Below are 63,411 nucleotides of genomic sequence, written 5' to 3' on the forward strand. Positions count from 1 at the left end.
CCCTTGGCATTGGAGGGGTCATACTTCAACGTCAGAGGCTTCAAAGAGGAGTCATACTGGGCTTCCTTGGGGACAATATTGATGGGAGACTGTCTGGGCCCATTGGCTATAGGGAAACTTTCTGCCCACTTGTCAGGTCCTACAAATACAGAAATAAACACACTTAAACTAATGCCACTACTGTATAATGTTGTCTTGTCGCATCCGTTCCATGATGATGATTGAGCTATTTTAATGTAATGTCACCAAATATATATACATAACTTAGAAAACAATTCTCACTTACAACTACTTTGACTAGGTAGTAGGAAGCAAAAAGTATTTTAAACTTTGATGTGAAATCACAATTGAAAAAATATTAATTAATTGTAAAAATATATTCCAATCTACTCAGTATCAATGTGATATTCAAGATGTTCACTAAATAAAAGTAATTAAAAAAAGGAAACATTACTCTTGTATGAAACTGAAGTACACAAGGAATGTAGAAATACATAAATAGGTACACCTGTACTTTACCTTAACATTCAATGACAGAAAGAAAAATAATGATATTCCCTGTTCTCTATGCTTTTAATCTAAACTGTAACACTTTAAACATTTTCTATTTGTTCTGCATGTATAATATCTGGATAAGCTGAGTCGACAAGACCTGTGGATGTTCCTGGTTGTGAAAGTTTCAGTTACAGCAGTTAGAGTAACTGTTAAAGTAATTAAACTGTTGTTGAGGAATGGAGGATTGGTGTCTGTAATATATACAACACTGTCTACACTAACTGATTCTGTGTGGCAACATGTTTTCAGCCTTTAACACATAGACTTGAAAATCAGGTACAATAAGTGAATCAAACTGTGTTGGGTGCTGTGAGATCCTCACCGTTAGCCGCTCCGTATCCCCATCCTTGAGACATAGCTGCTCCTCCTTTATGTTATCCTGGTACCAGAAAAGAATAATTAATCCAAGTGAGTTTGCGGGTTAAAAAGAGGCTGAAGAGGCAGGTGAGGAGGCAGCACTACTCTTTCTAATGATATTTCCTCTGATGTCTCTTGTGAACAAACCAAAAAAAAAAACGACTTAAATGTCACATAAATGGTACAAACTGTTGTAACTGATCATTTAAAAGAAGATCTGTTTTTTTAGTGTGCATTTTTCCAGTTTGTATCCATGGTAACAGAACATTAACTGTTACTATACCAGGTAAATGCAGATTTGCCAATATGTGACAACTTCATAGATAATTATACTAACTATAATATATTATTATATAATAATATATAATTATTAAATATAACAATAATATAATAATTAAATAATAATAATAAAATTATATGTAATATATAAAAAGGGCCAAGAAGATCCTCAAACAGCCCAGTCACCCCGGACACTCTCTTCTCTCTACTGCCATCAGGTCGGCGTTTCCGAAGCCTGAGGACAAAGACTGAGAGGCTGAAGAAGAGTTTCTATCCACATGCCATCCGCCTGCTCAACTCTGAGCCTTAACTGGACTTAAATACCTGCACCACTGCACTTTACTCACATAGCTGCTTTCAAGCCTGTGTGCTGTGTCTGCAGCTTGCCTGGTAGCTGAGAGCAGGGCATCAGAAGCTGTGTTCGTGTTAGCAGAGGGAGGGACGAACACTGCTAAAAATTTCCCTTTAAAAAAAATGTTTAATCTTACTCAATGACTGAAATAGAAGGTCTCTCTGTATGTTGTATTTGCTTCAATGAAGCATGAGATGTTCAAGGGTTTCTGGTTTGGTTGTGGTGTGAACATTTCCTTCTAGGTGTTTGCTTATTTTATATATTGACCAATACTCATGGCCTTTTGCCACTGTGGAGACTACAAGACCTTTGCATTTACATAATAACACCTCATCCTTGGTTTACAGCAGCATCTCCATACCGTACCACCCTTTCTTCAACAATATTTGCAAGTCACATTAATCTTTTGGTGTCATTTAGAGTTGAAAACTACTTCTTTAAACTAATTCTTCCTGTTCTCTGAAGTATATGAGTTGATTGAACTACAGAAATTAGTTTAGTTACATTAAATAATATAAATGAATACTTAAAGGCACAAAAAATAAAAGAGTAGCCATGTGCATATAAATGTGTATTATTTTATTGAATGATGAATGATGAGGTGTTGCAACAGGAAAATGACAATAATACCAATAATAAGAACAATAATTATTAAGTAATGTGAAAAAGAGCACCACATGGTATGATATGCAATGAAATGTTTTTATAATGTTATATTTTAAATAGTGAATTTATAGTCTGAATTATAAAATGCCCCCAAAATGTAGAGAGAACATATAAAATATTTTACTTTTGAAAATGACAACAGAAACAGAAAACGAAATTATTTAATTATCTCAAAACTGTCCTTAAGTACAGCATTAGAGTAAATGTACCTTTAATTTAATATACTTAAATCCAAAGAGTAGAGTAAAACACTGTGTTCTGTTTCCACACACAAAAAAGAGGAAACAAATGTCACTTTATTGAAACTCCTATTATGATTATGAAAAGCACTACTGTGCTGAGCATGTATTCCATATTATTAATAAATCCAAAAGGGGAACAAAAGCCAAGGCACAAGGAAGCAGGAGACACAATGATCAGATGGGACTACCCATATACTGTGTATAGACACAAAACACAAAACTATAGACAAGACACAGGTGAAAGTAATGAGGGAGGTGCAAGTAAACACATAAGTGAGAAAAAACTAAAACTAAACAGAATGTTAGGAAGTACAGTTAACAGACAGATGATTCTCATTTCTAAATAAAAACAAAAAACGATCCTGTTCTAGGTTCTCTTCTCATCAATGATATTACACTCATGTTTCATTCGCTGCCACTTCAGTGCAGGCACGAAGGAGACGAGCAGGTGAGCTATGTTCTGCTGAAACAAAGACAAAAAAGAAAAGTAGAAATATAGGCAATGAAGTTAATATTCACATAAATGTATCAGAGTTTAAATTAGTGCCAGAGACCACAAACCTTCCTGTCTCACCTGGACACCTCTGATCATCTCTTTGAAGACCTGGGCTTCCGTCTGCTGCGTTTTCCCTCTGCTGCCAGATTTGTTTTTCTCTTCTTCAGACTGCTCAACTGATTGCACAGCACATAATGAACCACCAGAGGACAGAAAAGGGACAAATAAGGGTTGAATGGAATACACTTTTTTTGGGACACAAAGGTACATACTTGTGTAGAATAAAACATATTTTGAACTTATGGTAGACTTACTAGCAAGGGAGTATTGAAAGTAAACGGGACAGCATTAGCTCAAATCCAAACTGGGTCACTGACCTGTGAGCGCAGTTCATCCCTCTCCTTGTTTCTTTGATCCAGTTCACGGAGCAGACGGTCAACCGTCACTGAAATCTCATCACTCTCCTCTTCCTCACCGTTGGTTCTACTGGGCTTCATCTCAGTAGCTTCTAGTAAGGCCTCTTTGTCCTTAATGAGTTCATTGACTTTCTTTTTGGCCTTCTCAAACAGACTTTTGTAGTCAGTGTTTCCCTCTGTTTCTTCTGTCTGGCTGGCTTGATGAGAAAACTCCTTCCTTACATTTATCTCAAACTGATCCTGCAGTCTGCTCTTAATGTCTTGCAGTGAAAAGGTAAGTTCACGGATCTGTTCTTTTAAGTCTTTCTCCAGTACAGTAACAGTGTCCTGTATGAGGACTTGATTTTTGTTTGAGCCATTTGCGCAAGAAGGACCAGCTTTTTGATCACTTATCAGATTATGTGCCACTCCACTCTGCAACATCTGTTCTCCTTGATTCTCACTCTGGGTGTTTTCACTGCTCTCTTGCTTAAATAGCCTTTGCTCCGTGCTGCAGACTTTCAAATCTGAACTCTGTTCTTTGCTACTCGTACTCGTACTCCGTGTTGCTCAATCCTCCCTTTCAGTCTGATTTTGGCTGTCCACTTCCTGCTTGAATTTGTGTACTTGGGTGGTGGTGCTGGCTACATCATGAAGGAGTAATGGGGAAGGACAGTTTTCCACAGCAGCAGACTCTGCAGAGCTCTCTCCTTCAGCATTTGTCTCTGAGGTGGCATCAACAGCAGCATTGAAGTCACACTCCATACTGATAGGAATATCACTTTGCTCTTCCTCCTTCTTCACTTCATTAAAATGACGGACAGGCTTATCTGGCTTAGGGGTACTAACAGTCTCCAAGATGACAATATCATCATCATCATTCTCCTCCTCATCATCACTAACATGAGGCACAGATTGGACGCTCAGTGGCCTCACATGTACTGATGACGGTGTATCTGGAGTGCTACTATGGAAGCTATTTTCTCTAGGTCTTTTCTGTGTTGTTTGTGGAGTATCAGGGTGGGATCTTTTTCGTCTGCAGTGAACATAAAAAAAGTTAATGTCTTTACAGATGCAGAAGTGATATAGTTAAGTTCATGAACAACACAATAACATACCCTAGGAGGGTTGCTGGTTTTGAGAATTCTTCAGATATAACTCGAAGGCCACCACTGCTGTTGGAGGGGCTGCAAGCTACAAAGAAAGAATACTTTTCATCTCTCAAGCTTCCTTTCCTTTACTTGTACAGAGAGAGAGAGAGAGAGCATTTTTTTCCTCACCAGCTTGTGAAACAGTAGAGGAACTCAGAGGAGAGGAGTCAGCAGTCTCAACAGGGGAAGTGGAAAGGGAGTGGTCCGTTGACAAGAAAAGAAATAACAAGAAAACAGTTTATATTATTTGCAATTGCTAATATTTCTAAATGAATATTATGATACTATAAGTATTAATATTCTGAAACTATAAACACAAATCATTAGCTTAAATTAAAATGAATCAACTTTAACCATCCCTCCTAGCCCCACAGTGTCAAATTGGATACTACTTTTTTTTTGTGACAAACTTTTTATTGAATATTTCAAACAATTACAAACATTATGCCATTGCCCTGCCCCTGAAAATAATAACAGTTTAAAAAAAAAAGGGAGAATAGACATTTTCCAGAAAGTCTTGCAGTCAGATAGCGTAACTTACAGTAACACCTATCCAAGCAAGCAATGTTCTCTCAGAAAGAGAACTGATAAAAGCGTCCCAGACCTGTACAGTAGATGCTCGCGCTTTATGTGTGATAGCCAATGACCTTTCTAATAGTGCAATGTCTCTAAAATAATTTAGCCATTATTTTGTCGATGGGAAGGCCGGGGAAAACCATGAATGTATTATAGCCTTCTTAGCGGCAGTCAGTCCTGCAAATATAACTTTCCTCCGTGCCAATGTAGTATTGCCACTAAGAACAGAGTCATCATTGAATAGAAGTAAAGGGAGATGCATTGGAATTGAACATCCTAGAATATTTTCAAGGTACCTATGCACCTTGGACCAGAGGCCAGACACAGGGGGACATTCCAAAAAAAACATGAAGATATGTGCCAGCAATATTCTGATCACATTTTGTACAGTTGGGATTATCTGTCAGTTTCATTTTAAAACGTCTGTATGGTGTGGCATAAAATTTGTGGTGCGGCATAAAATTTGTGGACAAACTGATAATGAATAACTGTCATAATAACCCAACTGTCATTAAAATAGGGACAAGAATGCTGTAATAAATTGTAGTCATACCAAACGGGGGAGCGGTCACAGAGCTCTACATTACATCCCATATGTTTCTGAACAGCAAACCAAATTTTCATGGAGTTGCCTATGATTGGCCCAAACTTTCTACCCACAGATCTAGGTTTCAATCCACAAAATAGTATGTTTGTCAACCTGTGTGGTTTTACCATCTCTACCTCTATCTGACGCCATGGTGTGACATCATTCTCGTTGCACCAAATTGTCAATTGCTTTATTTGAAATGACCAGTAATATCATTTAAAATCAGGTACTGCTAAGCCTCCAGAGTGTCTTGGTCGCTGTAATGTGCTTAAGCGAATATGAGCTCTTTTATCATTCCATATGAATTTAGTGGTCAGTGACTGTAGTTCATCAAAGTACTTAGGTGGTGGAGGCATTGGGATCATAGAAAACAGGAAATTCAGTCGGCCAAGTACATTCATTTTCAGTATCGCAATTCTGCCTTGCAGTGATATTTTGAGATTAGACCACCTTTGAATGTCCGATGCTATCTTCATTCTAAGTTTGTTGTAATTTAAATGCGATATAGTTATAGTTATATAGTTACAGTTATGCCTAGAGTTATGCCATTTAATATGTTGAATAACTGGTAAAGTGAGGTGTTTTGCAGCGGGATTTAAAGGATTGAGGAGGGATTTATCCCAGTTGATTTTATATCCAGAAAATAGACTGAACTGCGTGAAGACTTTGAGTATTTGAGGTAAAGAAGTGTTCGTAAAAAAAGTAATACATCGTCCGCATAAAGCGAAATTTTATGTTGTCTACCTTGTATACTAATGGGTGAGATGTACGGGTCTAATCTAATCGTCTGGGCTAGTGGTTCGAGTGACAAAGCAAAAAGGAGCGGGGACAGTGGGCAACCTTGGTGAGTTCCACGTTGCAGAGCAAATGTTTTAGAAAGAATATTATTTGTTTGTACAACTGCCCAAGGGTTGGTGTATAGTGTTTTGATCACTGATATAAATTTTCTCCCAAATCCGAAATTCTCTAAAACCTGCCACAGATATATCCAGCTCACTTGATCGAAGGCTTTTAGTGCATCCAAGCTGAATATAGCTGCGGGTTGTGTATCCAATTCTGACACATGTAACATATGGAAAAGGCGTCGGATATTGTCTGATGCAAGTCTCCCCTTTAAGAAACCTGTTTGATCACAATGAATTAATTTACCTACACATGACACCAGTCTTCTGACTAACACGTTCGCAAAAAGCTTCAGTTCTGTTGTAAAAAGTGATATCGGCCTATAAAGGTGGTTTGTCTTTCTTAAGCAGGACTGATATGAGAGATATATTTTGGTCACGATAGAAGGAGACAGTGTCTAAAGCATAGTTAAAGGAATTTAGAAGCAATGGCCCAACAATATCCCACAGTTCCAAAAACAACTCTGGAGGCAGCCCGTCAAGGCCAGGCGATTTGCCTTTTTGCATCGAGCTCAGTGCTCTTTAAGTTCTACAAGAATAAATGGTGTGTCAAGGGAATCTGCATCATTGTCATTCAGTGACGGTAATTTAAGTTCTGACAAATACGATTTAAGGGCAGCCAAGTCAGGGGCAGGGTCCGCTGTATAGAGACAAGAATAAAATTCTGCAAAAGTATTATTTATTTCATCTGGGTCATAGGTGACAAGTCCGGATGATGCTTGGATTGCACTGATAGTAGAAGAGGATTCATTTTGCTTTAATCTGGCAGCTAAAAGCTTTCTCGATCTTTCGCTCTGATCATAATATGTAAGTCTCGTACGATTTAGCCTTGAGCAGATTATTCAGTTCAAATTTCATGGCTGAGAGAGCTGAATAGTTTTGTTCAGAAAACTGCTGTTTTAGGTCAGATTCCAAAGTTCGTATCTCGTCTTCTAATTGCGTAACCCTGCACCTCCTGGTCACCTTCAAATGGGAGGTAAATGACAAGGCCTCTCCCTTTATAAAGCATGTAGTTGTTTCCCACAATATATGTGTGGTGAGGCTGCTGTCTCCGAGTTAGATTATTTCTCAGTCTTTGCAAAAAATCTACATTTTGGAGTAATGATGTATTGAAACGCCACCTGTGTGAATCTTTACTGTGGGTCGGTAGGAACTTAAAGTTATATAACACAGGGGCATGATCTGATATTACAATAGGAAGGATATCAGTGAAACTGATACAGTAATTTAGGGAGGCGGAAATGAATATGTAGTCAATTCTCAAGTATGTCTTGTGTCTGGCTGAGAAAAAAGTATAATTCTTAACTGAAGGCTTCCTTAAGCACCATGGATCGATAATATTAAGCCCAGAAATAAAAGTATTAATCCCATGGGGGGAGTCCTGGGTTGGACTGGTATTTACAGATTTGTTTACAGTTTATATCACACACCTGGTTAAAGTCACCCCCGACAATAAGCTGATGGCCCGGAAAGTCTAAAAGGGTAGTAGAAATAGTGCTTAAGAAATTTGGATCATGGATGTTTGGGCCATACATAGATGCCAGACAGATTTTTATATTATTAATTGTAACACAGACATAAGTTAACCTGCCAATGTCATCATTGCCCAACTTTTCCACCATCACCCCTAGATTCCTTCTGAATAAAATAGCCACCCCCTTTGTCCTATTTGTCGCAGAAGAGTGAGCAACACACTTATAAAATTTATTTTGAAACCTATGAATATCAGTTGTTTTCAGGTGTGTTTCTTGGATCAGAGCAATGGAAATCTCTTTATGTTTAAGGAATTCTAGGCATTTAGTGCATTTTACTGGAGAATTTAGACCCCGTATATTCCACGACATTATATGAAAGGAGTTATTCATATTCAGGTTTATGCCATCTATTCAGCTGGCGGATATCACATGAAGGTCTACACAAAATAGTACTCCCCAAATATAAAGAATGTAAATGAGAGAAAAACGTATAGCAGTTTCTATATAATGGCAAGGCTTTGGCAGCAAACACAGAACAATTACAACAAAACATTCCACCCGCAAGAGATGATAAGTGGTCTCTTCGGATGGATAATAAATAAATAAATAAATAAATAAAGAAGTTTTCTTATAGACTAACTGTGGCTTTCAACAGCGATAAGTGTCTCCTGTCCGAGTCCGTATGGGTATCAGAAACATTAACCTATTAACACTCCACTTGTAAAACAAAATTAGGCTCTAATCAGGTTATCGCCTCAGAATCAGTCTCTTTTAACCCGAGTTGAAAACTTAAAGTGATTTAATCGGTATTATGCTCTTTTCAGCAAATCTAGGTCAAATACTTAGTGGAGTCGAAAGGAGAGTAAGCAGCATGAAACCTTAAGTAATCCACAGTTTGGGTCAAGTTGGAGCGGGAAAAGTATCCGCCGAGGGTCCCTCATCATCCGGCATGCTGGGGAAGGAGACGCGGGGGGTGCCGACTTCACTGGACGTTGAGCGGGGGCTCCGGTCAAGCGTTGCCATAAATGTCTACGCATCTGCCACACTTTCGAAAAAGTGCAGCGAGCCATTGTGTCTAACCTTCAGAGTTGCTGGATATCTCAGGAACGGGGGTCCTCTGTTGGCAAGCTGCTTCCTCGCGGCATCAAAGGCTTTCCTCCTCTGCGCGGTATCGTTGCTGTAGTCGGGAACAAACTGCAGTCTGGATGTCGACGTCCTTCCCTCGCTGGAAATCTGGTATGTAGGCGCGGATGAAAGGGCTCTGGCTCCGTTAAGAATTTTCTCCCTGTCCTGGTAACGAAGTAGCCGGAAGATGAGTGTCCGTGGGCGTCTGGTCTTGTCCTGAGTGGTGAATATACAATGCGCCCGTTGAATTTCAATCTTCTCTCCGGCCAGGGAGAGGATCCACACGGGTAAGTTATCTTGTAAAAATTGGATGGCATTTTCACCCTCCGCTCTGGCAGGCCGACAAGTCGGAAGTTAGACCGCTGCAACCTGTCCTCCATCTCAGCAACTTTCTGGCGGAGATTCAGTAGCTCTATCTGGAGGTCGCCCACATCATGTTTCACCGCTCTGATGTCTTTTTCTGTCTGAGAGCCTTGTTTTGTCTAGCAATATCTGGCTCCATCTGAACCCTTTGACCGGTCTTTGTCCTTGAAGAAAATATATGTACTGTATGTTTAACTAGAAAATTCCCGCAGGAAATTTTGAGAGTGACTCGAGGGCTGCTGCCGGGGTTATTAAAAAAAGAAAAGGAAAAAGATGTTAGCATTACCAATACTAATGTTGGCATTACCATTTGCCACGCTAACGCGCGGCGCTGACGCACTAAACTACACAGTAAATTTTGCAGTGTTAAAGTAACACTTAAAGAGTTAAATTTAACACCATTTCCGAGTGTATTTGGTCCAACTCGGAATTAGTGTTAAATTAACTCTTACCATAGTGTTTAGAATTTAGAGTTAAATTAACTCTAAATAGAGTAAAAATTTAACACTCGCTTACACTGAATAGTGTTATTGAAATTTTACACCAAAGGTTAAATAACACTGAAGAGTGTAAATATTATTCTTGGTAGAGTTGATAATTCACTCTTCTATGGTGTCAAATCAATTCTGATTGAGTTCCATTCCAGTACAGATTAACACTCTAATAAGTGTTGATATTACACACTACTGTGTTGATAATTTACTCTCTTGCAGTGAAAAACAAGCTCTTATAGAGTAAAATTCTAACACTGTATAGTGTGAATGAAATTTGACACCATTTCTGAAAATAAATCTTAGCAGTGTTAATTTTACACTTTTGTAGTGTCAACTTACATGCAACACCATTAAGTGAGTAAAAATCACAAGTTTCCACAAAATAATGCATTTAAGAACTTTATTAGCAGCTCTCAACTATGTCAGGCTGAAATATCATCTCATCAAAACATCTCATGTAGAATACAAATCTACATTTAAAACATTGACCTTAAGTCTGCATAAAATGACAATATGGAACAACATAGAAAGAAGAATCTGTCGTTCCATACTTCAATTGTACATCAAATGGTCTGAAGTAACGCAGCTCATTTATGTTGAACATCTTTAGAACCCTGTCAGGATGCAGCCTGACCTCTGTTTCCTGTGGAGATAAGCACTGTAAAGCTGCATCTTTAGCTTGACTATGAATCTCAGAACACACTTCTTCCATAGAGGAAACAAAACTATTTACAGCAGATTGACTTAATCCGGCTGCCTTGAGTTGTGCAACAGCAGAAGCACACATATCTAGAGTGCTCCTATTGGAGTTTCTCAACAGTTCAGATGTTGTGGTTACCTCATCTTTGTTACCTGTCAGCGATGTTGTGGCTGTCTCATCTACATTAGCTGTCACCACCTCTCCTGTGCTCAAATTAACATCAGTGTCAACCTCCTGGTCAATATACTCAGTGTGTTTGGTGTTTAAATGTTTCCTAAAACCAGAAAATGTACCAAACACACATCCACATCCAGTCTGGGCACATTTAAGCCTGAGATTTTTTCCAGGTAAGTAACCATGAACTAATCGTAAATGCCTAACAAGCATATTTGAACTTGTTAACTCAGCCTGACAAACAAAACACTGCATGATAGAGGAGAAACTTCAAGCACTAATGAAGCAACCTCGCCCTAACTTCAGAGACACAAGGACTTTCCTTGACCTTGCCGACATCAATGTTGTACACTGTGGTTTGGATAAAAGTGTACATGTTGTGGAGCATGCTGTTGTATGATGTGCCAAACACAAAATGAGCCTTAAACAGTTCATCAAAGGCACCAAGAGAAGAGGTTGACCTGCAAGGTATGGCATTCTTGTCAAGAATGATGAAGAACTGATGGATTGCATTCTTCTTAACTCCAACAGCCAGGAGATAGGGTTGAGCTCTGGTGGTGATGGCATCGAGATGCTCTTGAATGTTTGTTCCACTCTGCGAAGACAAACACATGAAGATATGATTACAATTGGACAATTGTAATACATAAAACCAAAACAAAAAGAACAGAAAAACTAAATAATAATACTTTAAGTGAGACATATTCACCACCAACTAGTTGCTTATTAGAATACACGTTAGCATCATATTGGCTGTCAGTACTCATTACAAAGCACTTTATTAATGCCTTATTGTGCATGACCATATTCTACAACTATTAGGCAATTATATAAGATTTGTCCCTCAATAACCTCCAAAAATACAAACCTTCTTGAAGACCACAAGATGCTTCTCTGCTTGGGATGCCGAAACCTTTCCTGGTCTCTTCCGACCCTGAGCAGAGGGTGGAATCAGGTGTAGCAGCAATAAAACCGACGAAAGGTCACTGTCCCAACCTGTAACAACAATCGTGTGTTCAATCTCAACACACTTCAGTTATGCGGGCTGTCAACAAAATTCAGTGGCTCTGCAATGGCAGTAGCATTTAAATAAATAAATAAAAAAACAATAACGGAAAGATAGCAGTTTTATATCATCACAAGAAGTTATCCAAATCAAACCATGGGACAAACACTTCAGTGCTTTTGAAGTTTTGTTCAATATACTGCGTACATAATGTCCTCTTACATTTATCACACATCCAGATATGTAAATGTTTAGATATGATAATTATATATTCCAAGTATATGAGAGCAGCAGAAGAAGAACACGAACAATTATCTTACCAAAGTCAACATCAACTTCAGTGCCATCCTCAGGAGGATCAGCTGCCAGCAAGAGTTCTTCAAGCTCACTTGTGGATAGAAGCTTTCTGCATTGTTGGATGATCTTTTTCTTGAACATGACCGGCCACCTCTCCAGAAGCTTGCTTGAGGTATCCTCTCCAAACATCAGAATGAAATCCTGTTCAACCTGGGGTGGGGTGGTGATGGGTGACAATTTCAATTTCAGGCAACCAAAGTTAACGGGTGATAGTTATTGGGGTATTACTACAACGCCTGTCTACCATCTTATAAAAACTATTCAACTGTCATAATGTTTTCAAAATAATGATAGATAATTACCAAGCCTTTGACGTCTTTAAAACGTGGAAAGTCAGACAGTATGTTGCTCGACTGCTGGGGGTCAAGGACCATGTTGCGGCGATACACAAACGTCAGTTTCATTTTCTTCTTGACAGTGTCCTCATCAGCTGAATGTTTCATCAATGAGATTGCTTCGTTGCACTCATCTTCAGTCAGGGCAGTCTCTGGATCGAACTCGGACTCTCGTCTGACAGTTGGTCCTCCAGACATGGCTTCACCAGATGATCCTTTGGCTGATTCTACATAACATGGGAAAATACAGTATTATAAATACTGATATCAAAAACAGTTTTAGAAACCTGGCAAACTTTTAAAGAGGTACTCTTTACTCTTTATACCAAAAGTATAAACTTAATTACTGACTGTACTGTGATGAAACATATCAGTGCTGGTGTTAATATTGACATTTTTTTCTTCACAACTTATGATTATTACTATTATTTTGTGCATTGAAAGTGGCTCAAAATGTCTACTGTTTTGAATCACCCTAAAATTTGCCATGCCAGCCTGTAGACAAAGTCAGAGGAATTGAAGGGTGTAGTTAGACTTCAAGAAAAATATTGTATTATTTTAAACATTATGTGCAACAAATGCAATAACTGATCTTGCGACTGTTTTGTTCCATACATTTTTCCAGTATTACCTCCAAACGACGATCGCCTGTCTTTAGCTGTGCCTCTCTGAATAGTTTTAATCCTCCAGGCCAAGTACCCAGTTCCACTCTCACCATCATAATAGTGCTCCTTGGAGGATGAAAGGATAACAAAAAAAAAGACATTCATTAATAACATTTAAAAGTGAAAACAACAGGCTCCGATAGGATTCAAAATTTTTCAATACAGCATTTAACATTACTACAACCATTACTGTGTGCAACTCACATAGCCACTCTTAGAGAATGGGTCACTGAGGTAGGGGAATAAGGTCACTATTTCTCTGGCGTACATTTCTTTCACTTGTCTGGGTGGGGATGTACTGCAAGGAGAAAGGGGTTTGCGGTTATATTCACTGGATTTAATTTCGATTTCAAATTAATCTCTAAGCAGAACACAAGGACTGTTAACAAATTACCCATTCTTTTCCGTCATGTCAGCTGCTAGTATGTTGACCATTTTTCGTCTGGTTTCATCAGTCAAGGATTTGGTTCGCCTGTATTCATTTATTACACGTTCCCCACCAGGTTTGTTGGTAAGAACGGATTCCACCAACTTGAAACACAATACAAAACAATTCAGCACATTAGGACTATATCCACTGCAAATCAGAGTTCACTTAAATGCTGGAAATAAATTCATATCATGGCTAAAGATGTCCCGATTCAATCTCAAAGATATCGGCGGAACAATCAGCAGACTACAGACAGTTTATTAATTCAGGTAAAGGCTGCACCGAAGTAACAAACACTGAAGAGCTCCATCCAGACAGTGACAAGGTTATAAGGATTACAGAGAGGATTTGTTAATTTATATTTTATTGTTAAAGATAATAATAATAAAAACAAGCATATAAATTTAATTGATTTTAATAACTTTGATGTACTTGAAGTGTACACTTTATTATAATAAAATAAAAAACTTTCAGGAGCTAAAAAACAAAAAACTTCAAGACATAATGAGATCAACAATGTCTTCCAACCACGTAAATGTCATAAGAACTTATTTATAAGAACTTACTTGCTCAGCTTCTGCGTCCAACCTCTGGCGTTTTCTGGAGGGACTATCGGAAATGATGTCTGTGTCCTCAGAGTCCAAGGAATTGAGGGATGATGGTTGGGATTGCTCAGGAGAGGCTACCGTGGAAACAGATTCTAATCATGAATTGAGAAATCGAAATAAGAACACATTATATAGAGTTTGCTGATAACCCTAACCTGTCACTTCTAATAAACATCATAACATAATAGAAATTTAACAGAAACAAACCTGAGTCATATTTGATGGTTAACACCCCAGTTGAGGGATCCGTTACTACATCCTGAAAAACATCTTCATCCAACTCAGTCCCTGAACTGTCGACAACTTTCACACCTTCTGTTACAGCTGGGACACCAAACTTTGCAAATGCTAGGACACAGGAACAAAAGCTTGTGTAAACAAGAAAACCATTGCTTATCTAATGATAACATTTCACTACTCACTTAATATTCACTGAATCTGGATTACCTTTTACAGTAGGGCTCAAACAAACACTTAATGTGAATTAAAATTATTTTTTATGTTTTTGTACCAACTATACTTTAAGCAATGCATCCAAAGTTAAGGGTGTGGTTAGAAAGGGTAACACAAAACACATATAGACGTTTGTAAGATATTGATTCATTCCAAAATCCAAGAACTTAAAATTTTCCATCATTTTATATTAATATTCCAGTATATCAATTTTAAACAGCTACTATTACTATTAGCATTTAAAGCTCCTTGTGCAAATCTTAATTCCCTGCAGAGAGTATCAGCACAGTTCATGGTTAAAGTTCATGTGCTCATTATTACAATAAACAAAAACTATATGCACTGTATTCCCTCAAATTTGAGAATATACATAACATACATAAGAATATCATGCATTTCAACTGAACAGTCCAGAAGCGAGGCCACCTTTTGAGGTGAATCACGTTCACTTTGAATATAATAAAGTTTGTTTCAAGCCACCAAACTGCTGGGAAATAATCAGCTATTTTGCAGAAATGACCAGTAAGATTTAATTTAACTTAATCATGTCATCTTCCTGAAGGTGCCCAACTGTCATACGGATTTACTTTACATTGCTGTAGTAACGTTACTTAATCCTACCGTTACAATACAAAAACCACCGGGCGCGTCCGCATTACATGTGCTATTCAATGTTTCAAAACCCACCGGCAGCCGTGGTACGGGAAGCGTCACCAAAGCGGGCCTCCGCTGATCTATTTTTGACGGACACCGCGGGCAGCCCGCTTCAACACAGAGCACCTCGAGCGGGCAGAAGCCGGACACAGAAAAAGCAGAGAGGATCCGGTCGATTTTCAAAATAAAACACCCCGCGCAAACTACCGGTAGTAAAAACAGACAAAAGAGAAACTAATTAACTACGTAGCATATTTACACACGGAGAAGCAGATCTAGAAGCACATAAACGAAAGAAAATGACAAAAATCTGAGCAAGTAAACAAAGTCTGGCAGGCTAAACGCTTCTGAAACGCTCCCGCTAGGGTTTGAAGTCGCGTGCAGGACCGACCAAAACAGCGTCACGTGACAGAGACGTGCGGGTTCCGGGGTTAAATTTAATGTCTCCAACACATTAAAAACGACAACGTCTGTCAGTAACACCTGCGGTAACTTTAAAATACAAAAGACAACGCTTACTCAGTACCCAGAGTTAATGTCTACCCGCTCATGCAAAGGCAACGGATAGTCCAGCTAACATGAACTTTAGCTAGTTTAGCCAACTCCCCACACTAGCAATCTTCGCTATTCCACTATAATATTTGAACGTCACAAAGAACTACACAATCACACATCCACACTGTATTAACAAAGTTAACATAACTCTTGATAATTTGAGTGTTTGCTAGTTAATGTTAATTAGCTAACGTTAGCTACCTTAATGCTGCTCGCACATGGACTTGACATTCACTCGGCCACTACACATTAGCCGTTTGAAATTCGGCATTTGAAGACATAAAACGAGTTAAAGTTCACAGTTAACAGTGATATAAAGTCATTACTCTTTAAGCATCATGTTGACTAGTCACTGATTACGTGACAATGACAATATGAACGCCTCTAAGAAGACAAGACAGTTGAGAAACCCAGTGGGTCGTTGCAGTAAACTAGCAGCGGTTCATCAAGTGTGCAATGCACACTCATCTGAAAAGGCATCCACTAACACTAGCAGAGGAACGGTCATAATCCTCTCGACAGGGGTCAACTTCACCAAATGCCCGCAGTAACAAAGAGAAGGAGAGCGCAAATCAGCAGTTTGCAGGTGAATTTCATTATCAAGTTGCAGTACACTGAAAAGGCTTCGAAAATATACCACTTTTTTTTTAAACCCGGCTACACTATGCTGTCTTACAACACGCTGTGAAGTGCTATTAAACGCTATTGACAGTGCTGATTTAAACAGGCGAAACATGTCTGCAGTGCACAGTATTAATAGGCTCATGTGTTTATGTTCAGCTCTGTTGTGTTATAGATTTCATTGCTGCAAAGTATTAGTTTCTACTGTGTTTTTATGAGTAATATCTTTGGCTACGTTGTCACTGTTTTGTGTATATTTTTGACAAATTCTGTGCTACTATGACAAGTTAATTTCCGATACGTGGGATCAATAAACATGTCTTATCTTGCCTTATCTTATCTTACTAGTCATCGGCGCTGACTCGACTTTCACAACATAATAGTCGGAAGTTGTTCAACACGTACTTAGAATACGGAAATCATTAGTGGACAATTTTAAGCATTAGCAAGCTATGTCAAGCAACTGATATTGCTTGATCCCCAAGCAATATCAATCTTATTGAGTCTAAACATTCAGGATTGTGGTGGATTTTGAAATTTGTGACTCACTCTTGTATATAGGTCTTCTTGTATGAAGGTTCATCATCATAGTCCTCAGGCTCCTCATCTACACTACAGCTTCTATATGGGTAAATCAGATAGAGAAAGAGAAAGCATTAACTGGTTTGGTAGACAGCTGTATGTGAATACCAAGGCCCGATCAGTAGTCCATCATCACAGTTTGTGTAATCCCTCTAGTCTAACAAACCATGAGTTAGCAACCCTCCAATGAGTATATTTTATGTTTTTTTATATATATTTTTCCAATCATGAGTTGAATTGATAATGCTAATGATTACCTGAACTGATAGTCAGGGTTCATATGGCAGAACCATTTTTCTGGTAGCTTTCTTTCGTCAAACCCATCAGGGAGTTTCCGCCACTTTAAACAGTCATCACACCGAATCCACTTTTGATCTGGTTGCTTCCTGTGGAGGAGTCAATGATGTGATTAAACCAATTAGTCAGACTTCAAAGAATCGGGAAATATGAACAAACTAATAAATATATTTTGTGCATCAGATATCCGTTGTGCTAAACATTCAGTACATTGTGGGGGACTTTGAAATGGAAATTTGTGACTCACTCTTGTTCATAGGTCATGTTGTATGGAGGTTGGTCATCATCAGAGACCTCAGACTCCTCATCTACGTCGCTGCTCCTGTATGTGTAAATCGGATATAAAGAGAAAGCATTAGCAAGCTATGTCTGACCTAAGCAAATACACTTAGGTTACAGTGGCTGGTTTGATAGACAGCTGTATGTGAATACCAAGGCCCAATCAGTAGTCCATCATCACAGTTTGTCTAATTCCTCTAGTCTTACAAACCGTGAGTTAGCAATCCTTCAAGGAATATGAGTGGATTTTATTTTTTATTTTTTATTTATTTTTTTGTTCAATCATCAATTAAATTGATAATGCTTTGATTACCTGAACTGAAACCACCACAGTAAACGCATACAAGCCCACCAACTTTCGTTGCTTTCGACCTGCCTGACTCTCATTCACTTCTCATTCAAAGGATTCCTTCACAGATACTTTGCCTCCTTTCAGGCCGTGTCCGACCTGCTTATGCCTCTGCGCCCCACTCGGGGACAACTTCGCCACAGCATGGACCCCTTTATGATCGCTTGCGATCATCTAGTTTACATTGTTACTGTGATAGTAGAGAGTGTTTTTTGGCCTGGATGTCAGTGAATGCACCATACAAGAGGTGGAAGTTTTTGTTGAGCAGAGAGTTTGCTGAGTGAGAGTCGCATATTAGAAGTGTCAGACAGACAGTGTTTATGGTGTTGGTGAGGGTTACGGCCATCAGCAGCCCGTGTTTAAGCATCAGTTAACTTACAGAAAAGCCGCTGTAGCTTCTTTTGCGTGAGACACAACAACATGTATTCAGGTCAAGAATAAAGATTTCATGGCTGCAAAGCATTACTTTCTACTGTGTTTTTATGAGTCATATCTTTGGCTACTAGTCGTCAGCGTTGACTCGACTTTCACAAGATAAAGTCGGAAATCGTTCAAACCCTGTCAGCAGCAAGTTATGTTGTAATTTTCCGTGAAATAGTAACATGAAATGATTAGTCCCAGAGCTCTAATGTTAGAAATGTTGTACAAGTAGAATTTGGAAGGTTGGCTAAATTTAGACTCCATGAATATAATGTTAACTCTGAACATCATATCCAAATTTTGATGGTAAATCACAACAACAAACTCTCACCCGGCTAATTAACTGTCCTTACTCAGTTAAGGTTGTCATTTAATTCTTTGTGTCCTCACTGGCTTTGCATGTCTGCAGTCATTTCAGTTAATATTTTAGATCTGATTTAAGGAAGCAATATCAATCTTTTTGGGTCTAAACATTCAGTACATTGTGGGGGACTTTGAAATGGAAATTTGTGACTCACTCTTGTTCATAGGTCATATTGTATGGAGACTGGTCATCATCAGAGACCTCAGACTCCTCATTTACATCGCTGCTCCTGTATGTGTAAATCAGATATAAAGAGAAAGCATTAGCTGGTTTGGTAGACAGCTGTATGTGAATACCAAGGCCCAATCAGTAGTCCATCATCACAGTTTGTGTAAACCCTCTAGTCTAACAAACCATGAGTTAGCAACCCTTCAAGGAATATAAGTATATATATATGTATATATACTGTATATATATACGTATATATATATATATATATATATACTGTATATATATACATATTTTTTTTTTTCAGTTGTCAATTGAATTGATAATGCTTTGATTATCCATCATTCATATGGCAGAGCCATTTTTCTGGTAGCTTTCTTTCGTCAATCCCATCAGGGAATTTTCGCCATTTTAAACAGTCATCACACTGAATCAACTTTTGATCTGGTTGCTTCCTGAGGAGGAGTCAATGACGTGATTAAACCAATTATACTGTACATGCAGAACACATGATGGCAGTCACATCATGTTCTACTAATATGGTATCTTCTACTGGTATGGTGCTGTTTGGATCTTCTTTGGTCTTATTGTAGTGGATTTCCTTCCAGTACTCCTCCAGTTTGATCCCCACATTGGTGATGGTGTCTCTGTATCACAACATCAAACTGGTCAGACTTCAAGGAATCGGGAAATATGAACAAACTAATAAAAATATTTTTTTATGCATCAGATATCCATTGTGCTAATTTTTTGCTAATTTAGACCTGTAAATACAGCATTGTTGTTATTACCTGTACTTCTCTGTCTCCATAAAGCTCTGTTTGTTGTGGGTAGGATCTAAAAAGTCACATTCTATGACCCCAATGACTCCAACTCCCATGTTACTGGCCTGTAGAAGGTAAAGATTCAGCAAATGATAACACTCAGAAACCTCTGAATACATGTGGAATAATCAAACTCTCTTAAAACAGTCCAAACTCACCTTAAGCTGACAGCCCACACGTTCGTAGGCTTTGATGAGCCGATTCTTGTGATCCATCATAATGCCATACTGGTCTTTACTTTTGGTGTTGTACCCAAAAGTTATAGGAATGCATTTGTTCTGAATTAATGTTCAAGGAAATCTCAAGAGCAGCAAAATAAACACATATCACCAACCATCACCAACCAAAAAGAGGAAGATTAGAAAGACATCTGTGATGAAAGGATACCAGGAAAGTGGGCTTGTAATGATCCTTTCTGATGCAGGCCAGGCTCTTAGCGATGAGCTGAGATTTAACAGTTTGACCTCGTACCACAATCTGCATCTGAGGCTTCAGGTAGAGAATACTACAATATGCCTGAAACATTACAAACACAGATATCAGTTTGTTTATATGGTCAAGGAGATGTGATAAACACTGAAAATGGTTTGCTATATAATCCCCAAAAGACTATGATTTGGCAATTTCTCTGTTATTACAGACCTCTTCGAAACGGGACTGTAATTTGGGACATGACACTGAATGTTCTAAAGTCTAAAATCAGATTTTAAATTTCAGAAGTTTAACTGCTGATCCCTCCTACTTCACTGAAAGTTAACACTTGTGGAAGCTGCATAGACTGTTTTATACATTCAGTTTAGTTGCAATGTCACGAAATGACAAAAACTTTCACTGATGAATCTTCTGGAGTCAAACTGTGCACACACATCAGTCCATACATTACTGCTCCTTACCCGCAGTGAGAACACACACTCAGGGATGTATGACGTTTGAGAAGGTTTCTTCAGTTCCTTGTAGACGTCCAAAGGAATTTGGATATCGTAATGGTCCTTCTCAAAATCAAACTCTGTTGTTCCAGCTGATGTCCTACAAAAAACAAATGTTTTTTGTTAATTTATAACAGTGTTTTTCAAGAGAAGCACCTGGGGTGCTTGAAGAATTAGCAAAACAGAGCTCCAAGAAACTTGGAAGCTAAAGTGGTAAAGCTGTGTGTATTCATCAGTGTACAGCGTGTGTGGACTACGAACAGACCTGCGCAGATTCCAGATGATGATCCGTGTGCCAGTTTTCCCTTTGGACCAGGACAAACTGATGGCATTGACCTCAGCGAGCAGTTCTTCTTGCGTGTTGAAAGGTGAATAGCGCAGAATGTCCTGCAGACTGGCTTCGTGCTCTTCTCTTACAGAGATTTCTGCCGTCCTATGATTGATAGAAAGCATGTCTCTTTCAACATGTCAAATTCACAAAATAAATAACATACTTTTAAACAATAACTACACTCAAACCTTTTCACAATAAAAGACAACATTACATTCCTAGTTGGGGTATTTCTTTCAAATTTTTCACCTGTGTCCCATTCATCTCACTACACATGATAATCATATAATGAATATGTGATTGGTGTCAGAGCATTAGGGAAAGGATATATACTCATTTGTTTTTCTCTCTTCAAAGGAAACAATAGGCATGATTATTTGATTGGCATCAATCTTTTCCAGGTAGGTCTGAGAGAGCATCCCAACACACGACGTGTTCCTTGACTTGGAAAAAATGATGGCATCTTTGCCAAGACGCATGGATCCAGACTTGAAGCCGTTCCCATAGATTCCAATGGGCTGTTTACCATTCAAAGCAGCCTTGTCACTGTACCCAAAGCTGAAGGGGGAAAAATAAAAGAAGTGACGTAGGAAATTTCTCTGTTCATACAGATATTTAAAGAACGATAACACAGCGCTCTGTGTGGCAGCTTTCTCTCCTACTTGCTTTTCAACAGTCCCTAGATAACTCTCCTTCCGAATCACTGGCTGTGTCCAACTTATATTTGCAAAGATTTTGCCATAATACATTGCCACTATAAGATCATGATTTTAGCAGTGCAGCAATTTTGAAATGGCAATGGAATATTTAATCTTAGCAAGACACATTTCAGTCACTATTTCATATTTGTTTCATTGTCTGACAACTGAAACTGAAACATATGTGAATGAGAACAGCTTTACTGGAAATTTGGATATATTAAAACACAGTATATGTGAGCACAGAGAGTAAGAAAGAAGCAGAGCAACTCCTTCCTTACCCAAAAAGTTCACTTTTTTTTTTTTAGTATGATTCATTACCACTTAAAATGTAATTTTCAGGGAATACCAAGCAGTGGCATCTATACCTGAGCATCTTGTGCATTGTTTCATGGTCCAGTCCATTTCCATTATCCATAAAAGTGAGACATTTTTCACGTTTGATTACAGTCTTATCAATCCAGAACTGTTTTGCGTTGACATCTGGATCATAGGCATTGTCTGTCAAACGATACAACTTATGAAGCATTTTTAAACTATACACAAATTTTTGTTTCCTTTCCAACATTTTAAAACTGCAGTGATGTGGAGGCGTATGGAGAGCCCAATTTGGATGGTTTTTCAATTGGATTCTGTGTGGGAAAGTTGTCTGGAGACATTGCATTGGGAACATGTTATGCACCAGGGAAGATGTCCTTAGTTTATACAGTGTTGGATAGAAGAGTAACAGTGATGTAGTCTGAGCCCAGATGATTTGAATTTGTGGATGACAAAGTGATTGGTTGCAGTACTATCCATCTGCACGCTAAGACAATAATGGCATGTTAAGGGATTCATCTTCTGAGTCTGGCTACACTAAGCTAAGGTGGCATGGTATTTCATGCAAATACTAAGCAAACAGGGCTTGGTTATATACTACACTAAACTAAGAAACATTTGCATTGACTTGTTTGGCAAAACAGATTCATAACCCTAAGACTGGAGGTAGTGGTAATGATTCAAATGTTGCTGCAGGTTAACATTGTTTGGGGAACCTTGGTGAGCAAAAAAAGATATTATATATTGGAGATGTTAATTTTAACTTTACAGAAATAAAAGAAATTATGAAATGCTAGCTATGAAGGTCACCTGAGGAGAAATCAACTAAGACGCCCTATCTCTGTTGAAAATATAAGCGAAGACGGCTCACCTATGAGTTCAGCTATGGCGCTGAAGGGCCAGGTGTGGCTGGTGGAGTTGCTATGAAGATACTTTGGAGAAAGCTATAAGTGGAACAGATTAAAGTTGATACAATGGTTAGATTTGATATTAAAGTGGCCTTATTTTCATGCATCAGTCTACTCAAATTAGTTTTATTACATTGTTAAGAACATGTAAAATATGTAGCATTTTTGACAGGTAAGAATGAAAATGTAAGGGTTATAATAGCAGTAAAGCTCAGAGGGCATCCACCAAATGTTTATTCTGATCCGCTTAATAAACACCAGACCATGACTTAAATATGTGTGTGAGGTACAGCTGGAGGAAAAGTGAAATGCTCCTTATAACAGCACTATGGTGATGTTATATTTGCACATATCTGCTTTATTGAGCTGAGTCCAAAACAGATTTTGGATCAATTTGACTTTTCTGTGACACAGAGAATGTGAACAGCTGTCCGGCTGTTTTTTGTTGGAAAGTAAAAGCCCTGCATACCATGTGTCTGTCTCATGAAACAAAAACTAAGATATAGGACTTTCACTTTGATTTCTACTGGTTCCAGTCGACTCATTTGGGAAGCAAATACCCTCAGCTTACATGTTTGCATTAAGTTTAATGCAAAGTTTGCATTAAGAGAGTACCCACCCTGGATCTACATGCAAACTTTGCATTTCCTGCAATTTTGTGCTACTCTTTTGTTTGTTGGACTTTCGATTTCAAATAACAATTAAAAATGAAATTCACATCCTTTTAATCGTTCACACACCAAGCGAAAAAAATTTAGTGATACCAGCAATGTGTTATTGACAGTTTTGAGATTCTGTCTAACAAAAAACCCCAAAAGATTTAAATCCTTGGGAAAACATGATGTTGTTATAGTGTAAATTGGTGTGATAAACAATGGAAATAATAACTGTATACAATTATTGTGTAATAAAATGTCTTTGAGAAAAAATATTCTCCAACACACACATAAAAAGAAAGTGAAAGTTTCACATATTTAGAAAAGATATAAAGAGTGTTAACTAACCAGTTAGTTAATGTCAAATAAATGTGAGCACAGAGCTCTGGATCCTTTGTAACTTCACTCAATATATGAACAGAAATTCATACTATATGGATATATTTAACCTCATTGCATGCATAAAGTAGCTATCTGTTTTTTACTCTTCTCATGTATTGGCCCCCAGTCAAAATTGCTAAAAACAAGTGAGTAAACTCACCGTACTGAAAGGGACACCGCGGTCTGTTGTCGTCGCCATCTTCACGTTAAGGTGATGAGCAGAGTGGAGGTCAGCCTGTGAAGTGTCAAACTCAGATGGATACTGGATGGGTGTATCAGTGTGCTATGTTAATGTAAAACCCTCCTTTAAATATTCAAATAAAATGTTTACCTGCAGACAGGTAAGGTCACAGGATGGAGCTGTTGATTATTTGTTTGTTGCTGTGAACAGTTTCAGTTCCTTTGGTTTTTTGTTATAGATTTCTAAATCACAGCTAAGATTTTCTTCAGTTTTGCTTGACTATTTTCTGCATCGTAGCTTTTCCACATACATTTCATACAGTCAATCAATCAAATAAACAAACAAGTAAGCCAAGGAAACAATAAGTGCATGGGCACATAATAATCAATCACAAAATCAGTGATCATTAAGATCAATAAAATCATTAGTAGAAATCCAATAAATAAATAAATCCAGTAAATAAATAGATAAAACCTTAAAAAAGTTAAAATGAGTGGGGTCAGTGTTTAAAAGCTTAATAGCAGAAGGAATAAATGACTTTCTGTAACGATTTGTTACGGTGGTTGGTGCACAGCTCTCTACAAGTGAAAGGCGTTATTCTACTGCTTTTCTAATCTGGATTAAGAACCAGTCATGAGAAACGACAATCCATCATTACATTAAGACATGAAGGTCACTCAGTCCGAAACATTTCAAGAGCTTTGAATGGATCCTCAAGTGCAGTTGCATAACATGAACAACAACAACGCTGGAATGAAACTGGCTCTCATGAGGAAAGGAAGACCAAGAGTTACCTCTGCTGCCGAGGATATCTGCATTAGAGCAACCATTCTCAGAAACTGCAGATTAACAGCTCCTGAGATAAGAGCCCACCATAATGTTTCAAGTGTTACAGCTCAAGATCAACTTGTTAGAGGAGAATGCGTGAGTCAGGCTTTCAAGCTACATGGTACTACCGAGGAAGAACATTAATGAGAAGAAAACTGTTTGGGCCAAGAAATACAATGAATGAATATTAGATCAGTGGAAATCTGTACATTTGGTTGGTGTTTTAGTGAATGCAGAAAAGGTGAACGGACATTTTCTAAAAGTCTAGTTTCCAGATGCTGACGGTTGCCTGCATTAAACGACCTGAGCGTCCTCAGGAAGTCTACTCAGGCCATTCTTGTACACAGCATCTCTGTTGTCCCTCAAGTCCAGTCTGCTGTTCATGTGAACTCCCAGGTACTTGTAGCGGTCCTGCTTCCACCTCAAGGCCCTGGATGGTGATGGGCTCTGCTGGTGTCCTTTTCCTGAAGTCAGTGACCAGCTCCTAGGTCTTGTCCACATTCAGGAGTGGGTGGTTTGCCTGGGACCATTCAATAAAGTTTCTGATCAGTGTCCTGTACTCCACCTCCTGTTCATCTCTAATACACTCAACCATAGAGTCATCGGAGAACTACTGCAGAGACAGGACAGTCCCAGGGTGCCCCTGCATTACTAATAACAGTATCGGACAGGGAGCCCCGTAAGTCAGGGGATGGTGGAGGAGCTGTTAGTGGTGTTCCCACTATCCAGGTGAGAGTGAACGCGCTGCAGCAGGTAGATGACAGCATCCTCCACACCAACATGAGGCTGATACATAAACTGAAGAGGGTCCAAGACAGGGACCATCAGGGCAGGGGTCTCAGCTGAGCCAGGAGGAGTAGGGGGTCCAGTGCTGAAACTACTGAAAAAAACATTCAGCTTGTTGACTCCGTCTGGACCGCTGTCCTGCTGCTTGGCTTTGATGTTGAAGCCAGTGATCAGTTTTACGCCTCTCCACACATCCCAGGTGCTGTTCTGCTGGAGCTTCGCCTCCAGCCTCCTCTTGTACGTGTAATTAAGGCTCATTTAGAGTACTGTGTAACCTACACACGTAGCCTACGCCGGTGTGAACCATACTTGTGCACTCGTCAGTGGCCCAGTGGCCTAGATCTGGCTTTAAGCCGGCACAGGTGGCGTTCAGTCAGCACTGGCATACGGCATGTGAACCGGACATGGCCCAGATGCGGCAAAGGTGGCACTGTCTTGACTCTGGCAGACAAGATGTGGGCCACTTGCGCACTGTAAATTCTAACAAGTTGAGTTTACTTAAAGAAATTTAGGAAACCGATTACCTCGGAAAAAGTAAGTAAACAAACTTAATTGTGTGAAGTAGTGTGAAATTATTATATTTAAGTGAGCTGTACTTGTTTGAAGTGGATAACACTAAGATACCTCAAGTGAAGTATATTACAAATTTCAAGTGATGTCCGCTTGTTTTGGCAGAATATATTAAGTTAATGTGACACAAAGTATTTGAGTTGCAACAACTTGATTTGAATTTAACTATACTGAAATACCTTAAGTTCTTACAACTTCGAAAACAAGTACAGCTCACTTAAATATAATAATTTCACACTACTTTACACTACTTCACACAATTAAGTTAGTTAACTTACTTTTCCCGAGGTAATCGGTTTCCTAAATTTCTTTAAGTAAACTCAACTTGACCGAAACTCAATGAAGATAAGTCACATTAACTTAATACACTGTGCCAAAGTAAGAGAGCAGTACTTTAAATAAATGCACTTAACATACCTTAGTTTAGCTAAGTTAAAAATAAGAATTCACAGAATGGCATTACAAACATGTTTTTTTATTTCAGTATCTGTAAACAACAACAATAATAATAATTAACATGCTGTTCATTCGGAAACTTGTCTGTAAAGAGATAACGGGGGGTATAAAAGGTCAGAATATCCCATTAGCACCACATATACTCAGTTTTTAAATGGGGTTTACCAAATTTGCAAATACACTGCTGATGAAGACATGGTATTGGGGAGGTTCTTGTGAAGCCACCATGCTTTAATCTATGATGCTTTAATAGCTGGTCTCGTTCTGGAGAGATAAAGGTGCAGAACTTACACGTCCACTGCATCCCTCTTCCAGTAGACACTTAAAAAAAATACAGGAGAACAATAAATTAGACTTAATGAGACAGTGACCACCTATTGTAATGTCTAAGGTTGAAGTATTTGGGATTATCAACCTGCCCATTGAGATGTTACTAATTATATATCATTGTTATTATTCGTCATCATATTTTATATTTAAATCCAGTGATAGAAATAAAAACAAGTGTAAAATGTATTATATTAAGACTGTTTAGTCACCTATATTGTACAGTCTTTAAATCTTTTCGTACAGTCTGAATCTGTTTTGGAAACACCAAACAGTTGTCTATATTCTAGACAACAAGACAATATCAAAAAACATTTGTCACATTTATCATCATTTTTTTTTACAAAGGTTTTTAATGTAATTATTTTGCAATGGTGAATCAAACTAAGACACAAACATAAACATGAAATAAAAATTACTAAGTGACAATACCGTCTCGGATGGATTTTGGTCCAGTCTACTGAAAAAGCTGCTTATCAGGTGTAGTGGGACGACAAGCTGCGGCTGCTGCTGAGTTGGTCTGGCTGGGTGAGACAGTTATCTGGTGTCCTGGTGGCCAATACAGTCTTGGTGACCGAGGGTACCTCTCTTCTAACTGCCACCAACTTCACTGTCACAGACAACACCTAAGATAGGCTATATGGAAAACAAATGAACATAAAAAAATGTGTTAAATCAGTACATTTTAACAGTCATGGGTTACCACATTCTCATGTCCTTCATATCTAAGCAAGATTAAATGATGAACTGATTAATATTGTTTCAATAATGTTTCCAGATAAGTATATTAAAACAGACAGCAGTGTCTATGAAAAACTCCTTATTCAGACAAAATGTATTACTTAATTATAAGCATCACTAATTAATCTGACCTGCATTTTTGAATGTCTAAATGAAAGTAGTACCCACCTGTCTCCTTTCTTCTGGGTTGGTTTGTTGGTTTTAGTATTTAGGGTCATACCACCTGCATGAAATAAACCAAACTGGGTAAAGTCACTAATCTGTGCCAGGCGTCAGCATTTATCAAACTACTGTAGTTATAAATAAGTGTAAACATTACTGAGTGTAGTGTCCGGTTGTGGCGGCTATGATAACATGATATTTTCCGTGCGTACTGCGTGGACTGGCCCGCTGCTCCAGCGCTTCACTCGGACCGTATTACCTTTCTCTACTGGGTCAGTTATGACTTCTGTCTGGAGCAGCGGGCGTGGACTGAGCCCGAGAAGAAGAAAGCGCTCAGTTTGAATGTTGTGTCTACAAACTGCAACCAACAAACCTTAACTGACATTACACACACACCGTAGCTTAGCTAATGTTTACGTCCAGCAGCACCAGCATGACTGCTCCCTGACACACTTATAAACTCTGCTGCCTGGAGCTGAAGCACGGAGCCTGTTAAGATAACTGGTTAGCTCATACAGCTAAATTAGCAGTGCGTCGTAATCCAGCAGCTAACAGACAGGACCCGGCGGAGACATGTTAAATATTAACACTACACTGGGGCTCATCCAGACAGAGTCAAAGCACTATTAATCGGATTCGCTAATGTTGAACTGCTGCTAACGTCTGCTCTGTGAACCGGCATAGACATACACAAGCTAACAAGCTAACAGAAAGTCGGAAAGTCAGAGATATCGGCTTTCTTCGAACAACTCTCATTCCAAACATTAAATTATATTGACAAGATTACAAACAAAAGCTTTAAACTTACCGAAATCAACGTCAGAGCCAGTCTTCGGTGAGAGTACTTGGTCCAGGTTCACGGCTTTGACCGCTTGCATTTGAATGAGTAGATGCGCGCTAACCGAAAATGGACATGCGCACTGGTCTGCACAGCTCTGTAACTCATAGTCTCATAGTAATAACAAGTCTCATACCACAAACCATGCTACACACTCAGAAAAACCAAGTTCATATAACTTAAAGAAACAAGTATGCGGGTAAAAAGTGCAGAAAACTCGGTGAGAGAAAGTAAACTTAAAAAACTAGTATGAATTAAGTTAAATGCACTAATTCATCATAAGTCAGGACATTGTTTGCATTTACAGTGTGGAGTGTAGTATACGGCCTATATATCAAATTGGAGCTCTGGGCCTCATAATGTGAGGCCGGACTCATCCCACCCTTAAAGTTAAGTTTTCGATATTTTTGAGTCAGTTGTTGTTTAACAGCACAGATTTGATAAAAATAAATAAATAAAATATTCTTATGATATATTAGGGATGTCAATCAAAATCAACTATCACCCTTAACAATAGCGTTCTTGTCAAAACAGGACAGATATCACAATATCCAGTTGATCAGAAATTTTAAAGTTAAATCTTGGTTGACTTTCAATGGTCAACCAGCTATCCACTTTTTCAAATTCATCAGCCACTCAGCGTAGGCCACGTAAGTAAAGGTCCAGGTGACTGACGTCACCAACATCACTGTGCTGATTGCTGCCCATGCACTCCAGTGAGACAGACAACACAGATGTGGTGAGTGTAATGCACCAGTTTTATGTTTACGATAATTTTTGTGTTGGCAGTTGGCATGCAAAGACAATTCTTTTCTAGAGTCTAGCCTGAATGTTAACAAGGGTGCCAATGTTTAGCTATGTGGCTAACATTTAGTGTTAGCTAATGATTGGCGTTAGCCTAAAATGTGGCTCAGGAAAGGATGGACTGAAACTTATTCTTTTAACCTGGAAGTCTACCACTCCACCCACCTTTGCTCATTGGCTCAATGAGATGTTAACGGTTATTCAAATGGAAAGACTGCGCCTGCACAAACCTAATGAACGGAACAGATTTGAGAGAATCTGGGGACCCTTCCTGGCCCAGTGTCAGGTGTGATGCCTTTTCATATGGTACTTGTTTTACTCTAACTACTGCATTACTATTACTATTACTACTGCAAGCCTATTTATGTAAATTTACAACTGTCTGGTAGCCCCCTGTTGTTTTTTTTTTGTTTTTTTTGTTATTTGTTTTTGGGTTTAATTGTTGTGGAAAGTTAAAAACTGTAAATAAAGTATTAAAAAAAAAAGGATGGACTGCACTGTTTTGCTGTTGAACTTGCTTATTCATTCTGAATAAATGATATATTATAGGCAAACCTAAAATAGCAGACGCTAGCAGGTGTCGTTTTTCTTTTTCCACGTTTTTTTTTTTTTTTTTTTTCGCCTAGTTAAACATTAGGGCTACTGCCATAGCTTCTGCTAGCTGACCATTGACATTTTTTTTGGTGGCCTGGCAATTGCAATTTTTTTTTTTTTTTTGAGAAGACGTTTCACAACTCATCCATGTAGCTTCTTCATTTCTAGGGGACTGGTGGGAAGTTTGAGGTTTAGGAACTTCTACTGAAACTTGCCTGTTTCAGTTCCTAAACCTCCGCCACGGACCAGGAAATCGACTCGACCATCAAAAGATGGTTACATCTTTCTCCAGGTGGCAGACTGGGGAGGATGACGCAGGGAATGGACAGCACCATATCTTAAACTCGTGCTGAGAGTGGGGAGAATCCAATTTATCCAGTTTATGAACATGTTTAGAATCATAAATGTAAAGTTTTTGAATTTGTTAAGTGTTTGTTAAGTGTGCAGGTCTGTGTTGACATGACTAAAAAAAAATAAACATTTGCTTATAATGCTATATATATCTGGATATAAATCTGGATCAAATATGGCACATAAATTAAGTGGCTGAATTAAGGCTGATATCAGGAACCACTTCTGAAAATGGTTTGGTCCAACATAGGGCCAGATTAGGGCCAGCTCTGCTTGTACAGTTGGCTGAGTTATGGGCCTTATGTGGCACACATGTTGGATGCCAGATGTGGGCCACTAAAAGGCCGCAATTCATCACTGTGCCAGACCAGTTTTGCTATGGGGGGTGTGTGATATGCGCTGTTGCTGCTTAAACTGCCTATTACACTCCCTCGGCTTGACCTTGATTTGCCCCTGTATCCTCTTCAAATCATCCCTATCTCCAGAGTCGAAGGCCTGCTTCTTCTTGTGCAGCAGATCCTTCAGCTGGCTGGTGATCATGAGCTCGTTGTAAGGATAACAGCGGACAGTCCTTGTAGGGATTGCTGTATCCTCGCAGATGTTGATATCATCTGTGATACAGTCCGTCATGCTGTCTATGTCATTCCTGTGGGGCTGGCAGAGCATATCCCCATTGGTGGTCCCGAAGCAGGTGGTCCTCCTGGAGATAGGCTGCCTCTTTGCACTTAGGTGTTAACAGCACCAGGTTGTGATCTGACTGTCCCAGCGGGGGCAGGGCAGTGAAACTGTAAGCATCCTTTGAATTAGCATACAGTAGGTCCAGAGTTGTATTTCCCCGGGTCGGACATTTAACAAACTGGTCGAAACTGGGCAAAACGGTTTCCAAGGTGAGATGATTAAAATCCCCAGAAATGACAATGAGGGCCCTTGGGTATTTGGACTGTAGCGTGGTAACAGTTTTGCTGATCCTGTTAAGAGCTTCATCCTTGTGCTCTGAGGGAGAGATAAGATAAGGTTGAGGAGGTTTTTACAAGATTTTAAAATAAGGATTTATTTGTCACATACATGGTTATAAATAATACAATGCACAGTGAAATATATTTTTGTACCTGTTGTCTTGCGAGTTGAGGGAGGGATGTATACTCCAACAAAGATGACAGATGTGAATTCCCTTGGTAAACAATATGGATGCATTCCCAGAGCGAAGACTTCAATCTTCGGTGTACAGACACAGCCCATCACAGTTATATGAGCGGGACTGCACCATCTCTCATTCACATAAACAGCAATCCCGCCGCCTTTCGTCTTTCCGCTCAGGACCGGGTCTCTATCTGCCCGTAGAGTCTTGAAGCCGGGTATAGACACACTGTGGTCCGAGATGTCCGTGTGCAGCCAGGTCTCCGTAAAACACAAAATACTGGTCATGGTATAATTCCTCTGGGTTCTAACAAGTGAAGACAGTTCGTACATCTTATTTGGCAAAGACCTCACGTTCCCCATGAGGACGGATGGTACCGCGGGAAACTCAGGCCTCGCTCTGGACAGCACAGTGGGTATGGACAGCATTAGTGGACGGCTGATCTGTTGAATGCTACAGCAGAGCCAGAAAAAAAGCAGCTTAAAAATACAAAAATGGCTAAAAACCATGATGATTGGTTTTTGGCATAGAAAAGTAAGCATTAGTTAGAAAAACACACTAAGAATAATTTGTAAAGGTAAGAATCACAGACCTTAGGGTTGCCAACCGTCCCTTAAAAAACAGAAACGTCCCGTATGTAGAAACAAAAGTACGCGTCCCGTATTGAGCTGAAATGGGACACACTTTGTCCCGCGTTACCGTGAGAATCAAAAGTAGTGTGTAAAATGTCAATGGAATGAATGAATAACGGCGATTTATATGAAAATTTACGGTAAACTTATTCCCATGCCGTCGCCCGCTCTGTGACCCATGAGCTGACAGCGGGAATCCTGCTCATCTCATTGGTCAAGGGTGGAAAAAGTGCGTGATAACATACAGTTTTAAGTTAAGCAGGACAGGTTTCTGTTTAAGAAACCTGTCCTGCTTATTTTTTTATTGTAGCCTCCCTCCTCCTCCTGACGCCGTCAACCTGTCCCTCCACCTCATCCTCCACCACCTGGACTGTTTTTGGACTTCAGCTCGGCCTTCAACACAGTCGTTCCGTCTCTACTACAAGACAAACTCTCCCAGCTGACCGTGCCTGACTCCATCTGCAGGTGGATCACAGACTTCCTGTCTGACAGGAGGCAACATGTGAGGCTGGGAAAACACCTCTCAGACTCCCGTGTTATCTGCACGGGTTTCCCTCTGCTATACAAACGACTACACCTCCAGTCACGAGTCTGTCAAACTCCTGAAATTTGCGTATGACACCACCCTCATTGGACTCATCTCAAATGAAGATGAGAGCACCTACAGACTGGAGACTGAACGCCTGGTGACTTGGTGTAGCCACAACAACCTGGAGTTGAACGCTTCGAAGACAGTGGAGATGATCATGGACTACAGGAAGAACACAAGCTGTACCCAAACTTAATCAAACTTCATATCATTGATAATAATATGATTCTGTACAAGCACCCCAACTTTTGTGACCCTTTTCGATTACTCCAAAACTGCAATAGTTTACTTCATGAAATTTGGCATACACGATCTGTAAAATATCGTGTGGACACCCATCAAGTTGTGTGACAATACGTCTACAGGGGGCGCTACAGGTGACACAGAAACTTTTATATGACATTAAGGCCTACAACTTTTGAAGTATTTGTTGGAATAAACGTATATAAGTTATCCCATTCACTCTATTACTTCAACTCTGTCACTGACCTTTTTTGGTGTGTGAGTGTGAGCAGCCTATTTGTGCAAGAGTTGTTTTTTCAGGGAGCAGAAGTAAGATGTGACTGCTGACGAGGAGCTATCTGTGCAAAAAAGGAACTGAACCCTAACCACAGAGGAGCATAAGTGCAATCAAGGACAGAGCAACGTGTGCTGAGAAGATACTAGTTGTGTAGATTGAGAAGTTGTAGCTGTGTCCCCCCCTTTCCTTTAGTGCTGCAACTTCTTCTGCAACTAGGAACCACCCTAAGGAAATAAAAAGAGAGGAGACGGCTGAGCGCGCTTCAGAACAGCATGAGATTGTAACAGCGTGTCTCTGTCCGTTCTCCTCGTGAGTAAGAAATTTAACACTCTTGTCTTTCTCTTCTTTGTGTGTGATGTTTTGGATGTCTTAGGTTATTTGAACCTGACATTTACTTGAACCTTCGAGCCGGATCCCAACACGCCTGAGGATTCCGGCGGGTGAGGTGGAACTCCAGGAAGACCATGCGCATGGCAGGCTCCGTAGAGTGAGCTTCTGAGACCCTTTCCGGGACTGGTGATCGGCCCGCCAGCTGGGATCCGACGGCTGACGGGAGTCCGTGAAGGGCAGGACAACAGTAGTGAGTAGGCCTTGGTTTAAAACTGGCGAGTGATTGAGAATCATTGCGCGCAGTAATAAAACTGGTGAATGACTGGGAGTCATTGCACGCAGTAAAACCCTGAGTATTCTAGACACTGGCTGGTAAAAGTATAAGCATGAAGACAGGATTATAAATTCTGTAGGAGGTACGCTATAAAATAAGCGTGAAGACAGGACCCTAAAAAGCCCTGTAGGAGGTACGCAAAATCACGTCGTGAAATAAAAGTGTGATTGTGAGAGCGAGTGGTGACTAAAATACCACTAGGTGTTTTGTCACATACCAAAACAGTAGGACTGTAAGTAGCGAACCTATTGTGGATGCAGAGGCAAGAACTCTCCACTTGAAAGAGTTGAAGTGAGGGTTACCACAAAAGGTATTTTTAATCGCTACCCTGCTGACAAAACCCAGTTCTTAGAACACCCTAGGTGTTGACAGGACTGGACCAAATTCTCAAAAATGGGAAAAGGGGGAAGCAAAATCGACCTTAAAGAAGAACTGCAGTGTAAAGATTGGAAGTTTATAGAAAAACAGGATCCTGATAAAATAAGCATCTAAATAAGTGGATAAAAGACTAAGGATTCGGAAGCCGGCTAAATACACAAAAAAATAACAGCGCTGCAAGATGCAATAAAAGAAAAAAAGAAAAAAACAAAAATAATCTAAAACAAATGAAACAAGAAGGATATGAGGACACTGGGTACTGGATGAAGGTAGCGATAAAAAGAGAAGAAACATTTTTCAGCATGACTAGCACGAACACCAGATGAGACGGTTCCCTGCGAAGCAGAGCCAGAAACAAAAACAGGCCAAGAAACAGAAGTCCTATTGAATTTTCAGGATTTACTCTCTATGGACAACGTCAAACCAGGAGTTACTTTGTTTATAAATGGTAAATCCATTACCTTTTTATGTGACACTGGTGCGTGCAGGACCACCTGCAGGGAAACAATACCCAACTTTAGACCTAGTAATCAATGTGTCACTGTGAGATCTGCAAGTGGGAAGCTGACTCAGGTGGAAGAAACAGAACCAGTGTGGATAAGAGACCCAGATCCAGCCGGACAGTCATGTCAGTTGTCTATTCTGATGTTTCCAGAGTGTCCAGTTAATCTTTTGGGCAGAGACGGGTTGTTGTTGTTGGGATTAGCATTGTTACCTACTCCCGAGGGACAGATAGTAGTGAAGAGAAAGGCTGAACTAAGGAAAGGAGATTTCTTTGTGCTCCAAGGGACAGGACAGCCACATTACTATTATACCGTTGATGTGCCTAATAAGCCTCCCTATAGCACAGCTTCTGCCTTGATGGCTGAGGGAAAGAACGCAATTCCAAAACCACAAGATCAAATGGCAGAAAGTGACCTACATATCACTCTCTGGTATAAGTCGACGCCTGGACCAGACAAAGAGTATGAAGATAGGTTGAGGAAAGTTACCCCTACTAAAATCACCATAAATTACTTGTACGGTGACACAGAGTACAGCGGTAGCTGGGGTAACATTGCCAGACGATGTCTCAAGGTTGTACAAAATGTGGATTCCTCCCCACATCTCTCTGTACAAAAGCAACCATCAGAGGTGGAAAGATTTAGGCAAAATAGTGCAACAAGGGGAAAATGCAACTGATTGGGTGGCTACATCTGTAAACACATGGTATAGTGCACACACAGGTTTGACTAAGAAAGCCTTATTTTGGCCAGTCCAAGTACAGGAAGGCATCCATTTGAACCAAAAGGCTCAGTGATATGTAATGCTTACTGAAGCCGAGGAAGAGCTGTTGAAAGATATCCCAGATAAATTGTGGTCTAAAGGTTCAACTGATGTAGGATTAGTAAAAGGAGCTCTACCAGTACAAATTAGACCTAAAACAGAGTATAGACCATGTGTGAGACAATACCCGTTGAAACAAGATGCATATGAAGGAATTAAACCAGTAATCGAGGATCTGATTGCAGCAGGGGTGATAATTAAATGTGAGGACTCCCCCTGTAACGCTTCAATTTTTCCTGTGAAAAAGCAAGCACCGTCTGTGGGATGGCGCATGGTACAAGATTTACAAGCTGTAAATAATGCGGTAATACAGAGAGCTCCGTGTGTTCCTGATCCTCACACATTACTAAATTCCTTAAGACCAGACGCAAAGGTATTCACTGTTCACTGTTCACTGTTCACTGTTCCGCTGAGCGATCCAACATCGCTGCTTGTTCGCTGTGCTTCGGTTGTGTATGAGCTTTCTTTATTGAGTCACTACCTTACTTTAAACGTGTAAAAGAAACCTTGCAAGGATAAAATTGAGCAATATTTAATGAAACAACGTCGCCGTACGTTATGCCTGAGTCGAGTCGCTGCGAGTTTCCAGGACTCTGAACTGTTTGCATGCTAGAGTGTTGTAAGCACGCTCTCTTTAAAAGGCCTGTTGGTGGGTTATCAGTTGTTGCGAAGTTCCAAAACTGATTAACGTCGCCCTGAATATTAGTCCACTTTGCTGCGAGGTTCCAGAAAGTTTGACATATTCAGACCCTCTTGTGTTTTCTGGTTAGATTAGCTACCTAACCCAAAACAGCTGTTTTAAAGACAGTGAAAGAGGCTGTATTTTCCCCTCTTAAGTGATGAGACGGGTTGTTGCTGTGGTAACCAAATTTGTACCACACGCGTATTTGTGAAAACAGGAGTAAACTCCTTAAGTTGTGCTCGTAAACGAGCTGAATTAACCTTGTGCTTGTTGTCTGTCCAGGTGAGCTGGAAAACTTTTTGTGTTGAAACTTTAAAGAAGGCCGCCGAGCCCTCGAGTTTCTCTTGTGTGAAAAGTGGATTTCTCGCTGCTGAGAAATTAACCCTGTCGTGCCCAAATTGACACTGAATCAGATTCTGTCTTTCGGTGGGCGGAGCTAGAAATGCCCCCTCATGACGCATAAGACGTAACTTCCCTACATCTGTAGAGTAAAATAAAGGACACCGCCTCTGGTGGTTGATTTGACTAATTGCATTTGACTTGCAAACATGGAAGGTCTGAGCTTGTATAGACAGAGCCAAAGGGTGTATTCACACCTGCCTTGTTTAGTTCGATTAAAACGAACTCAAGTTCGTTTCCTTGCTTGGTTCGGACCTTTTTGACTGGTGTGAATACAATCACTCGAACTCTGGTGCGGACCAAACAAGCGGACCGAGACCCAGCTGAGGAGGTGGTCTCGGAGCGGTTCCTACCGAACCCTGGTGCGGTTCCTTTATGGTGTGAACGCAGCCCGACCTCGATCCGACCCAAGTTGCAAAAATCTACCTTTTTGGATTTGACGAGCTCCCGTAGTTTCCCGTAGTTTTCGCGCATTATGGGAAATGTAGGATAGCCCAGTGACACACACAACAGAGAGAGACACGTGAAGCAAACAAACGCAGGTAGGTTAGGAAGAGATGAGCCGTTGCAAAATAACGAGCATGATATGGTTAAACTCATGTTGCATCAAACGGTCTTGACGCTCGAGCACAAGCTGTAAGTTTATAAACCATATTGCTAGCATAATAACAAGTAGACCTACAGTACGCAAAGTCTCCATTGTAGCCTATTTACGTGGGACATTTGGCTTCCTTCTTTACCCCGCCTATACGTTTACCAGCCAATGGCTGAACGACCTTAGCACATGTGTTTTTGTTTATAAATTCTGGTCCGGTTGCAATTAATCACAGTGTGAAAGCGAACCGCACTAAAAAAAAAAAAAAGAAAAAAAAATTGGTCCGGACCAAAGCAAGTGAACTAACGGACCTTCCTGGTGTGAATATGCCCTCAAGTAACTCACTCTATCACTATTGAACTAGTGGTTTTGTTAAAAACTAAAACTAAACTTCCTTGAGATATACTATTAATCCAATTTAATAAACTAAGTTTGTTTGATTACATGTTTGAAGATATATAAATTATCAATGTTATTTGGAAATTGCTAACTCCTAAACACATTATGTGTTTCTGTGTTTACAGATTCTTATTTAAGCTAAAGCCACTGTGTGCTAACACACTTACAGGCTATTGAAATTTAATTTGAAATTAAATCCAGATTTAATTACTTAATCTATTCTATTATAAAAAAAATTATTAATCAAAAATTTAAACTTTTCTAATTTTCTTAAAATTACTCATTCGAGTTCTTTTAAATTTTTCCATGTTTCTCCACCCTAGAGTTACTCACTGCTGTGACACAAAGTACTACTGACTGTAAGTGTCCAAAATTACCACAACTAATCATGGAGGACCCAACCGGATCCTTTCCCTCCAGTTTAGGAAATCCCTCCGAGAGCCTAGATTCAGCATTGATCGATCTGACTAGCAAATTGATGCCTGGATATGTAAATCAGATCCAGGAAACAAATCCCTCTGATCTAGAAGAAATAATGTCTGTGCTCGTGTGCCAAGCTTTAACTGAAAAACTTGAAGATAAAGATCTAACTAAAATGTTAGGAAGCATGGCTATTGTTATGGCAGCGCAACTCAAACAGTCAGCAAAATTGTTGGAGCAAAGCCAAACTAAAATAAGGGCCCAGCAACAAGATAATAAAGCCCTCAAAAGACAACTTGATGAGACTAAACAGTCTTTAACTGCGGCAAAGGAACGCAACGATGACTTAGAATCTCAATGTAACACCAAAAGGGGGGTAGATAATAAATCGTCGGACGACGAAGGTACAGAGTTTGAAAGTAGGAATACTAAACTCAAACAAACCCTCCAATACCGCGAGCAGGAGCTATCGGAAACAAAAGATCAGCTTCAAGAGTTGAGCAAACTTCTCAACCATTCTGACAATTGTCTTAAAGACGCACTAAATGAAATAAAAGACCTGAAAATGAAGCTCAAAGTCCACGATCGAGCTAGAGAATTTGAGAAAAATCGCTTCCTCCACTTGAAGCATGAACTAGAAGAAGTCCGGGATAATGCTGGAGAATCCCGACGACAACAAGCAAGGACAGAATCAGAGCTGGAAGAGGTTAAAAGAGAGCTAGAATACTCTCTTGAGGTCTACATCAGGGAGACCGTCCCTCTCCTCATCCACCGCCGCCCCCAGCTCTCAACCTTCACACTCGGGTTAGCGCAGCTATACCTGACCGATTTAGGGAGACCTTGTCCCCTAAACCTCACTCATCTTTGGACACTTATCATTCACAAGGTCATTCCGACAGAGACCTGGATAAGATCGCCCGCAACATAACCCGCTTCGAGCCCAAAGCTGGTGAAACTCATGACACTGACGCTTACCTCAAAGATATAGAGTTCTATTTAAGGAAATTTCCAAATGCTACAGTTGATGACAGGATCTATCTAATCAAGGTAACCTCAAGTCATCAAGTTAGCAGATTCATCGAGCGTCAACCTCACCATGTCAAGGAAAGATATGGAAGCCTCTGCGAGGTACTAAAAGAGGAATTCTCTGGCTACACGCCACAGACAGGTCTTGCAGCTGCTTTAGCTGTCAAACAAGGAAGACAAGAATCTCCTCAACAATACTATGAGCGGCTCCACGAAGCCTATTTTGGGTCCAGAAACGACATACAGATGGAAGAAGAAATGCACTTCAAATCTCTATTCGTGCAAAACCTCCATCCCTCAACTAGCCATCACCTCGGAGTCATGGCATGTCCAAAAACCCTCACTAGTCGCCAACTGCGCGAACTAGCCATGAAAGGGTTTTCAAAACAAAAAGAAACCATGGGCAAACCATCAGAACCCCACATCCTGAGTATCAACACCAGGTCATTTCCCTTGGAGTTAGAAGGAGCTCCGAGGAGAGCACCTTCGCAGCCCACCACGAATCCTTCTGAACCATGTCAACCTGTCACCAGGCCATACCCTTCCTTTCAACAAAAGAAGCAAGGCCGCTGGCATTCACAATCCACCTGGTCTGACAAAGGTCAGAACCAACCACGCTTTGAGAGAAATCGGAAGCCTCCTGATTTCTGCCGAGACAAGCCGCCACCTAACCAGTGGAAGGACCGCCTACCTCATGCTAACAGGAAACATGATCAACTTGAATTTCGAAACACTCCCTTTAGGGACCAGGAACATCATGATCACAGCTCCTCTGATGAGGAAGCAACAGATCAGAACAGGCGAACTAGCCAACAAAACAGAAACAGCACTCACCGTAAGTATAATCAATCAGGTCTGACCAAGAAAGATCTTGAAGCCATCAGGCAAATGATTGAAAATATGTTCAAGAAAGAAAAGAAAGTCGACGTCTTTTCTGTAGCTTCAGCAAATCCAAAACCTTCTCCTCAGAAGAATCCAGACGACCAACCAAATGTCGTTGTGGAAGAAGTCTACTTGGGCCCCGAAGAAACTGAGCAGGTGCTGCCTCAGAATCAGGCCCCAACACCCTCAACCACTGCGCGTGAACAATCAGACACAGGGAGAGAGAAAACAACCACTCCTAGTGCAGTTCTGGTGGTCCAGTCGGACTCAAAAGAAGAACCATTCAAGGAGGACTCTTTGATCACTCAAGGTGAGCCACCTTTCCAACAGTTCTTGTACCACCTCACCGAAAAAGGAATCGCTCAAAAATTCTACTTGCCTACTACACTTGAAAACGAGCTTGAACATGAAGCACTCCTTGACACTGGTGCAGATATCACCCTGATGTCATCAGAGCTTTTCGACAAGTTGCAAATGGTGACAAACCAATCCAACAAGAACTTGAAATTGCAGAGCTGCTCTCTTGACGCTCAACCATATTCTTCCACAAGCACCGTCTTGAAGGCCATGGCAGTGATTCACTTCACTATTGGACCAATGAGCCTTGTCCACCCCGTGTATGTGTCTCCCCTTGACACCATTCCTCTTCTAATCGGTAAAGACCTCCTTAACCGATTTGAGCCATTGATTGACTTCAAGCTTTTGAAGATCTGGGCACAGGTCCGTCGACCTCTGCCTATTTCTCTTTCCCATGCCACTGCAGCTCAGTGCTACACCCTTGAGACAAGGACCTTGACAAGTGACAACCTACCTGACAAAAGACAACCAACCAAGGTTGATGAAGTGTCAGAAGAAACTAACGATATTCAGCCACCACCCTTGTGGCCCAAAGAAGAACTTCTGTCTGAACAAGACACTTTCTTGTGCACGTTAACCAGTTCTCCTGAGGCACACAACTACAGCCCTCAGGTAGTAAAAGGCATCAAACTTGAAGATGCTGATGTCAACGATGTGATCTTGACCCTCTGGACTGATAAATCAGCCATCAGTCGAGAGCTGTATGAGCCCTTGTCACTGACAAATCCAAATCTTCCGTTTGTGAAGAAATCTTTCCACTTCCCTTTAGATCCCACACCTCAGGCGATAACGACCGCCGACGGGATCTGCACCTTAAAGGTGATATGGAACCACAGGGAGCTGAATCATCTTTTTCTGGTCGTTCCTGACCTACCACACTCTGTCCACATTGGCGGTGATGTACTTGTCAGACTTACTGCTCAAATAGACACAATCAAAAACATTCCATGGTCTCAGACAGGAGTACGAGGTGAAACCACCCTTCCTGACCATGATGACATGAAATCAGGGAAAACAATTCCTGAAGCGAGCCAGGTGGCCAACGAACACCACCCGCACATATCTGCTAGAAGACCGTTCAAAAACAAAGAGCTCAAGGACCTACCAGATACTTTGGCCAAAACAGGTGCCCCTGACGGGTACCCCTGCACACTTGACACTGGATGTTTTACCCACCCTCCCACCCCAGTTGTCTCTGCTCCTCGAATCACCAAGGGCCTTCTCGTCCATGTCTCCGACGCACTCACTTCTCCTGAGTTTGTGGTGCCTCAGAGCCACAGGGGGGTAATGCCAATGCATGCCCTTGACTCTCCATGCGCAGGCCACAAAAGAATCAGAGCAACCCCACACAGAGTGACAGGGTTCTCACCTTTTGAAATAACAACTGATAGACAGATGATGCTTCCACGGCACCTGCTCTACCAACCAGACGAGTCCAACATTGCAACGGCATATACAACACACCAGCATATGACCGACCTAAATGCTCACCTCAAAGCCACCTTCGCCTTTGCCCAGAAAAACTTGGACAAGAGCGCAGAAGGACACAAGGCCTGTTACAACCAAAAAGCATCCCATAACGAATTACAAGTGGGGGACCAAGTCTCTTCCGCCGTGTACCAAATCAAGGTTAGCAAAGGTCAAAAAGAGCCAACCTTCAAATGGGTTAATCGCAACCAGACTAAACCACACAAAAACCCCATGGGACTTGTCGGGGACTCCAACGTCCTAATTAGGTCATAAACGATAAGAAACATTTAAACACCCAAGGGTGCCAATCGATAGTGGAAAAACAAATAAGATTGCTGTTAACGTAAACTACTAAAATTAATTGTAAGATAGGTCCTATCCTAATCCACCAACCTCGATTTACTTGTCTTGTTAAAATCGACATAATCAATTAGCTACAAGTGGGGGTCAAACACCTCACACAACATAGTTCCCTTTTGGGCTCAACTCTATACATTCAACAGAACCCTAACCATGTGTTTTCTTTTCATAAAGATGATTTGGCTGATCACCAATTATCGACTGTACACCCAAAATTTTATTTGTTAAGTTGAATTCTCGCAAGGCATGTAGGAAAAACTTTCCTACAACCACTGATCTGACCAGCTGGGCTGGTAATAAATGGAACAAAGAAGTTATAGAACATGCTAAAGCAGACACGACTGTCATGTCGCTGCGGTTGCAGAAGTTCACTGTCACACAATCAAAACTGAATGGGTATGTTGAGAGACCTAAATGGTTCATTGGAATTATGTCCGATTGCAGACATAAGAGCACAAATGTACAGACAACGAAACGAGTTGCAACTGTAATAGAATCATTGAAGAGCACCATTCTGGTGGTTAATGCTCATAGTGAAGCCTTGAACAAGACTATCCGTGCGGTAGTCACTCTTTTCTCAATAGTGTCTGTTGACTATGCTCATACACAACTGGTTAGCATGCTAATGACAGATATGTTGCAAGAGATCCTCAATGGACAGCCTAGCCATTGGTAAGATTTCCCCATATCTTATTCTTCTATCCCTAGAGTAAAACATATTATTCCCTGCCATCCTAGAGCTAGCATCCTAGATAACCAAGTGATTCAGAAATTCAGTTAGGACTAGATAGTGACCATGTACTAGATCCCTTTCCACTGATATTTTCCAAAAAAAAACAAAAAAAAACACCAACTCTGGTCTAAAAGGCGGTTATCAAGTCAATGTCCCGTCGATGACAACAGGTCCCATCTTGTCGATCCGAAAGATCCCTGGACAGCGATCATTCGAATCGAGTGGGGTACATGTAGGGGAACCAGTCGTCCTCTCAATTCTCCCCCTCTCTGGAATTTAAATTTACGAAGTTGTTTTGCAGAAGAACTCTTCTAACAGATCAACCTTTTACACCTTAGCCATAAATGTGCCATGTCCAGATGCTGGACAGACCCACGCTATCGGACCTCCCTAATGCTGAGGACGCCATCTGAGCCAAAAAGACAGATTTACACTTCTTGTGGAATGTCCCACTCTTGTTTCTTGACTAATTAGTCCTGAATCGAAAGAACATCAGCGCGATGTCAGGAACTACAAAGAATGAATTAATTGACTTTTACTATCATAAGGACAAAGTCTAGAAACCTTAATGTTATGTTCAATTATGTTTTAAACTTGTGATGTACTAATTTTCCTTTTTCAGAGACATACATGCAAACATGCTTTTCACAGGTTTTTGCTCTTCCCCTCTCCGAGTGTGACCGAAGGAGTGAAACACAGATAAGAACGTCGTAAATAACTTTCTTTCCTCAGAACCAGACTCTGATCTGCATTTTCCTCTAAAAGAGCCTAAGTTTGATAATATGACTATTGAAAATGTAATAACCTGGTAAGTTATATATTATTGTTCAGGAAGTGCTTACGATCACAATGAGACCATTTTGATCCTTGTACGATAATGCTAGCCCAAATTCACATAATTTGTCACAGTAAGGATGGATCAACATTGCCATCAAGTGGCTATCTTTAAAAGTATTTTCTCTCTTTTAATCAATTGTTGAAGTTAAAGAATGTTGAAACTTAGGTATGTTCTTATACTAATAGTAGCTATTAGTTGAAATCATAACTATTGGAATTGTTATTTTAGAAACCTCAACCTTTTATTATTAGCAAAATGTCAATGTAAAGAGAACTTGAGTTTATTAATTTATTGATGTTTTTGAGTTATTTTGATGTAGTCATTCTGATACGTCATCTTGTCATGTTGTAATGTTGAGTGTTGTCGCATACGAAAAACATTGCTAACGAGTCATGATGAGTGATGGAATGATTCAATTTAGTAATATAAAATAGGTTAAGAAGATCAGGCAATAAGACATCTCGAAACAAAGGAGAAGGCGTTCTCTTCTCTTTCCGCGCGAAGATTATGGAAACCCGATCCAAAACACGCCCTGAATAATTAACTCATAAAACCAGAGAGACGCTCCTCTTTCTCCGCTCTTTCCGCCGCTCTTTCTCCGGACTTTTATACTTTCAGACTTCTTTGCACTTTCTCCGGACTTTTGCACTTTCCACTTTCCATCACGTTTACTTTTATTTTAGTTTTCTTCTTTACGTACTTATAAGAACAACTTGAATATTGACAATATGGTCCTTTTCAAGCTCTGTTTGTTTCTCGTCGGATGTTTTTCCCGACGTACGATTTTTATAGTGACTGAAATATTTTTCTAGTTTTATTCATTTTTATACTCTACGAACCGAAGTACTAATCAACATCGTTTATAAGTTAGCCAGCGTAGACAGCTGGGATATCAGAGAAAGACCCAATCTCTTCTACGGATCAAGAAAGCAAGACGCTGTTGCCATAGCAACGACATCAAGAAGACGTGACGATCCGACTTCTTTCTTCAAACACAAAGACATTGCAAAGTGTCATCTGCCTTTGACTGAATACCTACAACGCTCTCAAGCAAAGCTGGGTGTTGGAGTTGCAGATCAAGCAACAAGTCCTATCTACTGGTCCAAGAGAGACCTGCATCAGCTGTGCCGCTTCGTCACCATCTCGTCACACCGACGCTCCGCCATCACCGACGCCGAGAAGACTCTACGGAAAAGTAGGCTTGAATCGTTCCTACCGCTTAAGACAAAGAGTTGGTGTCACTACTTTGAAACTCCCGAATAACATCTTTTAGAGAAGATTGATTAGAGTAGATATCAAATCTATTCCCTTTAGTTTAGAACTTAAACATCTCCATCTCTCACCATCGCTCCAGAAGTTATTTCATACCTTATTATATTCGTTCATTTGATTACACTCCTATATTCTATTAGTCCCTCATTTATTCATAGTTGTCACTTTATTAAATAAATATTTGTTCACACTTAAGAAGTTGTTTGGGATGTTATTTTACGGCAGAGAATGACTGGTACAAATTGTAGTAAAGGAGTCACTCCTTCAGATATGCAAATTATTGAACTGAGACTGATAAATTGATTTAAACCGTGTTCTTCCTATGATAACAGGAGGTGGTGCCCTAACGAGACAATTTAAAGGTGTAGACTACCCTACACTGTGGTAGACATTAGCAATGCATTCTTTTCAGTACCAGTGGATAAAGATAGCCAGTTTTGGTTTGCATTCACCTTTGGGGGACAAAGATATACGTACACCAGATTACCCCAAGGTTACTGTGAGAGCCCAACTATTTATTCTCAAGTGATGAGTGCAAGTATGGCTAAATTTCAACCCCCCAAAGGGAGTCAAGTACTGTTGTATGTAGATGATATTTTGCTGGCTTCTCCTGATATGGAAACATGTAAAACGGATACGGTGGCACTTTTAAAACATTTAGCTGCAGAAGGTCATAAAGGCAGTTCCTTGTTTCCAAATGGTTATGAATCCAGGGGTGGTGTACAACTAACAAGAACGTAGACAGGATTAATTACATCCACTATAATGTGCAAAAACTGGGAAATTGGACACAGAGCGGCTTTGAAGCAGTTCATGGACAGTTGGCTGCAACTTCCCTCATGGCTTTCCAGAATCGCATCGCCCTTGATATGCTATTGGCTGAGAAAGGAGGAGTTTGTGCTATGTTCGGAGAACAGTGTTGTACTTTCATTCCTAACAACACTGCGGCTGATGGCAGCCTCACTAAGGCCATAGAAGGGCTTCGCACACTTAACGGCAAGATGAAAGCCCATTCTGGAGTTGATACTGCCTTATGGGACTCCTGGATGGAAGTTTTTGGGAAGTATAAAGCTTTAGTGTCCTCAATCTTGATATCAATAGCAGTCTTTGCTGCAATTTTGACTTTGTGTGGATGTTGTTGTATACCCTGTCTGCGTTCTCTGTTTAACATTCTCATTACTACAGCCATCTCACCCCTTGGAAACGATCCTATTAAAAGTGACGAAGACAGTGACGATGACAAAGATCCAACTTGGGGAGTGCCTGACCTGTATCCAGACCCAGCTGAATACGACTCCGGCAATCTTTAAGTACCTCTGAGTGTAAACGTGTTTGTTCTCATAAAAATGATCTTGCAGCCGAAAATCAAACAAGAAGTGGCTGACTTAAAGTGATATGAGAGTTTGAGTGAATATGTGATAAACAGGAGGGAAATGTTGGAATATAAGTTATCCCATTCACTCTATTACTTCAACTCTGTCACTGGCCTTTTTTGGTGTGTGAGTGTGAGCAGCCTATTTGTGCAAGAGTTGTTTTTTCAGGGAGCAGAAGTAAGATGGTGTGACTGCTGACGAACCATCGAGGAGCTATCTGTGCAAAAAAAGGGACTGAGCCCTAACTGCAGAGGAGCGTACGTGCAGTCCCGGGATCAAGGACAGAGCAACGTGTGCTGAGAAGATACTAGTTGTGTAGATTGAGAAGTTGCAGCTGTTTCCCCCCTTTCCTTTAGAGCTGCAACTTCTTCTTTAACTAGGAACCACCCTAAGGAAATGAAAAGAGAGGAGACGGCTGAGCGCGCTTCAGAACAGCATGAGATTGTAACACGCGAGTAAAAAATTTAACACTCTTGTCTTTCTCTTCTTTGTGTGTGATGCTTTGGATGTCTTAGGTTATCTGAACCTGACAGTATTCACCCAATCCTTATGAAACTTAGCAACCAACAGTATAATATGCTTGCGTAAAATCATGCTAAGTTTCGTGCCGTGTCCGACCAGCTTATGCCTCTCCGTCCTGCTCGGGGACGACTTCGCCACGGCATGGACCCCTTTATAAACGCTTGCGATCATCTGTTTATGCATAATGGGTGCAACAACTTCAAAACAAATTCCTTGTATGTACAAACATATTTGTCAATAAAGTCTTTTCTGATTCTGATTATGAAAAATTAATTTTTGAATAATAATTTGTTTTCCATGTGTTCATATCATTCAACAATATGCATCTTATTCAATAGAGGTTTGTGTTTTCACACAAAAAGGGTTAAAAAAAAAAATCACCACACCCGGAAGGGTGAAGGCAATCAGGTCGGCCGGCCCTGCCAATGAGGTGTCCTTTATTTATTTTTCAGGGAGTTGGCAACCCTAGGCAGAAATATATTGATTTCTTAACCTGAAGTTATTTCTTAAATGCAGTTTTAAAAATACTGGACTACAAAATGGGGTAAGTCAGTTAGCCTGCTGTTTCACGGTAGCACACACGGCAAACAGAAAATTTACTAAAAAAATAAATGACAACACCACTACAGCTAAACACCCGTTGGTTAACATACAAAGGCCTACTAACATACAGACGCAGAACGCGCCCAAATAACAGCAGCATGTTTAACACGGCCTTAGCATTCTAACTTGGCCGTGTGGCTAGCTCCGCTCTCAACCGTAAAGTAACCACCACGTTATATCCGCTTGTCTCGTTTTATTTTGGCATCAATTCAAAGCGTCGATAACAGCAAATTCATACAAAGTACGGATAACCATACTGTGGACTGTTAATCTCACAGTGTCTTGTGAAAAATGGCACCATAATGGCCCAAGTTGGTAAAACAGTACGATAAAAAGTGTGCAGAACACATCCACAAGTTTTTGCTCGTGAGCCTTTACAACCGACCACAGAGCAGCTTACATACCAGAACCGGTTCATTGTTGATGTGTATCCGATGATTGCTGAAATGAAATGTGGCTTCGCTTTTCTAGCGTCGTCGTTGCCTGTATCTGTACATGGAAGAAGGAGGCTGTCTGATGCCTTGTAGGAACCATTAACGGGGCAGGGCAATATGGTTACGTCACGAATTTGGCACATTTGAAACGGCTTGCCGAAGGGCACATTTCCATAGTTAGACCACTCTTAACAAACTGACTGCGTCGCTTTAGCAGACATACCACGCACCCTACTAATGTAGAAAAAGCTTAAAAAGTGAGATTTTCGTCCCGTGTCCCGTGTTAAAATAGTAAAAAAAAAAAAAGTAATGTCCACATAAATATGTATTATTTTTGATTGAAATCTTATAATATTGCAGTTCACAATAATAAAATCAATCATTAAGTAATGTGAAAACACATGGGATCTTATGTATATTTGAAATATAGTCTAAATAGTAAAATAAATGTTGGAGAGAACACACCAAATATTTGCTTTTGAAAATAAGTGCAAAGAAACAGAAAATGTAATGATTCATTTGCCTCAAAACTACAGCATGATAAAACGGGCCTAGTTATTTTCTACCACTGCTCCTAAAGCTGATATTCTAAGAAAAGCATTTAGTAACAATAAGTAATGGTTACATGATAGAAGACCAACATTTATATTATTTATTCTTCTATAACCATACACTCATAAATCAACACCAAACATATTTTTGTACACTGACACAATTCTTCTTAAAATAAATTCACATAATATAATGAATATAGACTTATTAAATAGGCTGAAAACCAAAGAGTAGATGTAGAACTAAAAGAAAAGAAATGCAGATGAACTGACAAAGTGAAAAGACGGGACTACATATATACAAAACTAATTGGAATACAAGACACAGGTGAAACTCATGAGGGAGGAGAAAACAAACTGCTCATTTTCTAAATGCTAATGTACAGTAATAGTACAGAGCAATGGGTAATTTACTGGAACTCAATGTAAAACCTATAAACACATACACATACACACCTTCAAATATGTTCTACTTACAGGACTATAGGACTCATTATTAATTAGTTCCAGAGGAAACACTTAAAACCAGGATGATGATTTATTTTACTCAATTATATTATATGCTCATTCCACAAGACAAGGAGAAAAGCTGACATGGGAATTAATATTTACATCACTGTTCTGTTAATGTTTTGATTTTATACATCACAAGAAACAACGACAATCTCATGTAAAGGGAGTGCCCTAGATTCCACCTTTCTGTATGTGTCAGAGTTTATTCAAACCTTCCCGCCTCTGCTGGATATGTCTGATCCTTCCGTCTGTTCTGAATCTCTTCCAGCTGAGATTGAAGTTCATGGATCTCTTCTTTTAATTTTTTCTCCAGAGCAGTGTACTGCTTGATCATCAGGAGCCGGTCTTGATTTCTGTCACAAACATCTGTGAGAGTATTTTCGCTGCTCTCTTGCTTTAATAGCCTGTGCTCAGTGCTGCGGACATTCAAACCTGAGCTCTGTTCTTCACTACATGTATTCAGTGGTACTCCTTCCTTCCCTTTAGTCTGATTTTGGCTGTCCACTCCTTGAAGGAGTGATGGAGAAGGAAACATGCCACTAACATGAGGTACAGATTGGGGGATCAGTGGTCTCTTGTCTACTGATGAGGGTGTATCTGGGCAGCTATCTACTCTAGGTCTCTTGACAGTTTGTGGAGCACCAGGCTGTGATCTTTTTTGCCTGCAGTGAACAGAAAACAGAGTTAATTATGTATAATTGTAATAGTCTTTACGGTCGCAGAATTAATATAGTTAAATTCATAAACGCCACAATAACATACCCTAGGGGGCTGTCTGACAGTGGCCCTCCCTCAAAAACAATTGGAACGCTGCTGGATGGGCCGTAGGCTACAAAGAAAGAATACATAAACATTTTAATCTCTCAAGCTTCCTTTCTTTTACACGTACAGTGAGAGAGCAATTTTTTCTCACCAGCTTGTGAAATGGTGGAGGAGCTCAGCAGAGAGGACTCAGCTCGTGCAGAAATGGAAGTGGGAGGGGAATAGAAAGTCTACAAGACAATAAATGTCAAGAAAATATAGTACTATTAATATTCATATTCCTATAATATTATATATATAACATTCATATTTCTATCTTGGAATTTTTTTTAAAAAAAAGATTCTGACAGTAAAACATGAATCATTAGCTTAAAATAAAATGAAGGTGGACACATGAATAGGCAGGTGAGGATTTACAGTAGACCATGTATGCTTACTGTTTGTCTTTTCTTTTGTCTCTTTTTTCTCTCTCTGTAATGATAAATCAAACAGAGTCAAACTCACAGACATTAAGCAGAGATGCAGGTGACAATCAGGTGACAAAAATGTGAACACCTGAATTCTGGTATGATTTATTTATTTTAAGGGTTAGGGATTGTAGATTTCAAGTGACATAATCACTGTTAACAAGTAACTACACCATAAGTACTGTATAAACATTTAAGCTCAACGTCTACATCTTTGTCTTATAAATTAGTCAAAAGTTGTGCCAGTGTTTTAACGGAAATATGAGTCTCACTCTTGTTTATAGGTCTTCTTGTATGAAGTTTGTTCATCATCAGAATCCTCAGGCTCCTCGTCTACATAGCAGCTCCTGTATGGGTAAATCAGAAGCACTATTATTATTATTTCTATATTTGTGGTGGACTAGAACCAAGTAAAAAGCAGACATCCAGCGTAGGTTAATCTACAGCCTGACTGGCTCGATAGGGAGCTGCACATGAATCTCAAGGCCTTGTCAGTCATCCGTCATCCAGACACCACTAGTTAGGAACCCCTCAAGGAATATGAGTATAATTTCCGATCATCATTTTAATTGATAATGCTTTGATTACCTGAACTGAGGGTCAGGGTTCATATGGCAGAACCAGACACATGCCAGCTCGTTTTTGTCAATCCCATCAGGGAGTTTGCGCCACTTTAAACAGTCATTACACTGCACCCAGGCTTGATCTGGTCGCTTCCTGTGGAGGAGTCAACGATGTGGTTAAACCAATTATACTCAGAACACATGATGTCAGTCACTTCAGACTCTACTAACATGGTATCTTCCACTGGTATGGTGCTGTTTGGATCATCTATTTTCTTCCTGTAACGGATTTCCTTCCAGTACTCCTCCAGTTTGATCCCCAAATTGGTGATGGTTTTTCTGTATCAAAACATCAAACAGGTCAGACTTTAAGGAATCAGGAAATATGAACAAGATAATACCATTTTACAGATTAGACCTGTAAATACAGTATTGTTGTTATTACCTGTACTTCTCTGTCTCCATAAAGCTCTGTTTGTTGTGAGCAGGATCTAAAAAGTCACATTCTACGATCCCAATGACTCCAACTCCCATGTTGTTTGCCTGTAGAAGGTAAAGATTCAGCTCATGATAACTCTCAGAAACCTCTGAATACATATGGAATAAACAAACTCTCTTAAAACAGTCCAAACTCACCTTAAGCTGACAGCCCACACGTTCGTAGGCTTTGATGAGCCGATTCTTGTGATACATCATAATGCCATACTGGTCTTTACTTTTGGTGTTGTACCCAAAAGTTATAGGAATGCGTTTGTTCTGAAATAATGTTTAAGGAAATCTCAAGAGCAGCAAAATAAACACCTATCACCAACCATCACCAACCAAAAAGAGGAAGATTAGAAAGACATCTGTGATGAAAGGATACCAGGAAAGTGGGCTTGTAGTGGTCTTTTCTGGTGTAGGCCAGGCTCTTAGCGATGAGCTGAGATTTAACATTTTGACCTCGTACCACAATCTGCATCTTAGGCTTCAGGTAGAGAATACGACAATATGCCTGAAACATTACAAACACAGATATCAGTTTGTTTATACAGTCAAGGAGTAGTGATAAAGAATGAAAATGGTTTGCTGTATAATCCCCAAAAGACTATGATTTGGCAAGTTCTCTGTTATTACAGACCTGCTTGAAACGGACTGCAATTTGGGACATGAATGTTCTAAAGTCTAAAAGCAGATTTTTAATTTCAGAAGTTTAACTGGCTACAGGATGCCTTCTACTTCACTGAAAGTTAACACTTGTGGAAGCTGCATAGACTTGTGTATGCATTCAAATTAGTTGCAATGTCACAAAATCACAAAAACTTTCACTGATGAATCTTCTGGTGTCAAACTGTGCACACACATCAGTCCATACATTACTGCTCTTTACCCGCAGTGAAAACACACACTCAGGGATGTGTGATTTTTGACAAGGATCCTTCAGTTTGCAGAAAAGGTGAATGGACATTTTCTAAAAGTCTAGTTTCCAGATGCTGATGGTTGCCTGCATTAAACGACCTGAGCTTCCTCAGGAAGTCTACTCAGGCCATTCTTGTACACAGCATCTCTGTTGTCCCTCCAGTCCAGTCTGCTGTTCATGTGAACTCCCAGGTACTTGTAGCGGTCCTGCTTCCACCTCAAGGCCCTGGATGGTGATGGGCTCTGCTGGTGTCCTTTTCCTGAAGTCAGTGACCAGCTCCTAGGTCTTGTCCACATTCAGGAGTGGGTGGTTTGCCTGGGACCATTCAATAAAGTTTCTGATCAGTGTCCTGTACTCCACCTCCTGTTCATCTCTATTACACTGCACTGAACTACTGCAGAGACAGGACAGTCCCAGGGTGCCCCTGCATTACTGATAACAGTATCGGACAGGGAGCCCCCCAGTCACACAAACTGGGGCCTGTCAGATATGTAATCCGTAAGTCAGGGGATGGTGGAGGAGCTGTTAGTGGTGTTCCCACTATCCAGGTGAGAGTGAACACGCTGCAGCAGGTAGATGACAGCATCCTCCACACCAACATGAGGCTGATACATAAACTGAAGAGGGTCCAAGACAGGGATGATCAGGGCAGGGGTCTCAGCTGAGCCAGGAGGAGTAGGGGGTCCAGTGCTGAAACTACTGAAAAAGACATTCAGCTTGTTGACTCCGTCTGGACCGCTGTCCTGCTGCTTGGCTTTGATGTTGAAGCCAGTGATCAGTTTTATGCCTCTCCACACATCCCAGGTGCTGTTCTGCTGGAGCTTCGCCTCCAGCCTCCTCTTGTACGTGTAATTAAGGCTCATTTAGAGTACTGCGTAACCTACACAGGTAGCCTACGCCGGTGTGAACCATACTTGTACGCTCGTCAGTGGCCCATTGGCCTAGATCTGGCTTTAAGCTGGCACAGGTGGCGTTCAGTCAGCACTGGCATACGGCATGTGAGCCAGACATGGCCCAGATGCGGCAAAGGTGGCACTGTGTTGACTGTGGCAGACAAGATGTGGGCCACTTGTGGAGTGTAGTATACGGCCCATATATCAAATTGGAGCTCTGGGCCTCATAATGTGAGGCCGGACTCATCCCACCCTTAAAGTTAAGTTTTCGATATTTTTGAGTCAGTTGTTGTTTAACATCACAGATTTGATAAAAATAAATAAATAAAATATTCTTATGATATATTAGGGATGTCAATCAAAATCAACTATCACCCTTAACAATAGCGTTCTTGTCAAAACAGGACAGATATCACAATATCCAGTTGATCAGAAATTTTAAAGTTAAATCTTGGTTGACTTTCAACGGTCAACCAGCTATCCACTTTTTCAAATTCATCAGCCACTCAGCGTAGGCCACGTAAGCAGGGCCGGCGCTAGCCATTTGGGTGCCCTAAGCACAAATGCTTGGTGGTGCCCCCCTCCCCCCCCCAACCAACCAACCAACCAACCAACCACCCCACCAAAGGAATAACAACCATTCAGAATTTCTTAGTTAGGTTCTCTTTACTTCCAAAATAACTGCTGCAAGTAAATAATTTTACATTAACAATGGCACCAAACATGAAAAGAAAGAAATATAATATATATATATATATATATATATATTCTACTGAAATGCATTTTTGATTGAACCATCAATATTGCACACATTAGTCTTTTATATAGGCCTATGTGTCACTGGAACATTTAAAATTCAAAACTCTATTTTACCTTTAAAAGAGGTCTGATGAGGCACAATATAATAATTCTGTACATAATTTGACAACTCTGTGAATATGAAAATATACAAACACTGCTTGTGGGTTTTTTTTTTCTTCTAATTGCAGTTTCACCAAGAGATGTCGCCTTTGGCCTATGAACCTCTTGAAAATGACCGCATAGAACAACGAAACTTATCTAAAGCGGTCTAATTTGGCAAAATCACATCACGTTCAGTTGCAGGGTTTTTCGAAAGTTCACCTTACCAAGAGCCGTTTCCCACTCATCATTTCATTATGTTGTGAAAGTGCCACTTGTAGCGTTACCTTTTCACTACACATCGTTTGATCATAATTGATAACAAACGCCAAAAAAGCGTCCTGAAATGCAAAGCAAACTAGGCTAATAGGCTAACTTTACTTACCTGACTATATCTCTGATGGCTAAAAGAAATAGCAAGCCCAGTTTAAGCATAATCAAACATAGCATTGCTAGCTGACTAACTGATAAGTCTACCGTGCAAAAACGCAACACAGGTTCTTTTTTATTTATTTATTTATTTATTTGTGATCGTACAGTAGACAGTAACGTTACAGTAGCCCACACAGCAGCACAGGTTCGCGTGGCCGTCGTCAGATTTGGAAGTCGCTGAAAAGGCTCTTTCGAGGTTGTGGCTTCGAGTCGACTTCAGTGAGGCGCCTTCAGTGAGGCGCGTTGGTTTATGGGATGAGTAGTTCCTTCTCTCGGAAATGAAAATATACACAGTCTTGTACCTTTGATTTTTTTGGACTTTCTTTTCGTTTTTTCACTCGAAATGATATGTTATATGCTTATGAGTTCAGCCGTAGCTGGTTATCCTATGACATGCTCTAAAACTCTTTAGATACGGATTTTTCCAAAACATCAATGGGAGAAATGAATGGGAACCGTACTGCCAGCACCTCCACTCTCTTTGGCTGTGGGCGGGACTGTGACGCTCTATTGAGGCATAATCGAACAGACCACTGGGAGGTGGGGAAGGGGGGGACCAGAGGGAGACTGGAGAGAGGGCCGCACAGGAGATTCACCTTTTTCTCGACTAATTTGGTCTAGGCCTATATTACTATTGTATTGCTTTTGTATATTAACATGCTTTAGATATATTTTATTTGTTATTTATACTAGTTGCCTATTGTGATGATTTTTCACGACCCAGATTTTTTGGTGCCCCCCCAGACAGTGCGTGATGTGCGTGTGCGGAGCGCCGGCACTGCACGTAAGTAACGGTCCAGGTGACTGACGTCACCAACATCACTGTGCTGATTGCTGCCCATGCACTCCGGTGAGACAGACAACACGGATGTGGTGAGTGTAATGCACCAGTTTTATGTTTACGAAAATTTTTGTGTGGCAGTTGGCAGTTGGCATGCAAAGACAATTCTTTTCTAGAGTCTAGCCTGAATGTTAACAAGGGTGCTAATGTTTAGCTATGTGGCTAACATTTAGTGTTAGCTAATGATTGGCGTTAGCCTAAAATGTGGCTCAGGAAAGGATGGACTGCACCAGAGGTTGCGCTAGACTTTTTCGTTGTCGGTCATTTTGACTGACAAGGTCATAAAAATTCCGTCATAATCTATTTTTACCCGTCGCTTTAATTTTTAATTTTTTTAAAACGATAATAATAACTTTAAGTACTTTTTTCAGAACAGTATTTACTTTATGGTAACCAAAAAAAAAAAAAAAAAAAAGTTTCGGCTGCCAACACGTTGCCCGTACTCGGAACGGGACTGCTAGCGTAAACAGCTCTTGGACGGTACCGTAGGGTTGAAGTGCTTCAGTGGTATGCAAATTCCATTTTGGTAGCTGTTAGCTGCATAGACACATGGTCTATGGCAGCAGTTCCCAAACTTTTTTGGCCGCGCACCCCCTCCAACTGCGCTGACCTTACCAGAACACACATAGCCTATAACAATAATCACGATCACAACAACGCGCTCTCGCATTTGAATTAAACTGAAACACTGTAACATTTTCTATATAATGAAACAAAGTTACGCACAAGCTTCCACTTTTAAGAGCAAAGGGGATGGATGACAGGCTCAGACTCAGAGGCAGAAGGAAGGAAATATGAGGAAATATGGATAATATTTTCAGCCGCATTAAACAAAAATTGCAGCAAACACCGTGGAGCTAACATAACCGCGTCAAACACAGCGGTTATGGAAATAAAATTAGAACGCCAGTAATTCGAATTAAATTGTAATAAAGTTACACACGACCCACAACATAAATAACAAAGAGGATAGGCTCAGGAACAGATAAAAAAAAATGATCCATCTGACGATTTTCAAGTGCAGTGCAGCTGGCTCAGTTAGTTGTGCATATGGTGAGTAGAAGAAGATAACTTCTTCTCCGTCATTGCATTTTGCATCTCGCCCACCCCCTAGAGGCAGTTCACGCAGCCCGAGGGGTGGGCGCACCACACTTTGGGAATCCCTGGTCTATGGTTAGCCGAGCTCTGACGTGTGCATCAGTGTAATCAGTGTACCAGGAAATCACCAACAAAAGTTCCGCTATGTTTGGAACGCAAACTTCGATGAGAGACAACAGCCAATTAATAAGGTCACTTGCCAACAAGTGGTCAGGGGTGTGAATTGCAATCTGTCAAAATGACGGACGGCCTTCAGATTTTTCCGTCATATTTAAAAAAAAAAACGGTCAATGACGAAAAATATTCGGTTAGAGATGATCAGTGGGATTCCATCTTAAATCTGATACACACATCGTCTACATCTGCAAAGCATGGTTTAATTCAACTGAAAGTAGTACATAGAGCTCACTTTACTAGGGCCAGGTTGGCAAAGATCTATCCAAAGGCTAATCCACTATGCCCTCGATGCGGAGGCCAACCGGCAGACCTGATGCATATGTTCTGGCTGTGTCCAAACCTCTCCACCTTTTGGTTAAGTATTTTTAAAGCTTTTAGTAAGATATTTGGAACCCAGTTGGATCCCGATCCAATCTGTGCCCTCTTTGGTCTTATACCAGAAGAGCCACGAGCCGGCCTATCAGCTGAAACCCATGTCGTTATAGCTTTTACTACGCTCCTTGCGAGACGTTTGATTCTTTTCAGATGGAAACAACAAGCTCCTCCATTCTTTTCTCATTGGGTCAATGATGTTATGCATTTCCTAAAGTTAGAAAAAATCAAGTACACGCTCAAGGGATCCTCTCAATCCTTTTTCAAAATATGGAAACCCTTCCTCGACTTTTATGACTCCCTGCAGGAGCCCCTTGACGGTGAATAGGGTGGAACTCACGTAAGATCGCAGCAGAGACACCCCCCCCCACCCCCTTTTTTATTTATTTATTTATTTATTTATTTATTTTTATTATTTTGTCTTTTTATTCTGTTTTCCTCTTTCCCTTCTATTTTTGTTTTCTTAAAAACCCAAGTGTGTCATTTGTCCTGTAAACCTATGGGTGTGTGGGTGGGCGGGTGGATGGGGATGGGAAATGGTGAACTCACTGTTTGAATTTACCTGCTGAACAATGCACCTATACACTTTGTGGCTGAATTTGTAAATTGTGGTGATGTGCTTATGTTCTGTATTTTCCATCTCTGGGATAAAAAGTGACAAAATCAATAAAACATATTTACAAAAAAAAAAAAAAAAAAAATATTCGGTTAACGCGACCCCTGGACTGCACTGTTTTGCTGTTGAACTTGCTTATTCATTTTGAATAAATGATATATTATAGACAAACCTAAAATAGCAGACGTTTTGTCGTGAGCGCTAGCAGGTGTCGTTTTCTTTTTCCACGTTTTTTTTTTTTCGCCTAGTTAAACATTAGGGCTACTGCCATAGCTTCTGCTAGCTGACCATTGACATTTTTTTTTTTGGTGGCCTGGCAATTGCAGATATCCACTTCAATCCACAAATAGCGTTTAAAAAGCTTTTTTTTTTTTTTTTGAGAAGACGTTTCACAACTCATCCACGTAGCTTCTTCAGTTCTAGGGGACTGGTGGGAAGTTTGAGGTTTAGGAACTTCTACTGAAACTTGCCAGTTTCAGTTCCTAAACCTCTGCAACGGACCAGGAAATCGACTCGACCATCAAAAGATGGTTACATCTTTCTCCAGGTGGCAGACTGGGGAGGATGACTAAGGGAATGGACAGCACCATATCTTAAACTCGTGCTGAGAGTGGGTTGAATCCAATTTATCCAGTTTATGAACATGTTTAGAATCATAAATGTAAAGTTTTTGAATTTGTTAAGTGTTTGTTAAGTGTGCAGGTCTGTGTACTGTGTTTACATGACTAAAAAAAAATAAACATTTGCTTATAATGCTATATATATCTGGATATAAATCTGGATCAAATATGGCACATAAATTAAGGCTGATATCAGGAACCACTTCTGAAAATGGTTTGGTCCAACATAGGGCCAGATTAGGGCCAGCTCTGCTTGTACAGTTGGCTGAGTTATGGGCCTTATGTGGCACACATGTTGGATGCCAGATGTGGGCCACTAAAGGGCCGCAATTCATCACTGTGCCAGACCAGTTTTGCTATGGGGGGTGTGTGATCTGCGCTGTTGCTGCCTAAACTGCCTATTACACTCCCTCGGCTTGACCTTGATTTGCCCCTGTATCCTCTTCAAATCGTCCCTATCTCCAGAGTCGAAGGCCTGCTTCTTCTTGTGCAGCAGATCCTTCAGCTGGCTGGTGATCATGAGCTCGTTGTAAGGATAACAGCGGACAGTCCTTGTAGGGATTGCTGTATCCTCGCAGATGTTGATATCATCTGTGATACAGTCCGTCATGCTGTCTATGTCATTCCTGTGGGGCTGGCAGAGCATATCCCCATTGGTGGTCCCGAAGCAGGTGGTCCTCATGGAGATAGGCTGCCTCTTTGCTGCAGGTGTTAACAGCACCAGGTTGTGATCCGACCGTCCCAGCGGGGGCAGGGCAGTGGAACTGTAAGCATCCTTTGAATTAGCATACAGTAGGTCCAGAGTTATATTTTCCCGGGTCGGACATTTAACAAACTGGTCGAAAGTAGGCAAAACAGTTTCCAAGGTGACATGATTAAAATCCCCAGAAATGACAATGAGGGCCCTTGGGTATTTCATCTGCTGCATGGTAACAGTTTTGCTGATAATGTTAAGAGCTTCATCCTTGTGGTCTGAGGGAGGGATAAGATAAGATTTTATGAGGTTTTTATAAGATTTTAAAATAAGGGTTTATTTGTCATATGCACTGTTATACATAGTACAATGCACAGTGAAATGTATTTTTGTACCTGTTGTCTTGCGAGTTGAGGGAAGGATGTATACTCCAACAAAGATGACAGATGTGAATTCCCTCGATAAACCATATGGACGCATTTCCACAGCTAAGAGTTCAATGTTCGGTGTACAGACACGGCCCATCACAGTTATATGAGCGGGACTACACCATCTCTCATTCACATAAACAGCAATCCCGCCACCTTTCGTCTTACTGCTCAGGACCGTGTCTCTATCTGCCCGTAGAGTCTTGAAGCCGGGTATAGACACACTGTGGTCCGAGATGTCCGTGTGCAGCCAGGTCTCCGTAAAACACAATATACTGCTCATGGTATAATTCCTCTGGGTCTTAACAAGCGCAGACAGTTCGTACATCTTATTTGGCAAAGACCTCACGTTCCCCATGAGGACAGATGGTACCGCGGGAAACTCAGGCCTCGCTCCGGACAGCACAGTGGGTATGGACAGCGTTAGTGGACGGCTGATCTGTTGAATGCTACAGCAGATCAGACAGAAAAAAAGCAGCTTAAAAATACAAAAATGGCTAAAAACCATGATGATTGGTTTTTGGCATAGAAGAGTAAGCATTAGTTAGAAAAACACACTAAGAATAATTTGAAAAGGTAAGAATCACAGACCTTAGGGTTGCCAACCGTCCCTTAAAAAACAGAATCGTCCCGTATGTAGAAACAAAAGTACGCGTCCCGTATTGAGCTGAAATGGGACACACTTTGTCCTGCGTTACCATGAGAATCAAAAGTAGTGTGTAAAATGTCAATGGAATGAATGAATAACAAGGCGATTTATATGAAACTTTACGGTAAACTTATTCCCATGCCGTCGCCCACTCTGTGACCAATGAGCTGAAAGCGGGAATCCTGCTCATCTCATTGGTCAAGGGTGGAAAAAGTGCGTGATAACATACAGTTTTAAGTTAAGCAGGACAGGTTTCTGTTTAAGAAACCTGTCCTGCTTATTTTTTTATTGTAGCCTCCCTCCTCCTCCTGACGCCGTCAACCTGTCCCTCCACCTCATCCTCCAGCACCTGGACTGTTTTTGGACTTCAGCTCGGCCTTCAACACAGTCGTTCTGTCTCTACTACAGAACAAACTCTCCTAGCTGACCGTGCCTGACTCCATCTGCAGGTGGATCACAGACTTCCTGTCTGACAGGAGGCAACATGTGAGGCTGGGAAAACACCTCTCAGACTCCCGTGTTATCTGCACGGGTTTCCCTCTGCTATACAAACGACTGCACCTCCAGTCACGAGGTTGTCAAATTCCTGAAATTTGCGTATGACACCACCCTCATCGGCCTCATCTCAAATGAAGATGAGAGCACCTACAGACTGGAGATTGAACGCCTGGTGACTTGGTGTAGCCACAACAACCTGGAGTTGAACGCTTCCAAGACAGTGGAGATGATCATGGACTACAGGAAGAACACAAGCTGTACCCAAACTTAATCAAACTTCATATCATTGATAATAATATGGTTCTGTACAAGCACCCCAACTTTTGTGACCCTTGGTCTCTAGGGGGCGCTACAAAAGCAACATTTCAATTACTCCAAAACTGCAATAGTTTACTTCATGAAATAAAATATCGTGTGGACGCCCATCAAGTTGTGTGACAATACGTCTACAGGGGGCGCTACAGGTGACACAGAAACTTTCATATGACATTAAGGCCTACAACTTTTGAAGTATTCACCCAATCCTTATGAAACTTAGCAACCAACAGTATAATATGCTTGCGTAAAATCATGCTAAGTTTCGTGCCGTGTCCGACCAGCTTATGCCTCTCCGTCCTGCTCGGGAACGACTTTGCCACGGCATGGACCCCTTTATAAACGCTTGCGATCATCTCTTTATGCATAATGGGTGCAACAACACCAAAACAAATTCCTTGTATGTACAAACATATTTGGCAATAAAGTCTTTTCTGATTCTGATTCTGAAAAATTAATTTTTGAATAATAATTTGTTTTCCATGTGTTCATATCATTCAACAATATGCATCTTATTCAATAGAGGTTTGTGTTTTCACACAAAAAGGGTTAAAAAAAAAAATCACCACACCCGGAAGGGTGAAGGCAATCAGGTCGGCCGGCCCTGCCAATGAGGTGTCCTTTATTTATTTTTCAGGGAGTTGGCAACCCTAGACACCCAGGTCAGAAATATATTGATTTCTTAACCTGAAGTTATTTCTTAAATACAGTTTTAAACATACTGGACTACAAAATGGGGTAAGTCAGTTAGCCTGCTGTTTCACGGTAGCACACACGGCAAACAGAAAATTTACTAAAAAAATAAATGACAACACCACTACAGCTAAACACCCGCTGGTTAACATACATAGGCCTACTAACATACAGACGCAGAACGTGCCGAAATAACAGCAGCATGTTTAACATGGGCTTAGCATGCTAACTTGGCCGTGTGGCTAGCTCCGCTCTCAACCGTAAAGTAACCACCACGTTATATCCGCTTGTCTCGTTTTATTTTGGCATCAATTCAAAGTGTCGATAACAGCAAATTCATACAAAGTACGGATAACCATACTGTGGACTGTTAATCTCACAGTGTCTTGTGAAAAATGGCACCATAATGGCCCAAATTGGTAAAACAGTACGGTAAAAAGTGTGCGGAACACATCCGCAAGTTTTTGCTCGTGAGCCTTTACAACCGACCACAGAGCAGCTTACATACCAGAACCGCTTCATTGTTGATGTGTATCCGATGATTGCTGAAATGAAATGTGGCTTCGCTTTTCTAGCGTCGTCGTTACCTGTACCTGTACACGTACACGTACACGGAAGAAGGAAGCTGTCTGATGCCTTGTAGGAACCATTAACGGGGCAGGGCGATATGGTTACGTCACGAATTAGGCACATTTGAAACGGCTTGCCGAAGGACACACTTCCATAGTTAGACCACTCTTAACAAACTGACTGCGTCGCTTTGGCAGACATACCACGCACCCTACTAATGTAGAAAAAGCTTAAAAAGTGAGATTTTTGTCCCGTGTCCCGTGTTAAAATAGTAAAAAAAAAAAAAAAAGTAATGTCCACATAAATATGTATTATTTTTGATTGAAATGTTATAATATTGCAGTTCACAATAATAAAATCAATCATTAAGTAATGTGAAAACACATGGGATCTTATGTATATTTGAAATATAGTCTAAATAGTAAAATAAATGTTGGAGAGAACACACCAAATATTTGCTTTTGAAAATAAGTGCAAAGAAACAGAAAATGTAATGATTCATTTGCCTCAAAACTACAGCATGATAAAATGGGCCTAGTTATTTTCCACCACTGCTCCTAAAGCTGATATTCTAAGAAAAGCATTTAGTAACAATAAGTAATGGTTACATGATAGAAGACCAACATTTATATTATTTATTCTTCTATAACCATACATTCATAAATCAACACCAAACATATTTTTGTACACTGACACAATTCTTCTTAAAATAAATTCACATAATATAATGAATATAGACTTATTAAATAGGCTGAAAACCAAAGAGTAGATGTAGAACTAAAAGAAAAGAAATGCAGATGAACTGACAAAGTGAAAAGATGGGACTACATATATACAAAACTAATTGGAATACAAGACACAGGTGAAACTCATGAGGGAGGAGAAAACAAACTGCTCGTTTTCTAAATGCTAATGTACAGTAATAGTACAGAGCAATGGGTAATTTACTGGAACTCAATGTAAAACCTATAAACACATACACATACACACCTTCAAATATGTTCTACTTACAGGACTATAGGACTCATTATTAA

At 40.3% G+C, this 63,411-nt stretch overlaps 3 protein-coding genes and 1 pseudogene across 5 annotated transcripts in view; all 4 read right to left on the reverse strand.

Annotated features, from left to right (window-relative positions):
* LOC311488015 (carbonic anhydrase-like) overlaps positions 1 to 911 on the reverse strand; it is a gene marked incomplete at its 5' end in the record, with an annotated part of 2,751 nt that extends 1,840 nt beyond the window's left edge. Inside the window, 2 exons of the mRNA XM_084544519.1 lie at positions 1 to 226; positions 878 to 911. The exon at positions 1 to 226 is cut by the window's left edge and continues 59 nt beyond it. Coding sequence (XP_084400645.1) covers positions 1 to 226; positions 878 to 911 — 260 coding nt within the window. The remainder of the gene's footprint in view (positions 227 to 877) is intronic.
* A 2,339-nt stretch (positions 912 to 3,250) lies between these two features.
* Positions 3,251 to 24,615, reverse strand: LOC311488016 (annotated as a pseudogene). The gene is made up of 20 exons: positions 24,237 to 24,615; positions 23,003 to 23,075; positions 22,182 to 22,314; positions 21,449 to 21,673; positions 21,042 to 21,217; positions 20,752 to 20,876; positions 20,246 to 20,374; positions 20,017 to 20,136; positions 19,826 to 19,923; positions 19,570 to 19,681; positions 17,415 to 17,539; positions 17,125 to 17,196; positions 15,433 to 15,509; positions 14,500 to 14,640; positions 14,251 to 14,384; positions 13,649 to 13,785; positions 13,459 to 13,552; positions 9,116 to 9,376; positions 5,366 to 5,373; positions 3,251 to 4,378 (listed from the first exon to the last, which is right to left on the reverse strand). The product of its transcript is annotated as an uncharacterized misc_RNA (transcript).
* Positions 9,702 to 16,208, reverse strand: LOC311488266 (uncharacterized protein). 2 transcript variants are annotated; one of them, XM_084544870.1, is made up of 5 exons: positions 14,251 to 16,208; positions 12,557 to 13,785; positions 12,218 to 12,404; positions 11,760 to 11,887; positions 9,702 to 11,486 (listed from the first exon to the last, which is right to left on the reverse strand). In XM_084544870.1, exons 2-5 carry the CDS (start codon positions 12,785 to 12,787, stop codon positions 11,169 to 11,171), a joined length of 864 nt encoding a protein of 287 aa, XP_084400996.1. In that variant the 5' UTR covers positions 12,788 to 13,785; positions 14,251 to 16,208; the 3' UTR covers positions 9,702 to 11,168. The 2 variants fall into 2 exon arrangements, with proteins under 2 accessions (XP_084400996.1, XP_084400995.1); XM_084544869.1 differs by having other exon boundaries at positions 12,557 to 16,208.
* Positions 24,616 to 50,887: 26,272 nt separating the features above from the next.
* LOC311488017 (MORC family CW-type zinc finger protein 3-like) lies at positions 50,888 to 52,629 on the reverse strand (the record flags this gene model as incomplete). The annotated part of the gene is made up of 7 exons (XM_084544520.1): positions 50,888 to 50,966; positions 51,208 to 51,336; positions 51,414 to 51,521; positions 51,628 to 51,725; positions 51,819 to 51,938; positions 52,048 to 52,176; positions 52,552 to 52,629. 7 exons carry the CDS (start codon positions 52,627 to 52,629, stop codon positions 50,888 to 50,890), a joined length of 741 nt encoding a protein of 246 aa, XP_084400646.1.
* Positions 52,630 to 63,411: the final 10,782 nt, after the last annotated feature.

This window comes from Chelon labrosus (assembly GCF_963514085.1).
Source record: "Chelon labrosus genome assembly, chromosome: 5".
NCBI classification, from domain to species: Eukaryota; Metazoa; Chordata; class Actinopteri; order Mugiliformes; family Mugilidae; genus Chelon; species Chelon labrosus.

What these genes read in the sequence shown, in the direction of transcription:
- LOC311488266 (XM_084544870.1), bottom strand. Translation starts at nt 12,787, where the DNA reads ATGTCTGGAGGACCAACTGTCAGACGAGAGTCCGAGTTCGATCCAGAG. An exon ending in TTAAAGACGTCAAAGGCTTG is followed by an intron (nt 12,405 to 12,556) that starts GTAATTATCTAT and finishes ACCCCACCCCAG; the next exon opens with GTTGAACAGGATTTCATTCT. An exon ending in ATCTTGTGGTCTTCAAGAAG is followed by an intron (nt 11,487 to 11,759) that starts GTTTGTATTTTT and finishes TTGTCTTCGCAG; the next exon opens with AGTGGAACAAACATTCAAGA.